The following is a 72,089-nucleotide window of genomic DNA, read 5'->3' on the forward strand; positions in this document are numbered from 1 at the left end:
TATTTGCATAAAAATATTTGATTTTGGCAGCTCCAGGAACTACTGGAAGCGGGAAACAATGCTAGAATTGGGATAAAGCACACTGACTCATTACTCCTTTTTGTTACTATTAGGCATCAGAGATACATGTTTTGTTGATTTTAGTTATAAAAATGAGATAAACTTGAATATGAATAGATTGGCTTCCTTGTTCAAGGAGCTACCTCTTGGATAAAATAGCTGTTTAATGAAACTTCTTTGGAGAATAACATGATACTCCGAAGAAGGCTATTTTAGAAACAAAAATTATGTTGAATTCTAATTAACTCCTAAAGTGATCATCTTCAATGAATATTGGAGTGATTTCTGAATGTAAAACTCATTAATATCTAATGCTTGTAGCAGTTTTACTTTGTAGAAGTATGCCAAAATTGATAATTGATATTTTTCTTGAGGCTAATATATTATCCTTTGGTGCCATGAGTGGATGAAGAAACTTTCAGAATGCCAAACTAGTGGATACAAGAAACTTAAGCAAATTATTACACCACATGGGTGTGAGAGATAATGAATATTATCTGCTAGGTATCAGCAAACAGATATCCAAGGTGATCAATTTAGGACACTTCCACTGAAGAGACGTGAACTGTATGTTCAACTGAAGTGTCATCGTAATTGTGTGCCTTCTCAGTTATTGGGCAAGTTAAAGAGCATGACGAATGTTTGTAGTATAATGGTGTAAATCCTTCTGATTTCTTGCAAGAAAGACATGCGGGATCATGTACCACCTGCTTTGACATTGATTCTCAGGTGTGTAAGTTACTCCTCTGATTTGTCCTCGTCACTCGGCATATCCACATTGATACTGACACGGTTTTATTTTAGTTTTAGACATATCACAAATCATACCATGTTTGAAATTGTAAGGGTATATTTTGTGAAGCCTGTATTCCTTTTTTCTCAGTGTATTTCTGTCGTGTTCCAGTCTCCAGACAAAAAGTAGAAAACATCAAAGCCTACACTAGTACAGGCAAGAAGATAACAGCTTGATGCTAACACTGCATGAATGTATGGATAAATTTATCATATGTACATATGAGTGATTATGTATCCCTTTTGCTTTTCAGTGTCTTCTCAGAAACAACCAGCTGAGAAGGTAATTAAAGTCTCATTTATATGTTGAACTATTAACTCTATGGTCTATGAAACCTACTTCATGTATTGATTACTTTGTTTCAAACCTCATTCAGGCTACCAGTGACGAGAAAGATTCTGTTTCGAATATAGCCACGGAAATAAAGGATGGACAACAATCTGGGACAGGTAATTTTGCAAAACACATTTAATGTCATGTTCAGTCAGAATAGAAAAGAACTTCTCTTCCCCGAATAAATCAGCCGGGGCGGGGGTGTGGCGCCTCAAAGCTGCACATTCTGATTCAGCAGGCCTGAGATTCTTCATCTGTAATAAGTTCTTGGGTGATGTTAATGCTGCTGGTCTGGAACATGATCTTTGCAGTAAGATTATAGACTTCCCCACGTTGAAATTGGGAAGAAGAAATATGGAGAGCAGTTCAAGACATAAGGGGCTCAGGGAAAAGCATAATTTTGCTTTAACTTAGCATGGTTTCACTAAGAGTGGAAGGAGAAAGAGAGGAAGTATAGATTTTACAGACGTCACATCGTACTGCTAAAAAAAGACAGAAAACTGATCGTAATAACCCATAGACACTGTAGAATGAGAACTAAGGAGACCCCTGATGTAGCAATTATTTTCCCAAGGAAGACGGATCGTGAGGCAGGAAGGAGGGAAAAGAAGTTATTTATATAATTTTGGGGTTTCTGCTGAGGAAACCTGAGTGAACTCACTTCAGATGCATTTGGAATATTTGCCTAAAAAATATTTGATTTTGGCAGCTCCAGGAGCTACTGGAAGCAGGAAACAATGCTAGAATTGGGATAAAGCACACTGACTCATTACTCTTCTTTGTTACTAGGAGGCATCAGAGATACATATTTTGTTGATTTTAGTAATAGAAATGAGATAAACTTGAATATGAATACATTGGCTTCCTTGTTCAAGGAGCTAACTCTTGGATAAAATAGCTATTTAATGAAACTTCTATAGAGAATAGTGTGATATTCCCAAACAAGACTATTTTAGAAACAAAAACTGTGTAGAATTCTAATGAACTCCTAAAGTGATCATTTTCAATGAACATTGGAGTGATTTCTGAATGAAAAACTTATTAATATCTAATGCTTGTAGCAGTTTTACTTTGTAGAAGTATGTCAAAATTGATAATTGATGATATTTTTCTTGAGGCTAATGTATTATCCTTTGGTGCCATGAGTGGATGAAGAAACTTTCAGGAGGCTAAACTAGTGGATAAAAGAAACTTAGGCACATTATTACACCAGATGGGTGTGAGAGATAATGAATGTTATCTACTAGGTATCAGCAGATATCCAAGGTGATCAATTTAGGACACTTCCACTGAAGTGATGTGAAGTGTACGTTCAACTGAAGTGTCATCGTAATTGTGTGCCTTCTCAGTTATTGGGCAAGTTAAAGAGCATGATGAATGTTTGTAGTATAATGGTGTAAATCCTTTTGATTTCTTGCGTGAAAGACATGTGGGATCATGTAGCACCTGCTTTGACATTGATTCTCAGGTGTATGAGTTGCTCCTCTGATTTTAAGTCATATTTGTCCTCATCAGTCGACATATCCACATTGATATTGACACGGTTTTATTTTAGTTTTCGACATATGACAAATCATATCGCGTTTGAAATTGTAAGGGTATATTTCATGGAGCCAGTATTCCCTTTTATCAGTGTATTTCTGTCATGTTCCAGTCCCAAGACACAAAGTAGAAGACATCAGAGCCTACACCAGTACAGGCAGAAGGTTACAGCTTGATGCTAACACTGTGTGAATGTATGGATAACTTTATCATATTTATATATGAGTGATTATGTATCCCTTTTGTTTTTCAGTGTCTTAGAAACCACCAGCCTTGAAGGTAATTCAACTCTCATTTATATTGTGAACTTTTAAATATATAGTCTTTGAAACATACTTCATTGATTTATTTATTATTTTGTTTCAAATTCCATTCAGGCTACAAGTGATGAGAAAGATTCTGTTTCGAATATAGCCACACAAAAAAGGATGGAGAAAAATCTGGGACAGGTAATTTGGCAAAACATGTTTAATGTCATGTTCAATCCACATAGAGAAGAACTTCTCTTCCCCGCATAAATCAGCGGGGGGAGGGGGTGGGGTGTGGGGTGGGGGCTCGCTGAAGCTGCACATTCTGATTGAGCAGGCCTGAGATTCTTCATCTGTAGTAAGTTCTTGGGTGACACTAATGCTGCTGGTCTGGAACATGATCTTCGCAGTAAGACTACATTGAAATTGGTCTTACTTCCCCACATGGAGATTGGGAAGAAGAAATATGGAGAGCAGTTCAAGACATAAGGGGCTCTGGGGCACAACATAATTTTGCTTTAATTCTACAGCATAGTTTCACTAAGGCTGGAAGGAGAAAGAGAGGAAATATAGATTTTACAGATGTCACGTCGTACTGCTAAAAAAAAAAGACAGAAAACTGATAGTAATAACCTGTAGACAGTGTAGAATGAGAACTAACAAGACCCCTGATGTAGCCATTATTATTAGGTATCTGGGCTTAATTCTCTGGGAAGCTATGTGGAACATGCCTCACAATTACATCACTGAATCCAGGGAGATTCTTCTTAGTTACCCTCACCTTTTCTTCCCACTTCATGCCCAGTAACAAGCTCTCGTGCTGCTAGAGAAAGTCCTCAGCTAGAAACAGGTGCAAGTTCTGGAGATGAGACCTTGTAGAGTGTTAAGATTCCTTTTCTTCCCAGCAGCTACAGGTAAGGAATAGGGGCTGGGCTATTAATACATCTGCTACAAATCAATATACCCCTTATGCTCCTTTTGGTGATCGACAATGTATTTAAAAATATTAGATGATCAAGAAGGGCTGCAGAAAGGAGAAAACAGAAACAAACAGCACACCTCTTGGTTTATTTTTATTCATTTCATCAGTGTCAAGGAAAATGTGTTGGGAGTTCCTGGCATAGAGAATGTCACAAAGACATGTTTTCAATAGTGGTGCTATCCCTAGGGCAGAGAAGACCCAGAGAAAGCCCAAGTGGCTGCTGGAACAAAGTCAGACACCGTGCCATCTGTGCACACTCCTTGGCTCTGCCATCATGCTGAAGATCGGTTGAAAGGACTCCCTTCCCTACCCCCAAAATTAAAAGAGCACAAACTGAGAAACTGAATGTAGGAGACAGCAGTGAATTATGCTGTTCTCAGGGGTCACCTCAGGTTTGGAAGCATTCTTTCAAATTAACCCATCTCAGGCCATCTGCAGAGAAGAAAGGTGGCACCTAACTTTTTTTCTTGTCAGCATTTGGTAGGGGTGTTTTATTGACCAAATATGTTCCCACAACCTAGTTTTTTGTAACTAAATATAGTAGATTTTTAAATTTTATCATCAAAATCTATAGACAATTTTTGATTAAAATAGACTCCACATCTATGTCCTGCTTTTCTTCTTATTATTAATTACAGTGCTGTATAAAAGAACAAGACTTCAGGATCAAGAATATCTTGTCTCTTGGCATTGAATTTATACAAGGTGCTCTTTCTTTAATGCTGTCTCAAAGGACACATTTTTATTCATTAAAAAGGAAGATCGGAATCTAGTTGTATGCACTGCTCCAACATATTAATAATTAAAATTAGGAGGTAAATGTGGTCAAAGCTATAGAAAGACTTGAGATGTCATTTATATTGATTACTGTATAGCACTCTACAAACAGAAATTGTTAAATAATAGTTTATATAAATATTTTGTAGCATTTCAAATATTTGAGTGCCTGAAGTTTCTCCTCTTACATAGTTCAGATTATCAATTTGAAGACTTACTCTGCTAGTTAAAATGTTTTTAGTCTTGTTTGAGTATTATATAAAAGCAATTTTCAGTTAAATGTGTTCCGCTTACATAAAACATTACAAATTATTGAGTATTTAATTACATTTTCATGTTCCTGTAATGTCTTTAGAAGATTTTCATATTACCTACCAATATATGTATGCTTTGTCCAAGAAAAATCAAACATATATATAATTGAAATGGAAACTTTTTAAAAGTACTTATTAATTCTATTGAAAAACCACATCCATAGCAACAATTACAATATAATATTGTGAACATGTAAATATATATCCTGTCTATTTTATATATAAGCATATATGATTACAAATATAGTTAAGAATTTTTAAACCTAGTATTATAAAGTAAAAATTAGTTAAACTTCTGATGATTATTTATTAATGAAGATAAAATTATTTTGATTTGGGTGATTTTAAATAAACAAAAATATTAAATTACATGACAAAAATTCTTTATAAAATGTTTATGATTTTTACCTTGGTTTTATCACTTTATTCTACTAATTTATTTTAAGATGACCTGCCTTGTTTAAAACACTGTATTCATCTTAATTAAATTAAAATCCATTTGTAAAAAATTAACAAATGGTTTGCTCTATTATACAGTGCGGTTATAAACTGAGTCAGTATCTCAAGATTTGATCCCCATTTTCATCATCTGTGGCCCTATTTGTTTTATAAATGTATTGTCTTTTTCCATGCCTGTCACATCTCTATTGCTCATTCATTTTTCTCTTTGTCCCTTATAGGGAGCATTGCCTATCTCTAGATTAAGCAAGTTGCATCTTAAAAAAGCACAATAACCTCCTCAGTCTTTCTCACACAGCAAAATGTTTGTTAAGTAATTAAAGTGTAGATGATGATACAAAGAGCTTGATTAAATTAGATGCCAAAGTACCCTTGTGATTCAGAATATGAATGGTATTTAATTTCTTTGAAATCATTAATTGCTGAGTGACATTAATTAATGCCAATATTTCAGAAGTTGTTCTAGTTAGTGAAATGTATACAACATGCAAAAGTTTCAGAAATCTGAAGGGCAACATTATTCTATAATTAAGAATTAAGAATTAATTCACATTAATTATTGGGGAGAAATAATTATTAAGAATGACAGAAAATGTTTTTATTTTTTATTTAGAAAATTATTTTGTGCATGAGCATTACTGCAAGTTTTGCAAGAAACATAAATTTAAAGAAACAATTATGTGCACAAGGTGAATTTAATAACATCTGATATTTTCCATGATTACAGTTTTATTTGGTAAATCTTTAATTATACATCATCTAAAGATAATAAATGAATCCTGGAAATCTTGTAGGTAAGGGTAAATATTAGGATGCATCCAATTACATTTACACACACACACAATTACATTTACACACACATACATGCACACACACTCACTGATACACGTGTGTATATATACATGAATTTACTAAATGATTTTAACTAATATTTATAAGAGCCAGTAGGATTGATATATATTGTTGAACCTGAAAAATATTTATTATATACATGTTTAAAATACACACAGAAATAAATAGTAATTGCACTAGGCATTTGAAACTGTACTAAAATATAAGCTGTGAACATTTTGTGATCATTACAAATTCTTACAATGAATATTTTTATTTTTATAATATTAATGTTTGATGCATGTGTACATTTTTTACAATGTATTATTTTATTTTTGTCATACAGTCATGTCATGCATAATAACATTTCAAAGATGGATTACATATACAAAAAGTGGTCCCATGAGATTATAATACATATTTTTACATACTTTTCTATGTTTAAGTATGTTTAGATACATAAACTCTTATCACTGTGTTCTTACTGCCTGCAGTATTCAGTACAGTAGTGTAGTACACAGGTTTGTAGCCTAGGAGAGAGAGGCTATACCATTTAACCTAGACGTGGTAGGCTGTACAATCTAGGGGTTTGTAATATTCTCTGCAATGTTTGCAAAATGATGAAATTGCCTATGGATGCATCTCTTAGAACGTATCCCTATCATTCAGTGATGTATGACTGTACTAAAATGCTCAATCTAAGTTTCAATGCCCTCCATAAAATTGTTGTACTGTGAAATACAAATCTCTCACCCATGGCCTGAATATGTTTGCAAACTAAGCAGATCATGGGAAGGAGAATGTGCTGGCATCACTGGGATGATTTTCTCACACTACATTAATAATATCTCCAGACTTTGCAAATATGAGCCACTTGCATAGAGTTAAAGTAGGCATCTCTTTGCTGGGAAATTTATCAAATGGCAGTATGAAGGGTTTTTAAAAGATACTTGTTTGTTTGTAGCCGGTAGGCCTACAGTGGCTCATGGCAATGGTTGAGGTTGCTAAGATTTGGTGGAAGGAGGCAAAATGAAATGGCCACTTATATGGTATATGGATCACTTGTTTCTGTTGAGTTACAGATTCAGCTGACTCTTTCTCCCAATGTTAGTTATTCGGAGAAAAAAAACATGATGGTAATTTTGGGGTCACAAATACAATATTTGATGAAAGCAAATTTATTGAGGGTTAGACAAACTACAAGATACTTTAGGCTGCCAAGTCAACAGGAGACTTCTGGCCCAAATTGTGCAGAGTTTGGGTCCAGCTGCAAAGTTCAAAGGAAGAGGCCATATAAGACGATTCTCACTTTTGACACCAACTGCCAGTTCAGGGGTTTCCCCAGAACACCCTCAGTTTCAAGAATTTACTAGAAAGACTCGCAGAACTCATTGAATGCCATTGTACTCATGGTTTATAATAAAGGGTAGAAATTAGGACCAATCAAAGGAAGAGACATATCACATAAGGTGGACTCTAGGAGGATTTTGAATGTTAAGTTTCCATTGTCTTCATGACATATTACCTGTCGTTGTACAGCAATAAACATGGAGTACTACCAACCTGGGGAGCTCACCTGATGCTAAAAAGACACTATTTAGAAAATGAAAAGACAAAGGAATGGATGAGAGAAGATGACCTTCCATATTAAGGCACTGGAAAAAAATAGCAAACTAAACCTAAAGCAAGCAGAAGGAAGAAAATAAAAATTAGAGAAATTAATAATTTATAATATTAATAATATTTGTTAGTATCGGATAATTGATATTAATTCTTGACTAACTTTTTTTAAAAGGAGAAATATTCACTTCCCAATTTATTCTGTGGGGCCAGTGTTACCTTGATACAAAAGTTAGTCCAAATAGCATAGAAAAATAATACTATAAGTATAAAAGCAAAATTCCTTAAAAAATACTAACAAATCAGATCTAGCAACATATAAAATAATTATACACTATGACAAAGTGAAATTTATAATAGTAATCCCAGGTTGGTTTAACAGCCCAAAATCCATTAAGGTAATACATCTTATCCATAGAATAAGAAACAAGAATTGCATGATCATCTTGATAGATTTAGAAAAAACATTTAACAGAATCCAAATGCTTTAATGATTAAAAATAAAAATAAAAACTCAATGAACCAGGAATAGAGAACTTTTTACACCTGATACATGGTACCTGTGAAAAGCCAACAGCAAACATTCAACTTAGTGGTGAAAGAAAGGACACTTTCCCGCTATGGTCAGAGATAAGAATAAGATATATACTTTGACCTCTTCTAGTCAACACTGTACTAAAGATTTTATGCAGGGCAAATTGGCAAGTAAAGAAGTAAGAGTCACCCATATTGGACAGGAGGAAATAAGACTTTATTTGCAAATAACATTCTTGTATATAGAAAATTTTAAGGAATCCACTGAATGATAGAACTAGTAAATTACTTCAGCAATATTACAGCATACAAGATAAATGTACAAAAATCAATTGCACACATCTACAATGAAAACCCCAAAATGAAATTAAGAAAACACTTCAATTTACAATAGCATCAAAAAAAGAAATAATAATTAATTTGGAAAATGTGATACAAGAGTTTACTCTGAAAATTAAAAATTATTGTTTAAAGAAGATCTAAATAATTAGCAAATATCTTACAGCCATGAATTGGAAGATTTAATATTGTAGTACTTTACAATTTGAACTACAGATCTGATGAAATCCCTGCAAGTATCCCAACAGACTTCTGTCTAGAAACTGACAAGCCGATTCTAAAATACACATGGAATTGTAAGACTCAAAATAGCCAAAATAGTCTGGAAAAAAGAAAGATATTAGGATAATTCACACTCCCGTGCTCCAAACCTTACTGCAAAGCATCAGTAATCAAGACAAGAGAATACTGATGAAGGAAAAATATATAGATTGTTGGAACAGAATTGAGAGTCCATATATAAAACTATGTATCTATAGTCAATGGATTCTTACAGTGGTGCCATGTGCAATTCAATGAGGAAGAGATAATCTTTGAACAAACTGGGTCGACAGCGTACACGTGGATCACCACTTGCAAAATAATAAATTCGAACCCTTACCCCAGAACATACAAAAATATTAACTCAAATGAATTAAAGACATACATGCAAGAGTTAGAGTAAAGCATATGGGAAAATCTTAAGGATTTTGGATCTAGCAAAGAAATAGCTGTAACACCAAAAACATGAGCAACATAATAAAAATTAGATATTTAAAATTTCTTAAAAATTAAAGACATTGGTGTTTCAAAGGACAACCAAGCAAGTCAAAAGGCAGCTCAAAAACTGTGAGAAGATATTTGAAAAACACGTATCTATATGTCTGTATATATATGTATCTTGAATATAGAAAAATTGTTTTAACTCAGTAACAAATATCCCAAATCAAAACTGATAAATGATAGGAATAGATGTGTTTCCCAAGAAGATACACGAACGGTCAATAATCCCATAAAAAGTTACTCAATAGCATCACTCATCAGGCAACTACAAATCAAAACCACAATTGGATACTCTATGGCTAAAACTGGCCACTTTGGAAAATAGTTTGTTGGCTTCTAAATATATTAAACATAGAATTGTCATATGACCCAGAAATTTATTCCTAGGTATACACCCAGATTTTTGGAAAGAGGTGTTCAAACACAAATTTTACACAAGTATTTTTAGCAGCAGTATTTAAAATAGCCAAAGGCTGAACACAACTCGAATGTCAATAAAATATTATTGGATAAACAAAATGTTATATCCATGAAATTGAATGTTATACAGTTATAAAAAGAAATAAAGTACCAATACGCATATGAACCTTGATAGCATTATGCCAACTGAAAGAAGCCAGGCACAAAAGGCCACCTATTGTATGATTCTATTTAGATGAAAATAGAATAGGAAAATCTATAGAGACAGAAAACAGCTTTGTGGTTGCTTAGGATTGAGTAGGGGATGGGTGCATAGGAGGTTAACAGCTAAAGAAGGTGGGGTTTCTTTTTGAAGTGATGAAAATGCTCTAAAATTAATTGTGATGATGGCTCCACTTATCTGTGCATATACTAAAAGCCATTGACTTGTAGACATTAGTGTGTGCACTCTATACTATGTAAATTATGTCTCAATAAATCCTTTCAAAAATACACAGAAGAGTAAGGGGTTTTGGAATGCTGCAGCTGGGAGGCAGTTTGAAATACTGAATAGATCTCATCGAGAATGTGAGGTTTCAGTAAAGACTTGAGGAAGTTGAATGAGCTGATCAATGGATATATGGAGGGCTATCTTTCCAAGCCAAGAAATTAACTAGAGTCTTGGTCATAAGACAGCAGCATGTTGGCATGTCCAGAGGACAGTGAAGTGGCCAGGACCACTGGTAAGATCAAGGGTGAAGATATAAAAGAATTTTGGCAGTTAACATGCGGCAGATCATGATGGGCTTGCAGACCATTGTAAGAATTGTGGCTTTTAGTGTAAATGAAATGGGGAGACAAATCATTATCCCATTATCAATATTTTAATAAATTGGATCCATGAACCAAATCCAATGAGATTAAATCAATTAGTAATATGTAAATTTGTATTAACATTACAAGAATTACTTGCACATTTGAGAACAGAAGAGTCATGATTGTTCAGCAATAATCAACATTATTAATTTTAATTGTGATCAGCTAATTGAGATTAATTGCAATACATCATGCTTTATAATGTGACTGTCAAAAGGAAAATATGATTGTAATCTTATACTACATCTATCAATGTCTCTGATTCATAAGACTATAGAGTAAGCCCCTAGTTTTCAAAGCCAACTTATGAGGCAGTGACATCTTATGCAAGTTTGCTGCTTTCTGCCACAGTGGTCCTTGGTCAGCTGGCACAAATTGTTTTACAAATGCCACTAGGTATAAAAAATGTTTGGATCACAATGAACACAGAAACAACTTCATCCCTTCAGAAATACCTATGAATTACTTCCAATACAGAATGAAAAATTGACAAAGGAAATATGTTGATTGTAAAAATGCCAGTTACCTTGCATCTACATGAAAGAAAAATGCCATTTTTATTACATTAGATCATTGTTTTACATGAGTTTTGGTATAGCACAATGTTGAACCAAGGGCAAAGAGAGATGAATTAATGAAGTCTTAAGATATCAACGTTGGGGCAGGGCAAATCAGACCAGGACACCTCCAAGTCCAGCTCTGGCCCTGCCTTGGCCCTAGCCCCTTCCTGGCCTGACCTTGTCCCTGGCCCTGCCCTGTCCATGCCCTGTGTGTTTTACCAGTGTTTTATAACCAGAATCCTACAAGAAACCTAAATCAGTTCTTTTTGTGCATTTTTAGTAGAGATGGGGTTTCACAATGTTGCCCAGGCTGGTTCCAAACTCCTGAGCTCAAGCCATCTGCCTGCCTTGGCCTTCCAAAGTGCTGGGATTACAGGAGTAATCTGGCCAACTTCTTTATGCCTGTTTCCTACATTTGGAAAATGGGGGTGGTTTAAGTACCTAGCACATAGAATTATTGTGAGAATCAATGCCTCACAAATTTACATATTGATAAAATTCTACTCATAGAACACTACTGGAAGCAAAGATAGTATTAGTTAAAATTTAGTGATTATTTACTGCAAATATTATTACTATTACAAACAACATGGTATAGACATTATTACTACTACTATAGTTATCTTAAAAATCTAAAATAAAAATTTTACATAATAGCCTTATGTAATCTCTCCTGCTCTGCCCTGGCTCAGCCCTAGTGCCAGCTCTTCCCCTAGTCCTACCACATCCCTGGCCCTGACCCTTCCCTGGTCCTGCCGCTGCCCTGGCCCTTCCCATCTTCAGGACTTACCATGGCCCTACCCTGGTCCTACCCCAGAGAAGGGGTATGGCAGAGCCAGGGAAGGGCTGGGGCAAATAAGGGACAGGACACATCCAAATCCAGCAAAGGGCCAGGGCCATGACAGAGCCAGGGCGAGTCCTTGGCAGGGCCAGGTTCCAGGCCAGGGACAGGAAAGGGTCATGGCAGGGTCACTGTATGGCCAAGGTCCAGGCCAAAGCCAAGGCAGGGGCAGGGTCAGGCCTGCATAAGGGCAGGACCAGAGCCAGTGATACGGCAGGGCCAGGGCCAGGGCTGTGCCAGGACAGAACAAGAGCAGGGCAGGACCAGAGCCAGGCCATAGAGAGAGTAGGGCAAATGCCAAGGCAAGGCCAGGGTAGTGCCAGGGCTCAGGCAAGTTCAGGGAAGGTCCAGGGCTGAGTCAAGGATAGAACCAAGGTGGGGCAAAGGCCGGGGCAGATCTAGGGCACAAGCAGGGCAGGCTAGGGCAGGGCAATGGCAAGACCAGGCCATGGCAGGGCCAGTCCAGGATAGAACAGGGCACAGGCGGGGCAGGGCCAGGGCCACAGCTGGGGCAGGACAAGGACCAGGACCGGGGTCCAGGCCAGGACAAGGGTATGGCCAGGGCAGAGGTAGGGCCAGAGCCAGGGTCTGGGCAGGACCAAGGCAGGTCCATTGCAGGGCCAGGGTTCAGACCAGGGCCAGAGCAGGGCTGGGATAGGGCCAGGACCAGGAAAGGGCAATGTCAGGACAAGGACCATGGCAGGACCAGCAACGGGGCTAGGGCCAGGACAGGGACAGGGACAGGGTCAGGGCTAGGGCCAGAAGAGCATGCCAGGGTACAGCCAGGCCAAATTAGGGCCAGGACAGGGTCAGGACCAGGGCTGGGCCAGGGTATGGCCTTAAGTAGCAAAGGGCCAGGGCCAGGGTCCATGCCAGTGCCAGCGCCGGTCCAGGGCAGAGGCAGGGCCATGGCCAGGTCTAGGATAAGGCTGGGGCAGGGCCAAGGTCTGGGTCAGGGTCAGCACAAGACCAGGACAGAGCCAGGGGAGGGACAGGGCCATGGTAGGACCAGGTTAACTCAGGGACAAGATACCTGCAAATCCAATTCAGGGCCAGGGTCAGGGCAGGGCCAGTTCAGGGCCAGGGCCAAGACAGGGTCAGGGCCAGGGCCGTCAGGGTCATTGACAGGGCCAGGGCCATGGCAGGACCAGGGTCAGGAGCAGGGGTCAATGCCATGCCAAGGCCACAGATAGGACCAGGTCTGTGCTAGGGCCAGTGTGTGGGCCAAGGCAGGGTCACGGCAGGACTAAAGGGAGGGCAGGGTGGAACAGGTCCAGGGTAGCACAGGGTTAAGGTAGGGCACGACCAACCAGGGCAGGTCTATGGCTGGGTCCAGGGCAGGGCCAGAGCTGGGGCAGGGCCAGAGCAAGGGCAGGGCCGAGACAGTGGCAGCTCCCGGGCACGGCCAGGGTTAGGACCACGGACATGTCCAAGGCCAGTGCCAGGGCAAGGGCAAGGGCAGAGGCAGGGTCAGGGTCATCTGAGAACCAGAGACAAAGCCAGGCCCAGAACAGGGCCAGGACAGGTACCTGGCAGGGCTAGTGTCTGGGACAGGGCCATGGCAGGGCCAGGACCACAGCCAAGTCTGTGCTATGGCCAGGTCCAACACAGTGCCCAGGGAAGGCTAGGATGAAGGCCAAGGTAGGGCCAGGGCAGGGTCAAAGCCAGGCTAGGGCCAAGGCAGGGCCAGGGCCGGCAAGGCAGGGCCAGGAAAGCATAGGGCCAAGGCAGGGCAGGGCCAGGCCAGTCCCAAGACCTGGGCAGGGGCAGGGAACAGCCAGGTCAGGGCCAGGGCCAGGGCCAGGGCCATGGCCATGGCCTGGGCAGGACCAGGTTTGGGGCAGGAGCAAAACAAAGGCAAGGACAGTGCAGGTTCTTGGCACAGCCAGGGTCCAGGACAGTGTCAGGGCAGGGCCAAGGCAGGGTCTGGGCCATGGTAAGACCAGCAACAGGGCTGGGGCTAGGCTAGTGACAGGACCAGAGTCAGGGCAAGCGCCAGAGCAGTGCAAGGCCAGGGTAGGGCCAGGCATTTCATGGTCAGGGCCAGAGGAGAACCAGGGCAAGGTCTCAAGCAGGGAAGGGCCAGGACAGGTCCAGGGCAGGGCCATGACAGGGCCAGGGGCTGTGTTAGGGCAAGGGCAGGGCCAGAGCAAGGTAAGGGTCAGGGCCAAGGCCAGGGTACTGACAGGGCAAGAAATATGGCAGGACTAGGGGCAATGCCAAGGCCAAGGCTGGCGAGGGCTGAGCCAGGGCTGAGTCAGGGCAGGGCAGGGCAGGGCATGGTATGTCCAGTGCAGGACAGGACAAGAGCCAGTCCACAGAGAGAGCAGGGCTGATGCCAAGAAAGAGCCAGGCTAGTGCCAAGGCTGAGGCAGTGTCAGAGCATGTCCAGGGCAGGGCCGGGGCCAGGGCCAGAACCGAGCCAGGGCACAGCCAAGGCAGGGTATGGCAGGGAAATAGCATGGCTGGGTCAGTACTGGGACAGGGCAGAGCAGGGAAAGGTGATGGTAGTGGCAGGGCAGGGACAGGCCAATGCAGAGCCATGTCATGCCAGGGCCAGGACACCTCCAAGTCCACTTCAGGGCCAGGGCTATGGCAGGACAAAGACCAGAGCCAGGATCAGGGCCAGGTCTGTGCAAGGGCCAGCTCCAGAGCAGGGCCTAATGAAGACTAGGGTGAGGGCCAAGGTAAGGCCAGGACAGGGTCAAAGGCAGAGTAGGGCCAGGGCAGGGTGATGACACATCCAGAGCACAGCAGGGCAGGGTGATGGCAAGACCAGGGGCAGACCACTGCCAGCTCAGGGCCAGGGAAAGGCCAGTGCAGAGCCAGGAAAGGGTCTGGGTCTGGGTCAGGGCCAGGAACAAGGCAGAGCAGGGCCAGTGCCATGGCTGAGTCAGGGCAGGTCCTTGACAGGACCAGGTTCCAGGCCAGGGCTAGGGCAGCAGCAGGGGCAGGGCCTGGATAAGGGTAGGTCCAGGGATATGGCAGGACCAGGTCTAGGGCCAGGGCCAGACCATAGTGAGGGCAGGGCAAAAGCCAAGGCAGGGTCAGGGCAGGTCCAGGGAGCGGCCAGCACCAAGCGGGGCCAAGGCACAACCAGCGCAGGGTAAGGCAGGGCAATGGCACCACTGGGCCATGACAGGGCAAGGTCAGTGCCAGGAGAGGGCAGAACAGGCAGGCCCATGGTGGGGCCAGGGCAGGGATGGGCCAAAGCAGGGCCAGGATATGTCCAAGGCCAGGTCAGGGCCAGAATAGGAGCAGGACCATGACCATTGGCAGGGCCAGTGCCACGACAGGACCAGGGTCAGGACAAGGGGCAGGGCCAGAGCCAGGGCCAGAGCCAAGGTCAGGCCAGTGCAGGTTCAGGGCACAGCCAGTGCCAGGGCAAGACCAGGGCAGGGACAGGGTAGCACAGGGCTAAGACAGAGTCAGGATGGGACCAGAGCAGGACAGGGACGAGAGTCCAGGTAGGGCAGGTACAGGGCAAGGCAGGGCAGTACAGGGCCAAATCCATGGCAGGGGCAGGGAAAAGCCAGGCCCATTGCCAATGCACCAGCCTTCCCTACAAGGCTCCTACCACCTGGCCACTGCTGCAGCCTGTCCATCGCTGTAAGCCTGACCCCCAACCCTGGCTGCAGCCGCCTGCCCTCCTAGCGTGGCCGCTCTCCTACTGCTTTGGCGCACTGTAGTCTCCGTCGCTGCCACCCACCTGCAGCGAGGCGAGCCGTGGTGTTGCAGGCTCTAGGTGTCTCCTCCTCCTCCTGGCACGGAGCAGCTGGGCGGGCAAAGCCAGAAAAGCCTAGAGGAAGATGTGAGAGGTGGAAGGGTTAGAGCCTCAACTTGTCATGCTGGCCACTGGGTGGCAGGGGCCAGTTTCAGCAAAGGCACTCACACCCACCCTCCAAAGTCCAGCCTCTCCTTTTGGCCCAAGCTGGCTGGGAACTGGGGTCTGGGGTGGGTGCTGGAGACACCACAGCACCCAGCTCCCCACTCCACAGGAACCATTGGGCCCACTGGGGCTGCACTCCTCGGGGAGCAGGAGAAGCAGAAAAATTCAGACCCAGCCAGCCCTCCGCAACTAGGTGCCAATTCCTGTTCTGGACGCCTCCATACACAGGGCCCTGTCCCCCGTGGTGTCCCCAGGGGTGCCTGGCAGCCTCTGAGGCACAGACCCAGAGTGCACAGGCCCAGGAACCACAGTGGGTGTGGGGGCTCTGCCATGCTCAGGATTCCCACGCAAATGCTGTGGTGCCCTGCTGCACTCCAATATGACCAAGAGTGGGTCGCCCTCTGGAGTGTGGAGTCAGGGAGAGGAGAACCACTCCTTCCTTGGATGCCAACTCTCCTGACCGCTGCCAGCAGTGCAGCCCCTGATAGCACCGAACTCGCCCCCCCTCCACAGCTAGTCTGGCCCTCAATAGCGCCCCCACCTCGGTCCCCCAATGCCACCAGTATCGTATACCCGATAGTGCCCTAACCTGTCCTCCTCCATGGGCATTGTAGCCCCAGAAAGCACCCATAACCCACCCTCTCTGCTGTGGGCAGTGCAGCCCTGTACAGTGCTACCAACCAGTACCCCTAATGCAGGCAATGACACCCTGGATAGTGCCCCCAACCCACCCCACACTGCGAAAGGTGCAGCCCTGGATAGCCCCTGTCCTACCACTCTGGTCGTGCTGCAGTCTCTGTCACCACCACCACCAACCACAGTGAGGCAAGCCAGCGGGCTGCAGGCTCTAGCACCCAGCAGCCAGGCATGGAGCAGCTCTCACCGATGGCCGGCTCCTACCACTCTGACCACGCTGCTGTCTCCGTGGCCATCATCTTTGACTACAAAGGAATAAAACTGGTATCAATAAGAAGAGTAATTTTGGAAACAATACAATCACATGGAACTTAAGCACTACTCTCCTGAATAAATGACTAGCAGGTCAATGAAGATACTAAGACAGAAATTCAAAAATTTCATGAAACAAAGGGTAATGAAAACACAGGATACCAAAACTTGTTACGCAGAAAGCAGTACAAAGGCAGAGATTTATAGCTATAAGTGCCTACCATCCAAACAAAAGAAAAACTTCAAATAAACAATACATCTTAAAGAACTAGTAAAGTAAGAACAAACTCAACTGGAATTAATAAAATAAATAAGATCGTAGCAGAAATAAAATTGAAAGAAAAAACACAGAAGATTAAACGAAAAGCTGGTTTTCTGGAAAGCTAAACAACATTGACAAACTTTTAACCAGGGTAAGAAAAGAGACAAGATTCAAATAAATAAAATCAACAGATTAAAAAAAGGAGACATTACAACTAATACTTCAGAAATTTAAAGGATCATAACTGGCTATTACATGCCAGTAAATTGGAAAGCCTAGTAGAAATTGGCAAATTCCTAGATGCATACAACCTACTTAGGTCGAACAATGAAAACATCGAAGACCAGAACACATTGCTAACAAGTAATGAGATTGAAGCCATCAGAAAAAGTCTCCCAGTAAAGAAAAGCCCAGGAACTGATGTCTTCACTGCTGATGGCTTCACACCAAACAATTTAAAGACCTAGTACAAATCCTGCTCAAACTATTTTGAAAAACAGGAGGGAATACTTCCAAACTTATTTTATGAGACCATTATTACTGTGATACCAAAATCAGACAAAGGCATCAAAGAAGGAAACTACAGGCCAGTATCTCTAATATTGATGCAAAAATCCTCAACAAAATACCAGTGAATCAAATTCAGTAAAACATTAAAAAGATAATTCATCATGATCAAGTGAGATGTATCCCTGGGATGCAAGGGTCACTCAACATACAATGTGATACGTCATATCAACCAAATAAACAACAAAAACAGTATGAGCACGTCAACTGAAACTGAAAAAGCATTTGATGAAATTCAACATCCCTTCATGCTATAAATCCTCAAGGAAACGGGCACAGAATAAACATACCACAACATAATAAAAACTACAGGAAAGACACCCACAGCTAGAATCATGGAATGGCGAAAAATGGAAAGGTTTTCCTCTAAGATCTGGAACATGATAAGGATGCCCGCTGTCACCACTGTTGTTTAACATAGTACCAGAAATCCTAGCTAAAGCAATCAGTGCAGCCCCTGATATGGCCCCCAACCCACCCTGCCCTCTACCACCTGCAGTGTAGCCCCCCCCAATACCACACCCAACATACCCAAACCGCCCCACCTCCCCGCACCATGGGCATTACAGCACCCCATAGCGCCCTCAACCCGAAACCGCCAACCCCCCACAGCCGCACAGTGCAGCCCCGGATAGCACACTTAGCCCACCTCACTGTTGCCAGCAATACAGTCTGGGATAGTGCCCGCAACCAGCTCCCCGCCAAAGGCAGTGCAGCCCCGGTTTGGGCCCCCAAACCACCCCCCCCCGGTGCAGGCAGCACAGCCCCAGATAGCACACCCAAACAGCCACCCAGGACAGGCAGTGACGCCTGAGATAGGGCTCCCAACCCGTCCCAGGCCACCCGCAGTGCAGCCTGGATAGCGCACTTACCCCGACGCCTTTCTACGCTCTGGCTGGCTGCAGTGTCCATCGCTGCCACCAACCGCAAACAGGGCTGCAAACAGGAAGGATTTTATTCACCCTCGATGTGGCCCCGAGTTGTCCCAAAGCGACGCAGTGCCCCCAAGGTCTGTGCAGAGCAGAACGCAGCTCCACGCTCGCGGTGCCACCGGCCCGCCCGCCCGGGTTTGTGCTGAGGAGAACACTGCTCTGCTTTCGCTGTATCTCCGAAGTCTGTGCAGAGTAGAACTCAGCTCCGCCCTCACGATGCTCTTTGGGTCTGTGTTGAGGAGAACGCAGCTTCGCCCTCGCAAAGGCACACAGCGCCAGCGCCGGCGCTGCGGAGAGGCGGACAGCGGCGGAGCGGCGGACAGCGGCGGCGCAGGCGCGGAGAGGCCCACGGCGCGGGCGCAGGCGCGGAGAGGCCCACGGCGCGGGCGCAGGCGCGGAGAGGCCCACGGCGCGGGCGCAGGCGCGGAGAGGCCCACGGCGCGGGCGCAGGCGCGGAGAGGCCCACGGCGCGGGCGCAGGCGCGGAGAGGCCCACGGCGCGGGCGCAGGCGCGGAGAGGCCCACGGCGCCGGCGCAGGCGCGGAGAGGCCCACGGCGCCGGCGCAGGCGCGGAGAGGCCCACGGCGCCGGCGCAGGCGCGGAGAGGCCCACGGCGCCGGCGCAGGCGCGGAGAGGCCCACGGCGCCGGCGCAGGCGCGGAGAGGCCCACGGCGCCAGCGCAGGCCCAGGCTCCACTCCCCAGCTGTGAAAGGGTAAGAACTGAGGGTGGCTGAGACTCGGGGTTGTTCAGGGCGGGGTGGGCTCTGGACTCTGGACCCAGCAGGCCCGGCACCCAGGTCAGGGCTCCAGGGGAGGCCAGGTGGGGCGAAGGCCAAGGAGGGGCCGGGGCTGGTCAGGAAGGGCTCCTGGTGACCAGAGCACTTTGCGTAAGCCAGCGTGGGAGGGAGGTGGGCTGGATGAGGCAGGGAGGCGCCGGAAGGGGCCTTGGCAGAGGCGACCCCCTCCGTCAGCCCCCAGGCCACTGAACCCTGGGTAGCGAGAACCGACAGGGGAGGCTGCAGACAGAGGAGTGGAGGCTCGCCGGCTTTGGGGGCTCTGAGTAGAAGCATCTAGGGAGTCCCTCAAGAGGCCCACAAATGCTTCCCCATGGTGAGAAAACAAGGCGCAGAGAGGCGCACGGCGCTGGCGCCGAGGGTCGCACAGCGAGATTTGCTGTGATTTCTTTTATTGCCCCAAATGTACTTCATCTTGGTAGATTTCTATTGGCTTTAAAAATGTGTGTGTTTTGCTGTTGGGGAGTGGGGTGTTATACGGATGTCAGATTTTGCTGGTTGAACTGTTCAGATCTTTTGTAAATCCTTGCTCCTTTTCTGCCTAGTTTCACTCTGTCACTTACACTAGAGTGTGGTGGCATGAACAAGACTCACTGCAGCCTTGACTTCCTAGGCTCAAGTACTTCCCCTGGCTTAACCTCCTGAGTAGCTGGTACTATAGGTGTGTGCCGCCACACCTGGCTAAATTTAAAATTTTTTGGAGAGAAGAAGCCTTGCTATGTTGCCCAGGCTCAAACTCCTGGCCTCAAGCTATCCTTTGTCTTTGCCTCCCAGAGTTCTGGTATTACAGGCGTGAGCCACTGTGCCCGGCCTCTGCCTAGTTTTAACAGTTGCTAAGAGGAGGATGTTGAAGTAGATGTCTTCTTGGTGGGTTAATCCTTTTGTCATTAAGCAGTTGTTATGGTCACTTCCTTTTCACCCCATTGGTGAAGGAGGGGTCCCTGCCCTAAAGTGTAGGAGATGGCTGAACACGACACCTGGCGTGGATGGATGAGATTGACAGCAGTGTTTTAGTCACATATACCCACAGCTCAGAGGAGGACACTGCATGCCACACAGGGTCAGATGAGCACCGCACTGTGTAGCGGAGTGAGGGCTGCGGGCTGAGGAAGCAGGCAGGCTTGGTAGTAACAAGAGCACACAATGACCAATGGTTCCCGAGGGGGCATGCAATTGGCTTGTTTGAATAAATTCATGGGCTGGCAGACAGGTGAAGTGAAACTTTTTAGGCTGAGGTGCAACTGTTCTGGCTGATAAAAGAACTAGCCAGGTGGGGAGCCTTTCCTGTTGGGTGGCGGGGTAGGGGGTGTCTGGTAGAAATAGGAAAACGTACGGCTAGGCCTTTGGGGCCCTGTGAGGCTCAAAGATGTCAAGACAGCATAGGAAATTTTAGATCTTAAAATTCAGCCAAGACCCTCTCCAGCTCTGGTAAATTATTTTGCTTGAAGTCTACTTCATGAGATATTAATATATTCACTCCTGCTTCCTTAAAAAAATTAATGATTTCACAGGATATCTTTCTCCATTCTTTTACTTTCAACCTACTTAGGTCCTTAAGTGAGTTTGAAGTTTCTTATGAAGAGTATTTAGTTGGACCATGTGTTTATTATAGACTCTCCATCAATCTGTCTTTTGGTTTATTTAGACCATTTACATTTAAGGTGCTTATTGTTACATAATTGCTTATGTCTGATGTTTTTATTATTTGCTTTGTTGTTTCCTTTTTCTTTCCCTCCATCTTGATCTATTTCTGTATAATGTTGTTGCGTGTATCTCTTTGTATAGTCTTAAAGTGTTTGCTCTGGATGTTAACAATATGTGCGTTGTAATATAGTAGTCTACTGGTACCAGTATTTACCACTTCAAAGTGTGGAAACCTGCCTTGCATTTATGTCTCTTTACCTTTTCCACTTGTATAAATCACTGGCTTGAGTATTAGGTGGTGGTATAGTTTTTGTTTCAGTCGTCAAATGTGATTTTAAGAACTGTGGATTGTCTCGCGTATGTATCCACATTTCTGGTCTTTCCTTTGTCCCTTCTCCCATAGTCCCATATTCATCCCTTCTGCATGAGAACTTTCTGTAGCCATTTTTTTATTTTGATTTTTTTGTTTTAATTTTTTGTATTGTGGAAATGACACAACATATTTCTGTAGCCACTTTTTAGCATTTCTAAATTGACCGGTGACAAATTCCTATATTCTCTTCCTCTCAGAATGTCTTTATTTCTCTCTTCATTTCTGACAGGTAGTTTCATGGGATATAGAATTTGCAGCCAACAGTTTTTTTGTTTGGTTGGTTTTTTGTTTGGTTGGTTTTTTTTAAGCACTTGAAAATGTTGTGCCACTTCCTTCTGGCCTCCATGGCATTTGAGTTGGTGTGTCCCTACAGGCATTCTGCCATTTTTGGTCTTTGTTTTTAGTTTTGAAAGTATAATCCGTGTTGCTTTCTTTTGGTATACTTTGAGGTTTGCTCAGCTTCTTGAATCTGTAAGTTTATATCTTTCACCAAATGTGGGAAGTGTCAGGAATTAGTTATTTGCATGCTTTCGCAGCTCTGGTCTCCTGTGGGACTCAGATAACATAAATACGGGGTCTTTTGTTATCATCCCACAGGTCCGTGCAGCTCTGTTCATTTGTTTTCAGCTTATTTCCTATCTATTGTTTAGGCTGGGTGAATTCTGTTGATCAGGTTTCAGCTTCTCTGATTCTCTCCTCTGTCGTCTCCACTTTTACTCAATAGAGCCCATCCAGTTAGATTTTTTTTAAATTTCTGTTACTGTATTTCATATTTCTGTAATTTCCATTTGATTCTTCTTCAGTTTCTTTGCTGACATTTTCAGTTCTTTGATTGTTGCCATAGGATTTGTAGTTGCTTGTTGAAGCATGTTTATACTGACTGTTATAAGTGATGAGTCAGATGGTTCCAACATCTGCCTATGTAATTTTTTTATTTTTGCAGGCAGTCTTCCTGTTTAGGTTTAGTCTGTAGGTCTTGGTCTACTTTGTGGGCTGAGATTCCGATGGCAATTTAATTTCAGAGCCTTCATGGTGTTATTTTGGTCTGTTTGGCTTATATGTATCACTGGGATTCTCCCACCAGTCCCTGCTGTTGCCCACCTGAGGGAACAGGGGAGCTGCCCTAGGCTGGGCCACCTGCTGCAGCTAGATGGGTGGGGAATAGTGGTTGTCTTGGTGTGTGGAGCTGGTTTTCTTGTTGTGGGGAAGATCTCCTTTGATCTGTGGGGACTGAGTCTGCCTGGGTTGCCTTCTATTGCTACGTTAGGAGTTGGGAAACTCTGGGCCTGGGTCACCTTCCTATTGGATGAGGTCCAGGGAGACACCTGGCCACTATGCATTCCCTAGTCCTAGAGTCCCTCAGCAGCCTTTTTCTGTCCACCTTTCGGAATTCTCCATTGATCATCTCCTGTCTGTTATTTCTAGAGTTTGGGTTACATTTCTTAGGAGGGTATAATGTGTTATCTTCTCTAGACCAGAAATCCTTAGTGGTGGTTTTGGGTTGTAACTGTGCTAAAGGGAGAATTGGCGTATTTGTGATGTCGAGTCTTTCTTTTCAAATGAGGACATATCATTATTCAGTAAATAATATTTACAACACCTACTTCCTTGGGTTGAAGAATGTGGTTAAGGCAAGGAAAGTACTTAACGCAGTGCCTAGTGTGGAGAGCACTTACGAGTGTTGGTAGTGATGCTATTCCTTTTGTCCTTTGGTAGCATATTAAAGCTTTTCTTCTTTTTAAAAAAAAAAAAAGTTCCAGTGCACTTCTTGTTAGGTTTATTCCTATTTTATCCTTTTTTGCTTTTATTACAAATAGGAGCTTCCTATCTTTTATAACGTCCACCTGGTTCTTTGGCCCTTATGTGAAAATGTTTTAATAGCTTTCTAAACATTGCTCTCCCAAATGAGTTTTAACTTGCCTCTTTCTTTTGTTTTCCTTTTTTTGAGACAGGGTCTCACTCTGTCACCCAGGCTGGAGTTCAGTGATGCAATTATGGCTCACTGCAACCTCTGCCTCCCGGGCCCCCAAAGTGCTGGGTTTACAGGTGTGAGCCACTGCACCCAGCCTTACTTGTCTATTTCTTTTAAGAGTGGGAACTATACTTGAGCCCAGAGCTCCAAAAACAAATGAAGGAATGAATGAGTGAATAAGCTCTTCCCATGGGTTTGGTGTGGTTTGGGGCTCTACTCTTAATCTCAATGCTATGTTTTATATAATCTAAAATTTCCCCTAGGTGCGTTACATGATTGTGTTATGTTGAACTTACATTGAGACTCCTTTTCATATATGCTGGTTATCAGCGTGGGACTTTTCCATTCACTCTTTGAATTTTTCGCTTGGGGGACACAGATAGTCCTCTGTGTCTTTCATAAAGAGTGTCCATTGGCCGGGTGCAGTGGCTCATGCCTGTAATCCCAGCACTTTGGGAGGCTGAGGAGGGCAGATCACGAGGTCAGGAGTTTGAGACCAGCCTGGCCAATATGGTGAAATCCCCTCTCTACTAAAAATACAAAAATTAGCCATGCCTGGTGGCGGGTGCCTATAATCCCAGCTACTCGGGAGACTAAGGTAGTAGAATTGCTTGAACCTGGGAGGCAGAGGTTGCATTGAGCTGAGTTCGTGCCACTGCACTCCAGCTTGAGTGACAGAGTGAGACTCCATCTCCTAAAAAACAAAAACAAAAACAAAAACAAAAGAGTGTCCATTATCTATACTGGAAAAATTGAGATTGAGATTTTGACATGAAGTGTGGAAATGTGGATTGGGTCCATTTAGTTTACCTAAACAGATGATGAAATACTAACTGTTTTACGAAGTATTCTCTAGTGCAAACTTTTGCCTGTGTGTGTAGTGATGGGAACAGTGAGAATGAGGCTTGGAACGTGGAGTGCATTGTGGGCCTGTTGTGGGTGGGGCCAGCAGCACATGCATGCCTGGCTCACAGAGCAGCCTTTGGGTGTTCTTTTCCCAGAGTAGCTCTATGGTGACTTTGAAGACTTGGAAACAGGGGACGTGCACAAGGGAAAATCGGGCCCCGATACTCAGGTATGACTTTGTCGTAGCTGGCTTTTCTTGGTCATTGTGTTCTGAGAGAGGCCCACATTGGGAAATGCAAATCTTACTTGTGATGTGTGAAGATTGCAGACTGGATGGATAGATTCCTTCCTAAAGGGTGGGGATGTGGGGACCAAAGAGAAGCTTTCTTGTTTACTTGTTAAGTTTTGGACGACAGTTACTACCGTTTCTTGCCATAGTCATTTGCCAAGTCCACTGTGATTTTTCACTCACAGAAGTCTTAGCTTCTCAGACTTACATTCAACCATTGCCATCATTCTCCTCTTTTTAAATTTAAGTGTCATTTAAAAGAATGAAGTCCCTGTTCTCCCTAATATTTCTTTAGAACAGGTTCTGGGAGCATCTGGGTGAGGGACATGTCTGTTATTTTTATTCTAGTTTGTGTTCCCAGCCAGCTTAAGGAATAGCAGCTAATTGTAATGCAGATGTAACAATTTCCTGTAGCAGTACTGTGTTATTCAGAGACAAAGGTTGTGTTGTGGTTTGTTTCATTTTATTGATAATGATAACAGATTTTTGCTAAGATTTTTGTTTAAATAGAACTTTAAAAAATCTAATGTTTAAAGAAAAGACCTTCATAAACATACACAAAATTTTTTCTTCTGGAAATTTAAGAATGAAGATATAGAGAAACAAGGAAGAAATTGACCCCGACAAAGAAAAAAGTGCCAAGAAAAAGCATTTGGATAAGAAGAGAAAATTGAAGGAGATGTTTGATGCGGAATATGATGAAGGAGAAAGCACATATTTTGATGATCTTAAAGGAGAAATGCAGAAACAAGCACAGGTGAGAAACCTCAGTTCCTCTCAGCCCCTTGTCAAGACTATCACATAGTGCAGGAATCCCTGACTTTCTTTGGGTCCCTGCTTCCTATCCTGCTTCTGTGCCTTTCATTTGGACTCCTGGGTAGATGCATGTGAGTGTGTTTATTCATGCAGTGAGCTCATTGTTTCTATAGTCAGAAGGTCACCAGAAAAAGATCCATACCTATTTTGTAAGAAGAATTAGGAAACCGAAATGACTGAAACATGGTCTCTACTTTTGAGACTTTTACAATGTAGTGATCTGAGACAGTGTGTTCATTTCAGTGCAAGCCAATGCTGCCTATTCTGATCGCTGTTCCCTGATTTGAATGGCAGGTGATCAGTGGCCTGTGTGGCTTATGGACACACCAGAGTTCCCAGGGGAAGTGATCTGAAAACTCATCCTGGTCAGAGTTCAGAAGGACATGTGGAGTATAAGGTCAGATGCGGAGATAAGGGAGATGGTGTGGCCCTCCTGCCTGGGGGTGCTGAGCAGGTTGTTGGAGGCAGTGATCTCACTCTGAAGGAGACAGACACAGAAACATGTGTACAGTTGATGGTGAGCATCTGAGTTGTGTCTTGTTAGCGAGGCCAGGAGTGCCTGTGTAAGCTGGAACAGATTAGGTATATGATTTGTGAAATGGAGTTTCATCCTAGGTCTTCATCTAGTCAAAGTACTGTTTCCTGATTAAGCATTAGCTTAGTGGTTGCTAGTCTGTGTTGACCTTTGAAAGGCATGACTAGGCTAACTGAAGTTTTTGCTTCACACCATTTACAATTTAAAACTACTCAGAGCCTTGTGAGCCGTTGGAAAAGACTGAATGTTTCACTCTGAAATGGGAGTCCTTGGAGGGTTTTGAGCAGAAGAGAGACATTCAGGTAATCAGATCACTCTGCCAAGAGATCAGTCTGGTAGAGATCAGTCCGGTGGCACAAACCAGAGGGCTGGCAGTGGAGATGAGACAAAGAGTCAAACCCGGATAGAGTTTATTTGGAAGCTGGGTCAGTAGGATTTCCTGGTGGACTGAATGTGGGGTGTGTGAGAGGAAATGAGGATGGCGACTGGAAGTTCCTGGAAGGATGGGTTGTTGCAGGTTAGATAGGAAACCCTCTGCAGATGTAGTTTTGGGAAGATGATGTTTGGTTCGGCTGGGTATCATGCAGACAAGCGGAGTGTCAAGTCTGGAGAGACAGGTCTGGTCAGGGACTTAGATGTACAGCCCTCAGCATGTAGATGCCACTTAACGCTGTGAGGTAGCCGGGGAGTGAGTGCAGAGTGACTGGGAGGAGCAAGACTGGCATGGGCGAGATGGGGTGATTGCGGCCGTGAGGCCTGAGCAGTGCCCAGGAGAGAGAGGGAGAAGCAGTGTGACCATGCAGGCATGCAGGAGTCCAGTCGTACACGGAGGCGAAGCACCGTTCAGATCCCCTGCTGTGTTAACTACGGTGAAGGCAGAGTTGACCACTGGAGGAGTCCTTCAGCGTGGAGGCCTTCAGCGATCTTGGCAAACACCAATTTTCATGGATGTAGGAGAATGGGAGCAGAGGAACTGGAGGCTGCAACTGCAGAAAACTTTTGTGGGGTTTTGCTGCAGAGAGAAGCAGAGAAATGAAGCAGTTGTTGGTGGAAGAAGTGGAATCAAAAGGTTTTGAGAAAAGAGAGAGAACAGAGGGAAGAGCTGTTGGAATAAAGTCCAGGAAGAGTGGATGGTGTCTAGTGAGCAAGTGATGTGTGGCCCTGAGTAGAGGCATGGACAAATCATCTGTGCCTGAGCTGCCTGTAGAACTTTCTGTGATCATGGAGATGCACGTCTGTGCTTCCCAATAATGTAACACTGGCCGCAGGTTGATATGGACCACTTCCAGTGTGACTAGTGTGATTGAGGAACTGCATTTTAAATATTATGTAATTGTAATTAATTTTAATTTAAATAGCCACACATAGCTCCTCTATGGGCCAGGTCAGAGCTCTGATAAGGCTGGATATGGGAGGAAACCCTGGTAGAGGGTTGACCGTAGAGGTTCTTTTGGTTTTGGAGTGAATCAGGAAACAGCCATCAGCTGAGTGAAGGTGAGGGTGGTGGTGGGTGTTTGAAGACAAGGGAAAAGTGTGAAAGAATTATTTGGAGAGGAAGGAAAGAAGGTGTGGACTGGGGATGTTTCCAGTGTTCGAGCACACAGGGCTCCACAGTTATCTACATTTGCTGTCCCTTGTAGCAGGAGAGAAGAAAATGGTTGAGACATATTCTGAACAGACTGTAGAGGTAAAATGTGTAGGTTTTTTTTGTTTTTTTGTTTTTTGAGATGGAATCTCGCTCTATTGCCCAGGCTGGAGTGCAGTGGCATGATCTTGACTCACTGCAACCTCCATCTCCCAGGTTCAAGCGATTCTCTCACCTCTGCCTCCTGAGTAGCTGGGACTACAGGCACGCACTACCACACCCAGCTGATTTTGGTATTTTTAGTAGATATGGGGTTTCACCATGTTGGCGAGGCTGGTTTCAAACTCCTGACCTCATGTGATCTGCCCGCCTCAGCCTCCCAAAGTGCTGGGATTACAGGCATGAGCCACTGTACCCGGCCAAATGTGTAGTATTTTTAATAGGATAAAGCCTACATAATTCTGTCCACAGTTCCTTTACTTAGAAATTGCTCATTTGTTCATGTTAATCCTATGTTTATTACAGATAACAGCATACAGGTTTTTTTTCCCCCCTGTCATGTACAGCTGAATCGCACAGAATTTGAAGATCAAGATGATGAAGCCAGAGTTCAGTATGAGGGTTTTTGACCTGGGATGTACGTCCGCGTTGAGATTGAAAATGTTCCCTCTGAATTTGTGCAGAACTTTGACCCCCATTACCCCATTATCCTGGGTGGCTTGGGCAACAGTGAGGGAAATGTTGGATACGTGCAGGTGGGTCCCTTTGCTGCATATTTGGTGCCTGAGGCTCTGTGGATTTCCCCTCCATCAATCATCTTACACACTCATCCCCCTCAGATGCGTCTGAAGAAACATCACTGGTATAAGAAAATCCTCAAGTCCCGAGATCCAATCATATTTTCTGTAGGGTGGAGGAGGTTTCAGACCATCCCGCTCTATTATATCGAAGACCATAATGCAAGACAAAGGCTTCTAAAGTATACCCCACAGCACATGCATTGCGGAGTAGCCTTTTGGGGTAAAATATGATTACAATAACTTGCCTATTGCCGAGATTAAACCTTACAGGCTGTGTTATTTTAGCTTTGTGCTTTTCCTTTCATAAAATTCCACTCCTAAGATTTTTCTCTTTTCTGGGAGCAGGGAGGTGGTTTGGAGTATATATATAAATCTATATCCAAATCTAAATGTCCATATCCAGTATGTTAAACTAGAATCTAAAATTTGTGGTTTGCTATATTTCTTTTTTTCCTTTTCCTTTAAGACCCTATCATTCCACAGGGAACTGGTTTCTTGGCAATACAGTCTGTCAGTGGCATAATGGTAACTATCTTGGATGATTTCTTTTACAGATTAGTTTGAGAAATATATGCTGAATGTGGGTTATTATGTACATGAGACTTTAAGTTGAAAATTACACATTTTTATTAATATAAACTAAATTTCCCTTTGCTTTTAATCTTTGTACATCCTTTTCAGTAGGGTGTGGGATTAGAGGAGGGGAGGTGGAAGAATTATAATGGTACATTTCCTATTTTTGTGCATCTTTTGCATTTATTTATCTAAGGAGGTACTTGAGCAGTGCTCACCATGTGCTAAGCACTATATGAGGTTGTGAGGAGCCATCAGAGACCACCCAGATACAAGACTCCCTGCAGCTGTGCTGGGGTAGCAGTCTGTTCACTCCATTTTCATTTGACCAGTCAGGCAGGGCAGGGTTTACTGGTCCCATTTAACAGAGAAGGAAGCAGAATAATGAGCAGATGGAATCTTCCCTGGAGGTCCAAATTTTAGTTTCCTAAACATTGCAACTGTATTTTTCTTTTCCATTTCATTCCAAATATATCAGTATAGTAAAATTACATTCCTCTGAAATCACTCTCAGGAAAGTACTCAAGTAGCCTTTTTTTTTTTTTTTTTTGAGAGAGAGTCTCACTCTGTCATCCAGGCTGGAGTGCAGTGGCACGATCTTGGCTCACTGCAACCTCTGCCTCCTGGGTTTAAGTGGTTCTCCTGCCTCAGCCTCCCGAGTAGCTGGAATTACAGGTGTGCACCACCATGCTGAGCTAATTTTTGTATTTTTAGTAGAGACGAGATTTAGCCATGTTGGCCAGACTGGTTTCAACCTTCTGACCTCAGGTGATCCACCTGCCTTGGCCTCCCAAAGTGCTGGGATTACAGGTATGAGCCACTGTGCCCGGCCTCAAGTCACCCTTGTTAGTTTGGCTTACCAACTTTAAAGTTTTGGATTGCTTTTGTCAAACCACTGGGTTGCAAGTTCAGATGGTCTCTCTTGTTTTTCTTAGCTATTTTTAAGTAAAATTCACTTTGGTAATTTATTGTGTCACATAGAATTGAAGTTTTTCTCTTGCTAATATTTTTCCTATTTTCAAATTTTGGGGTTCCTGTTAGCCTGATTTTCGGATAGCTGCCACAGGAGTTGTCCTTGATCTGGATAAATCCATAAAAATTTTGAAGAAATTAAAGCTAACTGGTTTTCCATATAAAATTTTCAAGAACACTTCATTTATTAAGGTCTGTATATCTATATATTCTCATATTTATACATGTCCATATTGTTTGAGAAAAGGAATGAAATACGTCTAAAATATGGGCCTCATATTTTTAGAAAAGTGTTTGAAATCTTTTATAAACTTCATATTTTGTTTGCTCCTTTATATTCTGTATTACTTAAATATGCTCAAAAAAGCAGAGGTAAACAGCTATTTAGGAATTGAGGCTGTTACTCCTGACTTCCATGTGAGACTGCCACAGAACTCATATTGAAAATATGTCATTTTATCCGCTAGGTTTTGTTTCCTACTTTTTAAATTTGTGTTAAGAAAGGGAAAAAAATCACAAGTTTGTCTAACTCAGTAGAAAAATTGACAAAGCATTTGCAGACAACTTGGCAAGGGTACAGAGAAATGGATGTACTGTTTTTCAGTATTTGGGGAGGGTGGTTTGAGCACATTTATTGACAATTTCATTAGTGGGGATGTTTCTATTGAAAACACAGAGTTAGGAAGTCTTAAAATGTTCTTGGAATATAAAGTAATAATACCACTGGCGTTTATCTTACTGTTTTCATGTTCTAAGTGCATGCATCTAAGTAAAAGGATCTGGGCTGCAGTCCAGTCTGAGAGATGCCAGCAAAGGCTTCCTAGGCCAGTTCAGTCCAGTAAATCCCTCTTCGATCTTCTCTTCCACACAGACAGCAGGTGATGAGCATGCCCATGAACTCACATGATTATTTTGGGGAAAATGAAAGAGTTGTATTCTTTTTGAGGTAGTAATTCCACTTTCAGGGGCAAATACATTTTGATTATTTTATCACCCTTCAGTGAGTTGTTTTTGTTCTTTAATCAAGGATGTATGTTTGAAGTAAGAAGTAAAGCATAAAGTATATGATTTTGTGTGTGTGTGTTTTTATCTTGCTATACCTGTAGGGAATATTTAATTCTGCCTTGGAAGTGGCCAAATTTGAAGGTGCTGTGATTCAAACTGTCAGTGGGATAAGGGGGCAGATCAAGAAAGCACTCTGAGCTCCAGAAGGAGCTTTCCGGGCCAGCTTTGAGGATAAGCTGATGATGAGCGGTGAGTGTCTTAAGTAGTGTTCAGGGCAGGGTATTACCATTCATGCTTGACTTCTAGCCAGTGTGACGAGAGGCTGGAGTCAGGTCTCCAGAGAGTTGAGCAGCTCCAGCCTTAGATCTCCCAGTCTTATGCGGTGTGCCCATTCGCTTTGTGTCTGCAGTCCCCTGGCCACACCCAGTAACAGTTCTGTGATCTATGAGAATAGTTTCCTTAGCGAGCTTTCCCTTCAAATACTTTGCAGCCAGGTAGAGAAGTTTGGAGTGAAGGTTTTGTTCTTTGTTTCTTCACAATATGGATATGAATCTTCTTTTGAAAATGTTAAAGTAAATTACCTCTTTTCAGATATTGTCTTCATGCGAACTTGGTATCCTGTTTCCATCCCAGCCTTCTATAACCCAGTAACATCTTTGTTGAAACCAGTGGGTGAGAAAGACACCTGGTCAGGAATGTGGACCACGGGCCAACTCAGGCTCGCCCATGGTGTCAGACTAAAGGCAAACAAGGACTCTCTGTATAAGGTACTGGCCGTGTGTGTGTTAGTGGAGATGAAGCCTGTGCTCTACAGACAGGGAGTCACACAGACACTTTTCTATAATTTCTTATGTACTTTGAATATTCAAGTATAAAGTCTAACGTTAAATTTGATTGAACAATTGTATATTTGTGGGATATTTTGGAATGGAACACCAAAAAATGGTAATAGTGGTTCTTTCTGGATTGAAGACAAACTTTTCTTTTTTAAAATAAATTTTATTTTATATATTTGAGGTTGACAATATGATCTTGAAGGATACATATAGATAGTAAACTGGTTACTGTAGTGAAGCAAATTAACATAGCTAACATCTCACATAGTTAGATTTTTGTTTGTGTGACAGGAACAGCTAAAATCTACTTATTTAACAAACATCCCAAAGACAATATATTTTTATTAACTGTAGCCCTCATGATGTACACTAGATCTCTAACTTGTTCATCCTACATGCCTGCTACTTTGTATTATTTTAATGTACATCTCCCCATTTCCTATTGGTCATTTCCTATTTGGCCCATTTTTCAACTGGTTTGTTTTTCTGCTATTAAGTTGTAAGAGTTCTTTACTAATTTTTGGATATTAACACTTTATCAGATATGTGGTTTGCAAATATTTCTTCCAGTCTGTAGGTTCCCCTTTCATTTTGTTGGTTGTGCCTTTGCTGTGCAGAAGCTTTTTAGTTTGATGCAGTCCTTCTTGTTTATGTTTACATTTGTAGCCTGGCTTGTGGTGCAATATCCAAAAAATTATTGCTAAGGCCAATGTCAAGAGGCTTTCCCCCTATGTTTTCTTCTAGGAGTTTTATGGTTTCAGGTCTTATTTGGGTCTTTGGTCTTGTATCTGTTTTGAGTTGATTTTTGTGTATGGTGTATGATCAGGGTCCAATTTTATTCTTTTGCATGTGAAAATCCTATTATTGAAGAGACTATCTTTTTTTACCATTGTGTTGTCTTGTTTGCCCTTGTCAAAAATTAGTTGACAGTATATGTTTGGATTTATTTCAAAGGTCTCTGTTCTGTTCCATTTGTCTATCTTTTTGTTTTTATGCCAGCACCATACTGTTTTGATTACTATAGCTTTGTAATACAATTTTAAATCAAGAGGTGTGATGCCTCCAACTTTTTCTTTCACAGTAATCTGTTGGCTGTTTGGGGTTTTTTGTGGTTCCATATGAGTTTCAGGATTGTTTTTTCTTTTCTTTTCTTTTCTTTTTTTTTGAGGCGAAGTCTCACTCTGTCGCCCAAGCTGGAGTGCAGTGGTATAATCTCGGCTCACTGAAACCTCTGCCTCCTGGATTCAAGCAATTCTTCTGCCTCAGCCTCCCAGGTAGCTGGGACTACAGGCACATGCCACTATGCCCGGCCAATTTTTGTAGTTTTAGTAGAGACAGGGTTTCACTATGTTGGCCAGGCTGGTCTCCAACTCCTGACCTTGTGTTCTGCCCACCTGCAGTCTCCCAAAGTGCTGGAATTACAGGCGTGAGCCACTGTGCCTGGCCAGGATTGTTTTATTCTGTTCTGTGAAGAATACCGTCAGAACTTTGATGAGGATTGTGTTAAATCTGTATATTTGCTTTGGGTAGTGTGCACATTTTAACAATATTAATTCTTCTGATCCATAAACATAGGATGTCTTTCCGTTTGTTCATGTCTAAATTTCTTTCATCAATGTTTTATGGTTTTCAAGTGTACACATCTCTCACCTTCTTGGTTAAATTTATTCCTAAGTTTTTGTTTTTCTTTGATGCTATCGTAAATGAGATTATTTTCTTGATTGCTTTGTCAGCCAGGTTATTTGTATATAGAAATGCAACTGATTTTTATACGTTGAGTTTATACCTTGCAGCTTAACTGAATTGATTTAGTAGTTCTCACAGTTTTTTGTGGAATCTTTGGAGTTTTTTACATAAAGGTTCTTGTCATCTGCAAATAGAGATAATTTTACTTCTTTAACTTAGTTGCCTTTTTTTTCTCATCTGATTGCTCTTGCAAGTACTCTATTGAATAAAAGTGATGAGGCTGGCCATCCCTATCTTGTACTCAATCTTAGTGGAAAAGCTTTAGTTGTTCCCCACTAACTATGATTAGACTGTGGGTTTTTCATAAATGGTCTTTATTATGTTGAGGAACTTTCCTTCTATACATAAACTATTAAGAGGTTTTATCAAGAAATGTTGCTAAACTTTGTTAAATGCTTTTACTGCATCAATTGAGGTGACCATGTCGTTTTATCTTTCATTTTGTTAATGTGATATATCACATTGATTGATTTACATATTTTTAACCAGCCTTGCATGCCAGGGGTAAATCCCACTTAAACACGATGTATAATGTTTTCAATGTGTTGTTGAATTCTATTTGCTAAAATTTTTTTAGGATGTTTGCATCAGTGTTTAATTTATTGGAGAAGTTCACCTGTAGTTTTGGTTTGTTTGTTTGGTGTGTGTGTGTGTGTTTTGGTTTGGCTTAGGTATTAAGGTGATACTGGCCTGGTAAAATGTGTTTGGAATTATTTCCTCTCACTCTGTTTTTGCGAAGAGTTTAAGAAGTAAACTCCAGGAGATGGGAGTGACTCTGGACATGGGAGTGACATGATAGTGACTCTGGACCCTGCAGTGGTGGGACACAGCAGCATCTCAGTCTCTGTGAGGCCAGGTGCAGCATCAACAAGGACCCCAGAATGGTGGAGCACTACTGTGGCTTGGGCCCTCGGGGGCAGGGACCAGTGCAGCAACTACTTCTCTCCCTGGGGAGGCAGGTGCCTGGGCAACTCAGATTCTCCAGGGCTAGTCCAGTTCCAAGGAAGCAGGGTTCCACAGTTGTTTGTCCTGAAGGGCAAGGTACCCCAGTTCAGCCAATGCTGTTTTCCCGGGATATGGGGGTGCCATATTGACTCATCCCTGGCAGGTGTGGCTGCTCAGCTCAGCCAAGACACTGATTCCCTGTGAAGCAGGGCAGTGCTTCAGCTCTCGTGCAGTGGGGGGTGTGACTGCTCAGACTGGCCAAGGCACTGATTCCCTGGAAAGCAGGGCACCAAGTCAGTTCAGGCTCCAAGGGGCAGGGCACAATGGCAGCTGGGAGGGGAGGGGCACAGCAGTGTGGCCCCGCAGGTGCGGTGTATGCTGTGATGTGGACATCATTTGTTCCCACCAGCCATTTGAAATTTCATCCATTTGAAATTTGATTCCAAATGTGGTGGTGTGGGAGGTGGGGCCTAGTGGGAGGTATTTGGGTCACAGGGCAGATCCTTTATGAATAGATTAATGCCTTTTCATGGGACTGGATTAGTTACCAGGAGTGGATTGTTATCAGAGTGAGTTCAGCTTCCTAGACTCTCGTGTTTCCTCTCTTGCCATGTGAGCCCCTTGCATACACCTGTTTTGCCTTCCACTTTCCCCATGAGATGAAGCAGCACAAGACCCTCACCAGTTGTGCTGCCCGATCTCGGACTTTTCAGACACAAGCAGGGTGAGCCAAATAAACCTTTTTTATAAAATAAGTTACCCCGAGTCTCAAGTATTCGGTTACAGCCACACTAAATGGCCTAAGACAGTGTAACAGCGGCTCGGGGGTGGTGGGCCACTAGGTGGGTGTGATATAGAGCAACAAAGCCTGAGGATGGAAGAAGGGTTCGGTGGCTGCTCACCCTGGGTGGGACATGCTCCCGAAGTGGTCCAGGTCCAGGAGGGCACGTTGCAGCAGCAGCTGGTCCATGGGGGAGGGGCACAACATCAGTTCCTTCTCTGAGGGGAGTGCTGGGGCTACTGGGCCCCTCTTGCTTCCTTATCCCTGCAAGGAGACATCCCCTCTGCTTCAGGCTGATCCCTCTGGGGGAATGGGTGGTGGGGGCCAGATGTTTCCTTCCCTCCTTTATGTGACCATCCTGGTTTTCTGTGCTCTACTGGATTTCTGCTACTCCTTGTTGCACTCTGGGGCTCTCTTTTAGTGACTTTCATCAAAATATAGTTGTTTGCTGCTTTGGCTGTCTTCGTCAGGAGATGAGTGCAAGGGGCTATTGATCAGCCCCTTGCTGGCGTCACTCCCTCTTAAACTTTTCACTGGGTACTCTTTTGAACTATTTTTTCCCCCACTGTATACATGTATTTTTTAAACGTTAATGTGCTAATTTCTACTGAAGCAATGTGGATTTTTCTGAAAGTTTTAATGTTTTAATAAGCTTTTTATTGAAATGTTAATGTCCATACAGAAGAGTGCCCAAATCATAAGTGTGCATCTAGATGAACTATAGCACACCAGGCTGCCACGCCCTGGACCAAGCAGTAGCCTTGACCTGTGGCCTCTCCCAGGCACTGCTGCCCCAACCCACAAAATAGCTACTTTCCCAGTTCCTGATGTAGATTTGTTCTGCCTGGTTTTAACTTCTATAAAATACAGCACATTCTATTTAGCCTGGCTTCTTTGGTTCAGTATTACAGAATACATCCATGTTCTTGTCTATGGCAGATACTGATTTATCGTCATTGTTGAGTTCCATTATATGACTGTGTCACCATTTTTCCATTGATGAGTAAAATGATTTCCTATTTTTGGCTGTTATCCCACGGCCCTGAACACTAGGTCTGGATATGGGACTTGCAGGTATGCAGGGGCACAAGCACTTCTGCTGGGGGATCCCTGGGTGGGGTGGAGACTCCAGGGCACCTGTGCTCTGCTTCAGTGTGGAGGCTTCTGTGTCGTGTTCTGGGAGCACAGTGGCTTGGCTTCCACCACCAGCAGCAGCTTAAAGAGTTCCTGCTGTTCCACATGCTTGCCAACAATTGGCCTCTTGAGTTTTTTTTTTTTTTTTTAAGTTTTCAGTGCCTGCCTGGACTTGTGTTTTCATTTAGATTTTGGTTTCTTAGAACTTTTGTTTTTCTCTTCACAGCTTAACAATGCATTTGAAAAGATTTGTTTTCATGTGGAGTATTCAGTTTTGTAATAAGAGGGTTGTTCAAGGCATCAGTCTGCCACTCTGCTAGAAACAGAAGTCTCCCAGGCATTTCTTTTTATATAAAGTAGTTAATGAAATTTTGAACCATCTTACATGAATTTTTATTAAAATACACTTTAGGATGTGGTGCCCATTATCCATTCTACTCTTTTGTAACAAGTAGATTTCTCTGAATTCTTGAATTTGAAAACAACTGGGGTTCCTAAACAGAGAATATGGAATATTATTAGGGATGATGTCTTTAATAATACATTTCAAGATAAGAGAAACTTTTTCTATATAGTTGACTTTAATAAAAGCCTAGGGCAAAACTTTCAATATATTAACAGTATTTATGAGGCAGTTAAGAATTTGGGTCATCTCCATTTCCGCTAAAAATACAAAAAAATAGCCAGGTGTGGTGGCGGGCATCTGTAGTCCCTGCTACTTGGGAGGCTGAGGCAGGAGAATGGTGTGAACCCGGGAGGCGGAGTTTGCAGTGAGCTGAGATCATGCCACTGCACTTTAGCCTGGGCAACAGAGCAAGACTCCATATCAAAAAAAAAAAAAAAAAAAGAATTTGGGTCATCTCAATTAAACATAGAATTTAAGATTACGTTGAAAATTTAGTACAGAGTATTTTGCCTTCATCTGTTGTTTGAGTCTCCCTTCTTTTAGCCATCCTTCCATCAGAAATAGAATACCAACTTAAACTTCTTAATTAGAATCAGGAATCAGGACTCTTTGGCTGCTGATTGAAGGAAGAACTGTCCTTAAATCCAGAGTGGGCCGGGCATGGTGGCTCATGCCTGTAATCCTAGCACTTTGGGAGGCCAAGGCAGGTGGATCACCTGAGGTCAGGAGTTCAAGACCAGCATGACCAACATGGTGAAACCCCATCTCTACCGAAAATACAAAAATTAGCCGGGCGTGGTGGTGTGTGCCTGTAGTCCCAGATACTTGGGAGGCTGAGACAGGAGAATTGCTTGAACCTGGGAGGTGGAGGTTGTGTCAGTCAAGATCGCACCACTGCACTCTAGCCTGGGTGACAGGGCGAGACTCCATCTCAAAAAAAAAAAAAAAAATCCAGAGTGGTTGGTATTCAAGACAAAAAGCTAGATCATTTTTGTTAGTCTGAGAAATAAGCACCTTAGTGGCCCAAAGACAAGGCCTGAAATTTCCATGAAAAGAAACTGGGATCTATTCATCTGTTCTGTTGAGACCTCATAGTTCTATACCATAGAAATAGGCACAGTGGGTTTTGGGGAGAGAGTTGTAAGTATAAGCTCTCTGTACCTCTGTTTACTGTTTGGTGAGAATTTGGGTGTCCACTGAGGCAGTTCATACTTGGCGGATGATTGAGTCCTGATTTCTCAGGGCCAGCAGACTCTGGTGTTACTGATCGTGTGGAAAAGTCAACCCAATGAGAAGATTTTATGCAGAAGTTTTAAATGCACATTGATCATAATTTGAATATGTCACAGTCTTTATTTTTCTTTTCAGCCAATCCTGAGGCAAAAGAAACATTTTAATTCACTGCACATTCCAAAAGCCTTGCAGAAGGCCCTGCCATTTAAGAACAAGCCCAAGGCCAGGCGCGGTGGCTCACGCCTGTAATCCCAGTACTTTGGGAGGCTGAGGCGGGCGGATCACGAGGTCAGGAGATAGAGACCATCCTGGCTAACATGGTGAAACCCTGTCTCTACTAAAAATACAAAAAATTAGCCAGGCGTTGTGGCGGGCGCCTGTAGTCCCAGCTACTTGGGAGGCCGAGGCAGGAAAATGGCATGAACCTGGGAGGCGGAGCTTGCAGTGAACTGAGATCGGGCCACTGCACTCCAGCCTGTGCGACAGTGCAAAACTCTGTCTCAAAAAAAAAGAAAAAAGAAAAAACAAAAAACAAACCCAAGACCCAAGCAAAGGACAGGCAGAGACGGGCCGTCATGCGTGAGCCTCATGAAAGAAAGGTACTGTCGCCCGTGCCGTACTGCACACTGCATTTAGATAGGAAAAGAACACTCTCAGTAGCACACTTCCTGTTTCTACTGCAGTCTCAGTTATTCAGGGTACTGGAACTAAAGTCAGAGGAAGAACTGGAGTCAATTTCCCTTCCTTTGCATGGTCCTGCTCTGCCCTTTTCTTTTGATGGGGGATAACAGGCACATGACTGGGGAACCCTTCTGTCTTGGTTAGCTGCACACGGTGTCCACAGAATGATGAACAGAGGTAGTAAAGGTAAAATGCGATCACACTTGTGTCTCCATGCCAACAATGACTTCCTAGCACAGGATGCATTTTCATGCGGTTAATATTCATTTGGATCGTGGGTTGCCTCTAGTCTTAGTGCTTAGGATGTGAGTGTGTGGTGGCTGAGAGCATTCTGATACTCACCAGCTTTTTTCCTTGTCAGATCCTCACACTGCTGGATGCTCTGAGTATGGTGCACAGTCAGAAGATGAAGGCCAAGGACCAGTGACACCTGCACAATAAAGAGCACTTCAGAGCCAAGCAGAAGGAGGAGGAGGAGAAGCTGAAGTGGCAGAAGGACCTCAGGAAGAAGCTCTTCCAAATTCAGGGGCAGAAGGAAAGAAGAAACCAGAAGTCCAGTTTGAAGGGGGCTGAGGGCCAGTTGCAATGAGCCTTTGGACTGGAGGGACTGTCCCTGGATCTGCAGAGGTGGACATTTTCAAACATCACAGTTTGAATGCCTGTGAATGACAAGTCAGTGGGCAAGAACTCAAGAGATGTCTCTACACAAACTGTGCCTGCAAGAGGAACAGAGAAGCCTGGGCTACTGGGACTGGGTTCATTCTCATCACTTGGGGCTGTCGAGATTTAAAGTAATGTAAGCTGTGGTTGTGTGGATTCTCTTACTTTCCTCTGCCTACCTCAGTTTAATTATTTTGTCCTGCAAAAATACCATTAAAATATTTTTTTGTTAGTTTTGGCTTAGTAGTTTTCATTAGGGGTGAATGCCTGACAATTCTTTGTGGATAATTATTTATGCTACCACCTTCATGAAGAGTCCTCCAGAAGAGAAAGAAATATTCACTTGAACCCTCAGCTCTCATGCAAAATTTTAGAGAAGAGTGTGTAGTGTTTTTGTTGTGTTTTTTGTTTGAGTGACACACAAACCTAGATGGTACAGCCTACTATGCACCTGGGATCTATGGGCTCCTTTGATCACTGGCCCTCGTGGACATTTTCTATCTTATGTCATATGTTCTGCACATTAGTATAGTGACAAGGTAACAGTAAGTACTTTTTTAAAGCTTTAGACTTAGGAGATTGTTGTCTCATGTGCAGAGACCAAGGAAATTGTATGTATCAGTGAGATAGGCTTCCCATATTATGCTCATGCGTTATACCTGCCTAGCTACATTGCCTTTTTTTAAATTAAACATTATATTGATGTAATCATACTATTACATAGGCGATATATGTATTTTATGATTGTATGTTGATATAGTTATGGGGAATCTAATCCTATACGATGGAATCATAGATTCACATATAGTTTTATGTTTTGCCCAATTTCTTTCAGTGGTAATGTTTCACACATATCACAATCAGGATGTTGACATCAATACAGCCCACTGATTTTATTCACCTTTCCTCAGCTTTACTTTCCCCAAGTATACTCCTCCAGGTATGCATGGGTGTGTAGAAATATGGAATGCAGCTGGGCACAGTGACTCACGCCTGTAATCCCCGCACTTTGGGATGCTAAGGCAGGAGGATCACTTGAGCCCAGGAATTTGAGACCAACTTGGGCAACATGGCAAAACCTCATCTCTACAAAAAATAAAAAATTCACCTGGTGTGGTGGTGCATACCTGTAGTTCCAGCTGCTTGGGAGGCTGAGGTAGGAGGATCACTTGAGTTCAGGAAGTTGAGGCTGCAGTGAGCCATGATAGCACCACTGCACTCCAGCCTGGGCGACAGGGCAAGACCCTGTTTCAAAAAAAAAAAAAATTTATATATATATATATATATATATATATATATATATATATATATATACATATATATATGTGTGTGTGTGTATGTAGAACACTTCATGAATTTGTGTGTCATCTGTGCATGGGGCCCATGGTGACCTCTGTGTTGTACCAGTTACAGTATGTGTGCTGCTGATAGGAGTACCACATTGCCTTTACAACATCATAGGGGCCAAAGAGGGTCGGCAGGATTATGAGCAGTTGGCCTAGTCTGGGAGGCTCTCTAAAAACCTAAAGTTGTCAGCAGACAGGTGCTCAGCTTTATATCTCCATAAGAAGGGAAGAGGATGTGAAGATCCTGTCAGGGCTGGGTCCACCTGGGAAGTGACAATTGGAACATGCCCAGACCTCTCTGAGCAACTCTGGGTGTACATTTTCCTCTATTCCTCAAGAGCGATTGTGAATTTGATCATCCAGTATGCTGATAGGCCTGGGGACTGACACATAGTAAGCCCATAACAATTATAATTTAAAACTAATTTGTTATATAGCATAATTGATATATTTTAAAATGCAAAACTATAATTCAACTAAAATATACAAGGCACTCTAAGTCATACCATGTTTTAAGTAGCTTACAAGGTGATCAGCAAGTGTCTTATACAACAAGCAAATTTGTTCAAAGAGAAGCCTTGCAAATAAGTATTTATAATTGTATGGTTTTATATTTTAGCCAGAAGAGTGAAATTGTTTAGCAATGGGGGAAATAAAAGAATGTTTAATTACAGTTGCAGATAATTGCCTTTTCCAAAGACAATGTATGTAGGCAGAAGTCATACCTGTTAATATTAAAAATCTTGGTTTATCATATTTGGAGAACAAGGGAAATAAAAAGTTAGTATATCAAGATTATTTAAAACTAAAGTTAAGGAATCTCTAATGTCTGAAAGAAACAATAAATAGCATTTTCTATGTAGAATTTTTATTGTTGAAGGTTCCACCTGGCCAGGTTAGTAAAATACAGTCAAGCATCAGTTAAGGATGGGGATATATTCTGAGAAATGTATCATTTAGGCAATTTTGTCATTGTGTAAACATCATAGAGTGACACACAAACCTAGATGGTACAGCCTACTGTGCACCTGGGCTCTATGGTATGGCCTATTGCTCCTAGGCTACAAACCTGGGCAGCATGTGACTGTACTGACTACTGTAGGCAGTTGTAACACAGTGGTAAACATTTGTGTATCAAAACATATAAAAGGCATAGCAAAAATACAATATTGTGGAACCACTGTCGTATATGTGGTCCATCCTTGACTGAACGTCGTGCAGCATGTGGCTATATGTATACACATAGTTTTTGCTGTGAGTTTGCATCCATCTCATAGGAAGACATATATCAAAATAAGGACCAGACTGGAGAGTGTGTAAATTACTTTTCAATACTAATGGCTTATTAATTTGATATTGTCACAAGTATGTTGCAAAAATAAATTCCACCAGAATGTGAGTTCCATGAGAGCAGGAACTGGGTTGTTCACCTTGTTGGCACTTGGAGTAGAGCCACTGAGCATCGTGCGGCATAAAATTGCTTGGAAGAAAGAAGGGAGGGCATTCCAGGTAACCGAAGCATTGCTATGCAAAGTAAGCATTTGCCCTCTGAACTATTTTAACAATTTTTATAGAAACCTTTCTCAATTGCATTAAACTTTGTAAATTGTAAAAATTATTCTGTTATACCTTTCTATCTTTTTACTATGCACAGGCAGCCATAGGTGCTGGGTATGTTTTGAAAACATATTGAACCTATAGTATATGTATCTTTCTATGCCATTAAATATTCTTATTTAATCATAGATGTGTTCAGGTGTGTTTGGTTTCCTATTTGTGGATGTACTAGATTGTTTTCTTTTTTTAACAAAACCTGTGAACTTGCTTTAAGTATTATCATTTGGTGACATGGCTGCCATTTCAGAAATAATTGTTTGAGCAAACAGGAAAGCCACCGGGTCTGATTCAGCTCTCTGGAGGCTTCAGAGCTTACCCCGCTGATGGGAAAAGAGCATCGATTTAATTGCCCTTGTTACTGACTTCTAGTGTCTAGTATTTTGCCAGACTCAGGTATTTCTTAAAGCCATTATTCAGAGTCTTCAGCAAGGACATTGTATTTTATTTGTGTCTTCTTAGTTTTACCTAGTTTATTTCATGGTTTTAAAGTATTGTACATTTTTATAATCCTTTAACAAGACAAAAGGTTAAGATGTTGGACATTTAAAGGCCAAAGGTGTTTTATTATGAGACTTAGAATTTCATATTTGGGGATGGTACCTTATTATTGAAAATCAGATAAACTTTGGTTGGGTGGGTATTTGGAGGAATCTTTTAGGTCTTTTCTTAAGCAAAGTTTGGACATTCTAAAATAAGGTTGCCAACTGACATGTAGAGAGAAAAGGATGTGTCATACATTTAGACCAGGTGGCCTGTCCTGTAACTTTTTTGTGGGGGAGGGGTGGGCTTGTTTTTTGTGTGTTTTGGTTTTTTCCAATTTTTGTTTTGTGATAAAATATGCATAATAAAACTTAATTTATCAATTTTTAATTGTATGAGTCGGTGGCATTAATTACCTTCACAGTGCTGTTGCAGCCATCTTCAGAGCCTTTCCATCATCCCAAACTGAAACTTTGTACCCATTAAACAACATCTCCTCATTCCCTCCTTCCCCCAGCCCCTGCAACCACCATTCTGTTTTCTGTCTCTGAGTGACTACTCTAGATACATTTGTAAATGGAATCATACAATATTTGTCTTTTTGTGTCTTGTTTATTTCACTTAGCATACTGTCTTCAAGGTGTGTCCAGTTGCAGCATGTGTCAGAATTTCCTTCCCTTTTAAGGCTGAATAATATTCCCAGTGAATGTCTTTACCACATGTTGCTTATCCATTCATCTGCTGATGGACGTATGGGCTATTGGGAATAATGTTGCTTGAACATTGGTGTGTAAATATCTGTGTGAGTCTCTGTTTCAGTTCTGTGTGTAAAAGTGGAATTGCTGGGTCAAATGTCATTCTGTGTTTAATTGTGTGAGGAACTGCCACACTGTATCCACAGCTGCTGTGGATTCCTTACATTCCTTCTAGCAATATGTACAAGGGTTTCAATTTCTCCACAGCCTAGCCCACCCTCATTACTCTGTTTTTTTGGTTGGTTGGTTGATTGGTTTCTTAAAAAACAGGCATCCTAGTGTGAAGTTGCATCTCGTTGTGATCTGCATGTCGGTAATGACTAGTGATGTTGAGCATCTTTCTGTGTGCTTATTGGCCATCTACAGACCTTCTTTGGAGAAATGTCTATTCAAGTCCTTTGAATCCGATTTTTTTGTTGTTGTTGAATTGTAGAAGTTCTTTTTATATTCTGGATATTAAACCCTTATCAGATAAACCATTCACAAATATTTTCTCTCATTCTTTGGGGTGTCTTTTCACTCTGATAGTGTCCTTTGATGCGCAAAGGTTTTTTAATTTTGATAAAGTCCAATTTATTTTTTCATTTGTTGCCTGTGCTTTTAGTGTCATAGCCAAGAAATTGCCAAATTATTGTTTAGTTTTTTAAAAGTATTTATGTGATTATTTGGCTGATACCTGTCTCTAATGATTGACAGCACTTCTTGAGCGTGGCTTTTAAACATGCAAATTTGATGTCACTTTCCGAGGCTCCTTCCATGGCTTCCCTTTGCTTCTAGGCCGCGGCCCTTGTCTGGCCTCGCTGCTGCTCTGGCCCCTGCCCTCCTCTAGGGCCTCTCTTCTGCTGCCTCCAGCTCTGGCCACAGTGGCCTTTCATTCCTCAGTGCACTTGCCTGGGGTCCTCAACACTTGCAGTTCCCTCTGCCTGGAATGCGGCAGCTCCTACGTCCCCCTCCCTGCCTCTACCTCCTCGCTGCTCCTTCTGACGCTGGTCCTGAGACCACTGGTCGGTGCAGCCTTCCCTGGACCCTCTCCAAACTCCCCAGTACTCCTCCAAACTTTTCCCCAAAAAACCAGTGGCACTCAATTGTGCCGTCCAGGGACCCTTGGGATTTTCACGACCCTGTCAGCAGCTGAGTGAGGTCAAGAATGTTTCGTGACAATAAGAAGACGTTATTGATCTCTTTTCACTGGAACTGGGAGCGTCTTGCGGGGGGACAGCGGGCTGAGGATGCAGCTGTGTTAGGACGTGACAGCTCGCACAACTGAAGCACCGTCACTTTCCCACAGTTTTTTTTCTTTTTCTTTTTTTTGCTTTGGAAAACATTTCTCACAAAAATATGCGACTTATGTTACCATGTAATGGGCTTGCTTCTGTTATTTTAAAACAAACTAATAAATCTCTTAAATGTTTCTCGGCTTTATTTTTTGTCGTTATGGTTCCTTTTCTTCTGTTTTCCCCAGCTTTATGAAAGTTTAATTGACAAACTTGCATATCTTTACTGCTCACAGCGTGCTGCTTTGCTGTATGTGTGCCCTGTGGAAAGCTTCGTGGCGCTGCTGCACACCTCCATCACCTACTGCGGTGAGGGCCCCTGGGATCTGCGCTCTCGGCGCTGCGCCCTCGCTCCCCGCTGTGCCTGAGCACCCCCCCCCGGCCCTGGGACCCGCTCCCGCTGCTGGAACCCCACCCATGGCCGGCGCCCAGTCCCCAACCCCGCTTTAGTTTCCACCCACGTGAAGAAACTCAGCCTCGGTCCTGTTTAGGCACGGAAAGGGCTGGAGAACCGCGTCCTTCCGAGGCGCCCCCAGCGTGGCTCCCCACGGCGTGCAGGACCTCGGACTGTCGCGCTGCGCCCTGGGATGCACAGGAGGTGGGACCCAGGAGCGAAGGCCCTGCAGCGTCCCAGACTGGACGTGGCCCTGCACCCCCAGCTGCTGGGCTGGCTGGGACATGCATGAGATCGAGCGCTTTACAAACTGTCGGTCTTTCTGGGAAAGTTAAAGAACGCCCTGCAGCCGCTTCACCTGCTGCTGAAAGGAGCCCGGGCAGGGCTGGTCACTCCGCGCCACACCCCGCGCGCCAACACCGGAAGGTGAATGTTTAGAACATTTTTATCATTTAAAGCCAGTATACCGGCTGGGCGCGGTGACTCACACCTGTAATCCCAGCGACTTGGGAGGCCTAGGCAGGAAGATCTGATTGAGCCCAGGAGTTCCAGAGCACCCTGGGCAACATGGCAAGACCCTATCTCTACAAAAAAAAAAAAAAAAAAAAAAAAGCCGGGAGTGGTGGCGCGCACCTGTGGTCCCAGCAACTCGGGAGGCTGAGGCGGGAGGATGACCTGAATTCAGTAGGTCTCCAGCCTGGGCGACAGAGTGAGACCCTGTCTACTAATAAAGCCAGTGTACCTAAAATACCATCATAACATGGAATCAGTATAAAAATGATTATTGAACTACTTAACATTCCTGTTTTGTGCTAATTCTTTGAAATTTGGTGTAGTGTTTTGTTTTGTTTTGTTTTGTTTTTTGAGACAGAGTTTCGCTCTTTTTGCCCGGGCTGGAGTGCAATGGCACGATCTCAGCTCACTGAAACCTGCCTCCCAGGTTCAAGCGATTCTCCTGCCTCAGCCTCTGGAGTAGCTGGGATTACAGGTGCCTGCCACCATGCCCGGTTAATTTTTTTGTATTTTTAGTAGAGACAGGGTTTCTTCATGTTGGCCAGGCTGGTCTCAAACCCCTGACCTCAGGTGATCCACCTACCTCGACCTCCCAAAGTGCTGGGACCACAGGCATGAGCCACTGTGCCCGGCCCGGTGTGTACTCTTATAACGCCTCTCAAGTGAGATCTAAATTTTGTGGGAAATAATCTATATTTAGATTTCACAGTATTCACAGTTGAAAAAATAGATGTATATCCCCTTGTTTCAAATGTAACTGAACCTAGTGACTTGTTTGAAATTCAAATTAATTAAAATAAAAAATGTCCAGTTCTCGGCAGCAGTTGCACATTTCAAGGGCTCAATGGCCCCATGTGGCAGTGGTCCCGTAGAGGACGGCACAGCTCTAGACATGGTGTAGGAAGTTGGAGAAGGCTTCCTTAGGGAAGCAAGTGATGGTTGAACCATGACCAGAAGTTGGTTAATTCGGCAAAGGCTGGGAGTTGGGGAAGCAGAGGAGTGTGTCAAGCACAGGAATGTTATGTGGAAAGGCCTGTGACACAGGGCAGCATGACGCCTGCAAGCCAGCGTGGCTGGAGCCAGGACAGCGGCAGAGAGTCCTAGGAGCTGGGGAGGAAAATAGAGAGGCAGGGGATGAGGCTGCCTTAAGATGCTATCTTCATCCCAAGACACCAGGAAGCCCTGGGAGAACATTTAACTGGGACAGCATGGTCAGATTTCCATTTTTCAAAAAGCTCCTTTGCTACTGGGTGGAGATAGTTTGCAGGAAGTTCAGGGGGAGGAGGCACAGAGAGGGAGAAGTGGTGGGTGCTAGAGCTCTGAGAGGTAACATTGGAGGGGTAGTGGGTCTGGGGGTTTTGAGGAACAAGGGGTTTTCGGGGAGTACCCCAGGGCCCCCAGGTGTCTGGCTGGGATGCCGGGTGGAGTGATGGGCACCTGTGGGACAGCCAGGTAGAGACATCTGAGGCGGCAGCTGGGGAACTGTCTGGAACTCCAGTTGATGTGCTACCTGGGCTTAAGATGTACTGCCAAGAGTTACCAACACCTACACTTGGGAGTGGGTACATTATCCAGGGAGGAGCCAAGATTGAACACAGGTGGGTTTTTGTTCAGCATTTAAAAAATTTTTAACTTTTTTGTAGAGACAAGGTCTCACTATGTTGCCCAGGCTGACCTCAAGAGATCCTCCTGCCTTGGCCTCCCAAAGGGCTGGGATTACAGGTGTGAGCCACCAGTCCCAGTCTGTTCAGCACTTTTTCCACTAGCTTAGTATCTCCACACACCTCAAAGAGATCACCAAGTCCAACTCATACATGCAAACCAGTGCTCAGAAAGTCCACATGATCCTGCTGTGGTTCATTTGACCAAAACTGAGTGGTGGAGCTAAGCAAGGCAGTTTCACAAAAGCCAGATATATAAGTGGCCTCAATATGGATGGCAGTCGCCATCTCCCAGTGTCTCTGACTGCTGCACGCACACTTGGCAACCTGTGCTCAGGTCAGGGATGGTCTGGGTGGGGGCTCCAGTTTCTGCCACTCACCAGTGATGTGACTCTGGGCAATGTACAAAATCTCTTGGGTTTTAAGTTTCTTATCTGTAAGATGGGGATAATAAACCAATCTTGCAACATGTGAGGATTTAATGAGACTACAGTTCCCATGAAGGGGATGGGGTGCTGACCTTCCCACACAGTCAAAAATCCACATACAGGCCACGTGTGGTCGCTTACGCTTGTAATCCCAGCACTTTGGGAAGCTGAGGTGGGCAGATCATGAGGTCAGGAGTTTGAGACCAGCCTGATCAACATGGTGAAACCCCGGCTCTACTAAAAATACAAAAATTAGTCAGGCGTGGTGGTGCGCACCTGTAATCCCAGCTACTCAGGAGGCTGAGGCAGGAGAATTGCTTGGACCCAGGAGGTGGAGGTTGCAGTGAGCTGAGATCTCACCACTTCACTCCAGCCTGCAGGATAGAGCAAGACTCTGTCTCAAAAAAAAAAAAATCCACATATAACTTTCAACTCACCTCAACTTTTTTTAATAGCCTACTATTGGCCAGAAGCCTTACCAATAACATAAACACTCAACACATATTTTGTATGTGATTTGTATTGTATACTGTATTCTTACAATGCAGTAAGCTACAGAAAAGAAAAAGTACTAATAAAATCATAAGGAAGAGAATGTATTCACTATCACTAAATGGAAGTGGATCATCATAAAGGTTTTCATCCATATCGTCTTCACATTGAGTAGGCTGAGGAAGAGAAGAGGTTGGTCCTGTCATCTCAGGGATGGCAGAGGCAGAAAAGGTGGGGAAGATGGGAAGGAAGTCAGGAGATGCACAGATGCTGAGAAATTCATCATTATTTCTGTCTGACATTTTTGCTTTTTCATTTCTCTAAATATGTTTCTTTATGTTACCAATCCTTCTTCCACCATTTGCTTTAGTTTTGGTGCCCGTACCATAGAAAGGTCCATGTGGTAGAAGAAGTCACAAGTAGTCTTGAATAATCAGAACCCCTCTGCCAGATTGTCGAATGTCAACTTATTTTCTGGCACTGCATCTACATCCTCTTCCTCATAATCTGGCACTGATTCAAAAACACTCATCTCCATCAAGTGGTCTTCTGTTAATTCCTCTGGTGTGATGTCTATTCACTCTTGAATTTCTCCAAGATCCGTATCCTGAAAGCCTACATTCCCCACCTTTTTTGCCACAGGCACACTCTCTTTCATGATTTCCTTGATTGGCCCTGTTGTAAATCTGGACACAGTTTTCTCCAGTAGGAAGGCTGGGCACTGAGAGCCTTAGAACCTTCTGCTTCACCTTTTGACATATAGAGCCCAATTTTAATGCATTTAAATGTTGCCTCCACTCCAAAATGAACATGGGACATATTTAATGTGTGAAATAGGTGTGTCTTACCCCCTTCATGAATATTCATAGAGCCTTCTATAACCTGTTGAATATGTACATTTAGCCAACCCTTTCAGCATAACTTCCTGTCTCATCTTTCTGTCCCTGGAAGTGCCTGCTTTTGGTCTTTGCTGGAGGCTACACTTCCCAGCCTGTCAAGATGGCCAGCCTGCAGGCTGCAACCTTTCTAAGAAATAAGGCTTTTGGGCTGGCCCAGTGGCTCACACCTGTAATCCCAGCACTATGAGAGGCTGAATTGGGTGGATCACTTGAGACCAGGAGTTTGAGCCCAGCCTGGCCAACATGGAGAAACCCCATCTCTACCTAGAAAAAAATACAAAAATTAACCAGGTGTAGTGGCATGTGCCTGTCTTCCCAGCTAGTCTGGTGGCTGAGGCAGGAGAATTGCTTGAACCTGGGAGGCAAAGGTTGCAGTGAACTGAGATCGCACCACTGCACTCCAGCCTGGATGATAGAGCTAGACGCTGTCAGACAAAAAAAAGAAAGAAAGAAAGAAAATAAGGCTCTTGGCCTGGCACAGCGGCTCATGCCTGTAATCTCAACACTTTAGAAGGTCGAGGTGGGAGGATTGCTTGAGCTCAAGAGTTCGAGACCAGCTGGGCAAGATAGTGGGACCCCTGTCTCTACAAAAACAAGTTTGAAAATTAGCCAGGCATGGTGGCACACACCTGTAGTTCCAGCTACTTGGGAGGCTGAGGTGGGAGATTGCCTGAGCCCGGGAGGTTGAGGCTGCAGTTAGTCATGATTGTGCCACTGTACTTTAGCCTCAACAAATTTGTAGATCTCATAATTTTAAGTCACCATCCTCCACCAGTCTTTCGTTTTAGGTTGTCATATAATGACATCAGTTTTTCTTGAATCATATTAGAGTCTATAGATATGCTTTTCTTATAGATATCCTGCACCCACATAAAAGCTGCATTTTCTCTATTTTTCTGTCCTTCTTTCCTTCTTTCATCTTCTTTTTTTCCCCCCCTGACAGAGCCTCGCTTCCAGGCTGGAGTGCAGTTGTGTGGTCTTGGCTTACTGCAGCCTCCACCTCCTGGGCTCAAGTGATCCTCCTGCCTCGGTCTACCAAAGTGCTGGGATTAAAGGCATGAGCTACTACATCCAGCCAAAAGCTACATTTTCAAGACTAGATAAAAAGGTATTTGGCAAAAAGAGCAAAGTTTCATGTCTGCTAGCATGCCTGCAGTGATGACACTGCGAATTTCCTTTTCTTTTTTTACAACGGTTCTTAGGCTGGATTAATTTATCTTGAAATGGTGGGCAACCACAGCTGCAGACCTCAGTCTACAGTACATATCAATCAATCCACCTTTTTCTTGTACTGTCAAGACTTTTCTCTGCTTCTTGGCAGCACTTCCAGCATCACTAGTGGCATTTCATACACGTCTCGTTGTCTTCTTCAGGTTTATGGTATTGCACTAAACATAAAAAATACATGAGAACCACAAGAGATTACTTTTCACTGTGATACACAATCTACAGGAGAGACAAGTGCTCACGTGGAGATGGCTAGTGTCACATGGCATTTTAAGTGGACACTGGACACCTGAGTGCACTGCAATAGTAGCGGGAGGGGTGACAGAATTATTACAGTAGTACAGTGGGCTCCCATTAATTTATGCAATTATGACTTAATACTGCATCTTTACATTTGTTTACATTTCTCTTGACTGGCACCATATACTGTGTTTGTGTGCATAACTTTTGATAAATTTTAACTGTTTATAATTGATTTATATATGTTTTATGGTGGTAAATGATAAAAATATGCTAGTATTTTATGCATTCATGACATACCTTTTTCTTAACTTTTTCAATATTTCTAGGCTACAAGGTTCATCTGCAAGTTTCTTCAAATGGTTGCAATGCTTACTGCAACCTCCATCTCCTAGGCTCCAGTGATCCTCCTGCCTCAGCCTCCCAAAGTGCTGGGATTACAAGCATGAGCTACTACATCTGTCCAAAAGCTGCATTTCCAAGACCAAGTAAATAAGTATTTGGCCAGAAGAGCAAGGTTTCACATCTGCTGGCATGGCTGATGTGAAATTTTCCAATATATTTTTCCAATATATTTATTGAAAAAAAAGTGGGCCAGGTGTGGTGGTTCATGTCTGTGATCCTAGCAATTTGGGAGGTCAAGGTTGGGAGGGTTACTTGAGTCCTGGAGTTCAAGACCAATCTGAGCAACATAGCGAGACCCCGTGTCTTTTTTTTTTTTTGAGACGGAGTTTCGCTCTTGTTGCTCAGACTGGAGTACAGTGGCATGATCTCGGCTCACTGCAACCTCCATCTCCCGGGTTCAAGTGATTCTCCTGCCTCAGCCTTCTGAGTAGCTGGGACAACAGGTGCGTGCCACCACACCCAGATTTTTTTTTTTTTTTTGTATTTTTAGTAGAGATGAGGTTTCACTATGTTGGCCAAGATGTTCTCAATCTGCTGACCTCGTGATCTGCCCATCTTGGCCTCCCAAAGTGCTGGGATTACAGGCATGAGCCATTATGCCTGGCTGACCCCATGTCTATTTAAGAAGATTTAATTTAAAAAAAATTTTTTTAAGAAAAAATCTGCATGTAGGTGGACCCATGTAGTTCAGGCTTGTGTTGTTCAAGGATCACAACTGTACCTGTGGTGACTGATATGAAACAGATGACCAAAAAATGATAGTTTTATTTCCCCATCTGGTCCCATTTAAAAGAGGTGTTTAGGTCTGAGAATTTTCACACGTACAAGGTTCCACAGTCAGGATGCCGAGGAACTGCACCCCTCTTGCTGGAGTCCAGCCCTTCCCACCCAACCTGCTGACTGCTGATTTGCCTTCTATCCCTGTCGCACTGTTGTCTTGGGAAGGTCGTGTGAGTGGAGATATGCAGCATGGGCTCTTTGTAACTGGCTGCTTTCACTGAGCATCATGTTTTTGAGATCCACCCCAATGCACTGTGTGTCAGTGGCATGTTCCTGTCAATTGTGGAATGGTGTTAGCCTGCACAGGGAGACACAGGTAGTTACCTCTTCACCCATGGGAGGACGTGTGGTTGTGTCCAGATTTAGGCGATTATGCATAGAGTTGCCATAAACATTTCTGCAGAGGTTTTCATGTGAACACAAATTTTCCTTACTCCAGGAAAAATCGTTATGGGACTGCTGGGCCATGTGGTTTAACAGAACTGTCAAAGTGCTTTCCAGTGGCACCTCACTATGGTTTTGATTTGCATTTCCCTAATGATTAGTGTTGATGGTCTCTCATAGGCTTGCTGTCTTCCACATAGAGCATCCTCTTCGGTGAGGGTCCAAGTCTTTTACCCACTTTTGTTTGGATGGTTTTCTAACTGTTGATTTTAACAGTTCTTTATATATGTCGGACTACTTTCTTTGTCAGATATGTGGTTTGTAGATATTCTCTCCCAGCCTATAGCTGTATTTTCAGTGTCTTTTAACAGTGTCTTTTGCAAAGCTATATTTTTTATTTTGATCAAGTCTAATTGATGGATTTTTGCTTTTACATGCATTTGGCATCATGTCTAAGAACAATTTCCCTAACCTCAATTAATGAAGATTTCTTCCTATGTTTTTTTCCAAAACTTTAAACACTCTCTCTCTTTCTCTCTCAGCAAATAAGGAGGAAACATTCATGACAATTACAGTCCTGGTTTCTGTAGCTGGTCACATGGTCCTATAACTACCTTATTCCACTCCCCAGTCTGTATTCCCTTTGCCTTCAGGAAGCCTCCGCTGGTTGTGGTTTTTAACCTGGTGGGGGAACCTTCATTCATGAAAAATTCTGGACCATTATTAATCCTGCCTAGATTGGGCTGTTGTGCTTTTCCATTGATCTTAATCACAGCGCATGCCACGAGGGCCCTCCTGTACCCCAGACATGCTCTTCCTCAGTCCATTGTGAAGCAGCAGGGCAGTTTCTCCTTGGTGATCTGGACCAGCCACCCCCACCAACGTAGTTAACTCCTTCTTTACCTGTTGATCCAGAGGCATGAGGAGCTTAGTGCCACCAGATGGCAGCGTAAACTTCCAGCGCAATGGATCATCCCTGTGTCTCTTGGCGGCAGCCTTCCTCCCTCTGGAACTAAGACCTCTAGGCCAGCAGAGCATAAGGTGGTGGGGACAAGGAGCAAAACTTTTGCTAGTGGGTCACTAGGGGTGATGGGGTTTCACCCTGTTGGCCATGCTGGTCTCGAACTCCTGATCTCAAATGATCCACTCGCCTCGGCCTCCCAAAATTCTGGGATTACGAGCATGAGCTACTGCACCCAGCCTAGTGCTAATCACTTTTTAAAAAGCCATTCTAATATGTACTAATGTCTCATTGTGGTTTTAATTTCAACTTTCCTAATGGCTAATATTGCTGACCATCCTTTCATGTACAAAGAATATTTTCTTTGGTCAAATATCTGTTCATGTCATTTGCGCATTTTTAATTTGATTACTTATTTATTTTATGTTGAGTTCTGAGTGTTCTTTATTCTTGACACAAGTTCTTTGTCAGATATGTGATTTGCAAATATTTTCTCTCATTCTGTAACTTATCTTTCCATCATTCCAAGTGCATCTTTTTCAGAGCAAAAAAAAAAAAAAATTAATTTTGATGAGGTCCAATTTATCAATTTTTTCTTTTATGAATTGTATTTTGATGTCAAGTCTAAGGGCTCTGCCTAGTCCCTGGTCCTGAAGATTTTCTTCTATTTTTTTTCCTGAAAATATTACGATTTGACATTTAAGCCCATGATCCTTGTGTTATGTTTTGTATAAAATGTGAAGGTCAGGCCAAGCCTCATCTCCTTGCCTATGGATGTCTGATTGTTCCTGCAGCACTTGTTGAAAGGGCTATCACTCCTCTACTAAACTGCTGTTGCATCTTTCTCAAAAATTAATTAAGCATATTTCTGGGGTGGGATCTCTGTCCTGCACAAGTAATTAATATGTCTCTCCCTCCACCAGCACCATACTGAGTTGATTACTGTAGTTGTAGAGTAAGCTTTAATAATTGGTACAGTGATTTCCTCCATTTAATTATTATTTTTCAGAATTGTTTCAGCTAACCTAGGTCCACTTCCTTTTAATATAAAGTTTACAATAAGTTTGCATATGTATACAAAAAACAATGTCAAGATTTAGAATTGTATTAAACCTGCAATTTGAAGGAAGCTGACATCTATGTTGAGACTTCCCATCCCTGAATTTGGCATAACTCTCCATTTATGTAGATACTTGATTTCTTTCAGCAGAATTTTGTAATTTGCACTATATTCTGCTGTATATGTTTTATTAGATTTATTCCTACATATTAATACTTCATGTATTTTGAGCAGTTGTAAATGGCATTGCAGTTTTTATTTTGGTTTCCACTTGTTTATTGTTACCACAGAGAGATGCAATTTGTGTATGTGTGTTATTCTTGTGTATTGCAGCCTTGATATTCTCACTCTTTATATCAAGGATTTTTTTTATTCTGTGGGACTGTTTATGTAGATGATTATGCCATGTGCAAGTAGTGATGGTTTTCTTTCTTTCTTTTCAATCTGCAACTTTTTATTTCTTTTTCTGGTCTTATTACACTGGTTAGAACTTCTAGTACTATCTTGAATTAAAATGGTGAAAGGGAACATTCTTGCCTTGTTCCTGTTCTTAAGGGGAAAGCATTCATTCTTTCACCATTAAGTGTGATGTTAACTATAGATTTTTGTAAATGCTCTTTATGAAGTTGGAGGAAATTACCCTCTATTCCAAGTTTGCTAAGAGTTAATATCTTGAATGGGTTTTGAATTTTGTCAAAACCTTTTCCTATGTCAATTGATAAGATCATATGATTTTTCTTCTTCAGTTTACAAGGCAGAATATGTGGATTGGCTTTTCAAATATTAAAATAGTCTTGCATAACTTGAGTGAAATTCCTCTTGATTGTGGTCTACTACTCTTTTTATGCATTACTAAATTTGATTTGTTAACACTGTCTTGAGGATTTTTCCATCTAAGCTTATGAGCAAAATCAGCCTGCAGGGTTCTTTCCTCTGTCCCTGCCTCCTTCCTCCCTCCCTTCCTTCCTTCCTTTGTGCTGTCTTTGTTTTCTTTTGATATCAAAATAATGATATCATAGTCCTGTCTCTTCTATTTTCTGGAAGAGACTGTGTAAAACTGGTGTTGATTCTTCTTTAAATATTTGGTAAATTCTCCAGTGAAACCATTGGGTCTGGATATATTGTGTTCAGGAGCTTTTTATTTACAAATCCAATTTATATAATGATTATAGAACTATTCAGGCTTTTATATATTTCATCTTTTCTGAGTTGTGGTAATTTGTGATTTTCAAGGAATTGATTCATTTTTTCCTAGGTTGTCAAATGTATGAGCATAAAATTTTTATAGCATTTTTCATAGATGCAGCCTCTTTTGTGATATTTCTTGTTTCATTCCTGATATTGGTGATGTGTGTGTTATCTCCCTTTATCTTTGTTGATCATCCTAGAGGATTATCAGTTTCATTAATTTTTTGAAGAACTTGTTTTTTATTTCCTTAATGTTCTGCATTGCTTTCCTGTTTTTAATTTCATCAATTTCTGCTCTTCACTTTCCGTCCTATTTGCCTTAACTTAACTATTCCTCTTTTAGTTTTTTGACTACTGGTTTGAGAAATTTCCATATTACTAATATAAGGATTTAGTGCTATAAATTTCTCTCTCAGCTCTGCTATAGCTGAATCCCTCAATTGTTTTTTAAGACAGGGTCTCATTCTGTCACCGAAGCTGGAGTGCAGTAGCACAATCTCCACTCGCTGCAGCCTCAACCTTCTGGGCTCAAGCAATCCTCCCTATCTCAGCCTCCCAAGTAACTGGGACTACAGGTGCATGCCACCACACCTGGCTAATTTTTTGCAGAGATAGAGATTTCACCATGTTGCGCAGGCTAGTCTTGAACTCCTGGGCTCAAAAAGCGATCCACCCACCACAGCCTCCCAAAGTGCTGGGATTACAGGAGTAAGCCATTGCACCCAGCCGCATCCACAAATTTTGATATGCCATATTTTCATTGTGTTACTTGCTTTTTAAAAATTCCCTTTGAGATTTCTTCTTGTCCACATTGTATATAAATGTTTACTGCTTAATTTCCAAGTGTTTGCAGATTTTTCTCTTGTCTTTCTGCAATTTATTTCCAGTTTGATTCCATTGTGGTCAGAGGACACTCTTTGTATGATTTCAGTTTTTAAAAATTTGTTAAGGTTTGTTTTAAGATCTAGAGTCTGTTCTATAAGAGCTTGAAAATAACGCATAGTTTGCTGTTGATGGATAGAGTTTTCCATAAATGTTAATTATACCCTATTGGCTAATAATATTGTTTAGTTATCCTATATTCTTGCTGATTTTTTGGCTAGTAATTTTACAAATTCTGAAAGTGAGATGTCGACATATCCCAACTATAATTATGGATTTTTCTATTTCTTTTTTAAGCTCTATCAGGTTTTGTTTCATGTGTTTTGAAGCTGTGTAATTGGGGCACATATATTTAGGATCAAGATATACTCTTGCTCTTTTGTTATTATGTAATATTCCTCTTTTGTCCTAGAAATTCTTTTTGCCATGAACTCTATCTGATATTATTATAGCAACTCCTGCTTTTTTAAAAGTTCCTGTTTGTTTGCATGAATTTTTTTTTTCTGTTCTTTCACTTTGAATCTATTAAATACCTATGCCATGGTATTAGAACTGAATATCTTATGGACATCATATAATGGATCATATTTTTGCATTTGCTCTGCTATTTCTGTGTTTTTCCCAGATTTAACCAAGCTGCAAAGTCTGAGGGCATGGTTCCTAAAATTTCCCTAATTCCTGACACCAACAGCAAGTTTTAGAGGTTTCCAAAGCACCCTAAGTTTCAATCATTTGCTGGAAGAACTCACAGAACTCATTGAAAACTGCTATACACATGGTTACTGTTTACTGCAGGGAAAGGATACAAATCAGAACCAGCACAGAGGGCAGGGCTAGGAGGGTCTGTGAAGCCTCTGTTGTCCTCAGGTGCATTACTCTCCCAGCATCCACGTGTGACAATACCATGAAGCACTGCCAACCTAGGAATCTCACCCAAGCCTTGGTGTCCAGAGTGTTTCCTGGAACTGCATTGTGCAGCCATAATTGACTGATCTGTTGGAGATTGGTTTGAACTCTGTCTTCACCTCTCCCTTTCCCGGAATCTGGGGCTGACAGCACATTCCTGGGAGGGCCCACCATGAACCAGCTGGTAGCATACACTTCAGGTATAGTCTGAGGGGCCCACCATGAATAGCAAAGACCCTCCTGTCACATGGTCTTCAGGACTACTTTCCAGGAGCCAGGACAAAGGCTAGGCCTCTTCTTTGGGCTAGGCCAAATTCTTTACCACACAGAAATCATATTTAGGATTCAAATGTGCCATTTTTATTGGCTTTCTGCATGTTTCTTATGTTTCTTTTATCCTGTTTCGTTTCACTTGTTATGAATTACTTAAACAGTTTTTAGCATTTCATTTTGAATTATTTATACTTTTGGGTGCATTGCTTTGTATCGTTTTCTAAGTGGCTGCTCTAGGATTGATTATAATATACACATGTAACTTATCACAGCCTGCTGGCATCAATGTTTCACCACTTCATGAGAAATATCAAAAGCTTACTTTTATTTACTTCCCCTTTTCCTCCCCCATTTAAACACGTAATTATCATAAATATTTCCTGTTCAGATGTAGAGCACCGCAGCAGATGATGTTATTATTTTTTGCTTCAACCATAAAATACAATTTAAGAAACTCATCATAGTCTATTATACTTACCATATGATTACCCCTTCTGTTGTTGCTATTTCTGATTTCCTTATTTCTTTTTTGTTAGGAGAGCTTCCTTCAGCCATTTATTAAGGGTAGGTTTTCTGGTAACAAATTATCCTAGTTGTCCTTCATCTTAGAATATCTTTATTTCCCCCTCATCCCTGAAGGATACATTCACTGAATAGGGTTCTGGGCAGACAGTTTTTCTCAGCACCTGGCGATGATGTGTCACCCCCTCTGCCTCGTGGTTTTAGAGAAGCCCACCATCCTCAGAACCAGTGTCCCTTAATGCATCATTTTTCTCCGGTGGTTTAAAAGATTTTTTTCTTCGTCTTTCCTTTCCTGAAGTTCCATTATGATGTGTTTATCCTATTTGGGGTTTGCTCAGATTCTTGAATCTGCAGGTTTATTTCTTTCATCAAATTTGGGACATCTTCAACCACTGTGCCTTTGAATACTTTTTCACCACACATTCCTTCCTCTCCTCCTGGGACTCTGGTGAGAGGAATGCTGGGCCTTTTGTCACTGTCCCACCCATCCCCGGGGAGGCGTTCATTTCTCAGTCTCCTATCTCTCCATCGTTCCTATAGGCCAGCTCTATTAATTGTCCTTGAATCAACAGACTCTGTTCTCTGTCGTGTCCACTCTGCTATTGAACCCAACTGCACATTTTTTCATTTAGTTATTGTATTTTTCAGTTGTATGATTTTCATTTTGTTCTTGTTTCAAGAAAATTCACCATTGTTTTCTGAAGCACTTTTATGATGGCTGCTTTAAAGTTCTAACATCTGATTTATCTTGGTTAATCTTATTTTCCTATTTAAGTTGTTTTTTGTTTTGCTCTGTTATGTTTTTGAGACAGAGTTTTACTTTGATGCTCAGACTGGTGTGCAGTAGCATGATCTCAGCTCACTGCAGCCTCAAACTGCAGGGCTCAAGTGGTCCTCCTGCTTCAGCCTCCTAAGTAGCTGGCACCACAGGTGTGTGCCACCACAGGTGTGTGCCACCACAGCTGGCTAATTTTTAAATTGTTTGTAGAGACAGGGTCATGCTGTGTTGCCCAGGCTGATCTCAACTCCTGGGCTCAAGCCATCCTCCTGATTGACCTTCCAAAGTGCTGGGATTACAGGTGGGAGCCCCCTCACCAGGCTTCAAGTTGCTTTTTATGTTTCCTGATATGACAAATAATTTCAAATATGTTCTGGAGATTTTGGTTATTATGTAAAGAAACTTTTTATCCTATTTGAACATTCCAGTTCAGTCCATGGTACCCTTATTTGGTACCTAAAGCAGCCCCAGCCTGCTTTAGGGGAAATGTAGAGTCAATGACAATTTAGTTTTCAAAGCCCTCCCAGTGCTATTCTGGTCTGGTTTGTTCTTCTGGATCTGCTGGGGCTCTGGTTCAATCCCTGCGCATGTTGCTGGGGTTGCCCTGTGCGGCGGGGGTAGGTTAAGTAAACGCCGGGTTCTGGGTGTGGTCTCTGCACCGAGGTCAGCAGAGCCTGTTGTGGCCTGGGTGTGACGCTGAGGGCCAGGCCTGAGCGGAGCTGCTGTGACATGGATCAGTAGGAATCTCCTCGCTGGGTCTCCAGTGAGATGCCCTTCTCAGTCCTTTCACCAGAGAAAATAGTCTCTTTTTCTTTTCTTTTTTCCCCCTGCAGGTTTTGGCAGTTACAGGTTGCAGGGTTCTCTGGGCCCATCCAGGAGATGAGAAAGAAAAAGAAAACTCAGGGCCTGGTACAGCGTCACCCCCAAAGTCCCGAGGTTCCTGGACAGCCTTTCTTCCTCTCCACTTCCTAGAGTCCTCTTATGTCTGTTAAATTTTTTCCAGGGTGTCTAGTTGTATTTAGAGGGCAGATGCCACCTCGTCATAGAATGCTGGGGTCCACTCTCCAGGAATTTGGAACGAGTTGCCACGAGGTCCTCGGGAGGGTGTGACAGTTCACACGCCCACCAGCAGCGTTTCCACGTCTCCATTTCCTCTGCCCCTGACAGCATCTAATGTTATGATTTTTGTTTGTAAATTTGGCTTTTGGTTCCTTTATGAGGGGATTAATTAATACAGGCTGCTGGCTCCTTCCCATGAATCCAAACCTTGGAGATGCCATAAAAGGGATGACAGTTGATGGAGCCCAGAACCTAAGAGGACCCCTGAGAGCCTTGTGGAGGCTGGGCAAACGTGGTGGAGTCTGGGACAGGAGGAGAACCACAGTCTGAGTGGAGGAGGCCACACAGCACAACCCGGGCCAGACTGCAGCTCTCTGCTCTGGGGCCCACCTGGAGCTGTCATCTGCCAGCCCTGCTTTCCTGTAGAAGATCCCACCCATACCAGCCCCAGGAATCTAGGCAAGGCCAGATCACCTCAGGAACCTCCTGGAGTGGGGGCCACGATACCTGGGCAGGCTGGCTGGTGGCCCCTGGGCAGCCTTCCTCCCCAGCCCAAGGACAGCCAATTACAGCACAGGGCAGCCCTGGACAGACAGCACCAGCTAGAAGGACAGGGGCGTTCCCTGCAGACCAGAGCAGCCACCAGGGATGAGCAAAGAGGGCCCCAGTCATCCTGCCAGAGGCTCTGCCCTGAGGAGCCCCTGCCTGCCTCCCTGAAACCCACCAGGAAGGTGTCAACTGGGGCCTAAGACGAAGGCAGCTGACTGTACCCAGGGAACAGACAGCGGCCTGAGGAAACGAGACAGCGAGGGGAGTGAACTCTGGGAGGGAAAAACCCCAAGGTTTTTCCTTGGAGGAGGGAGCAGATGAGCGGATAAGACCGGTAAATCCGTCACATACCCTCAGGACACAGGGAGAGCACGGCTGGAATCGGCAGTTATGCAGAAGACGCAGCTGGGGATACTGGACTGGAACACGCGGGCACTTAAGTGATGAACTTGGTGGGAAGGTTGGAGACCAGAAAATGAACGAGTGAGACAGGTCAGACTCTGAGCTCTTCTAGAAGGATCTGAAGGGGTTGAGGAGGCAGAGGTGAGGGAGGAAAAATATTCAGTGCTTAGAAGAGGAAAAATGAATAGATAAGAGGAGGTATCTGAAAAATGATTAGGAACTTACCCAATTAAGAAAAGATGCACATCCTCAAACTGAAAGGGCCTGCAGAGCATTAATTACATTTTAAAGTTAAAATGTTATGTGTAATTTCAAAGAAAAACATCTACATTTTGAGTCAAAATTGCTAAAAACTTCCAAAGAGAAAAAGCAGGTAACCCGCACAGGAATGGGAGTGGTGCTGACAGTAGAATCGCAGCACAGACAACGGATGCAAGAAGAAAGGGCTATCAGCCCCCTTGAGAGTCAACCCCAAAAACACTCTCGGAGAAATATTTCAGCAAGAAAAAGGAACCGGGGAGTATGCTGCCAGGTCTAGGGAGGAGTGATGCTTCCCCCGCGTGGATGCTTCACTGCCATCTAAGTAAGCAATGACCTCTGCGTGTGCTGCACAGTCCAGCTTCCTCAGAGGCCGTGGTGGCCTGGTGGATGAATGTGGGCTGGCTGGGCAGCCACAGAGAATTACTGTTTCCATTAAAAGGAAATGTGTTCTAGCCGGGAGCCCTGGCTCACACTGTAATCCCAGCATTTTGAGAGGCTCAGGCGGGTGGATCGCTTGAGGTCAGGAGTCTGAGACCAGCCTGACCAACCTGGTAAAACCCCGTCTCTGCTAAAAATACAAAACGTAGCTGGGCGTGGTGGTGGGCGCCTGTAATCCCAGCACTTTGGAAGGCAGAGGCGGGCGGATCACTTGAGGATAGGAGTTCGAGACCAGACTGACCAACATGGGGAAACCCCATGTCTACTAAAAATACAAAAATTAGCCTGGCATGGGGGCACATGCCTGTAGTCCCAGCTACTCGGGAGGCTGAGGCAGGAGAATCGCTTGAACCCGGGAGGTGGATGTTGCAGTGAGCCGAGATCACACCACTGCACTCCAGCCTGGGCAACAGAGCAAGACCCTGCCTAAAAAAAGAAAAAAAGTGTCACATGGAGACATTTGTCCATTTGGGACTGTTTTCCAGCCTTTCCACACTCTCCCCCTCCCCATCTGTCCCTCCATCTCCACCAAGCTGTGTTTTGATGTTGTGTTTGCATGATTTGGTGTATCTGGCATTTTAACATTTCATCTTTGCCACTATTTATTATTTTCTGTTTCTTCATATTAGCCACTAAATTGATTTCAGGTGATATCTCATTGTGGTTTTTGATTTGCATTTATCTAATAATTAGTGATATTTAGTGTCTTTTCATATGCTCATTGGCCATCAGTACATCATCTTTGGGAAAATGTCTATTCAAGTCATTTGCCTGTTTTTAAATCAGGTAATTTGTTGATTTGTTGTTGAACCATGGAGACATATTTTTAAACCACAAGACCTATCTTGCAGATTGCGGTGAGAACTAAAAGATTTATGTATGCAGATCATATTACCTGTCACATAGTAGGCACTCAAAAATTATTACTTGTCTTCTTAGGGTTGTTATGTTAAATAATGTTATGTTAATAACATACGTAAAACTGCTTCTTAAATTATAAAGTGCTATGCAAATGTGAGTTAATACTACAAAGCTATATGCAAAATATTTTAATATTTTTCTGAGATTCTCCATACTTAAATATATAAATCTTTCCATCTCTAGACTTTATTCTGTTTTTTAGCTGTAATCCCTTTTTTCCATTTTACTTCAAGTTTTATTAAAAAAAAAAGCAGCCAAAATAGAGCAAGTAAAGACGGAGAAACAATAACTAATTTCACTAAAGTAAAGTCAGAGTAAGATCTATTTAAAAATAAAACGTGAAGAAAAGCTGCAATGGATTACATTATTGAAAAATCCTAAGAGAACCAGAACTGCCATTCCTTCAGAGAATGTGAGTGATGTTGAAAGACTAATAACGTTTGGGTAACATTAATTACAGTGATGTTATAAACTCTGGTATTCCAGTTGCCATAACAACCCGCTATATGTTGGTTTTCTAATGACATTTCGAACGAGTGCTGAGGCGAACTGCATCACTTCAGAACTTTGATTGCTGTCACTAAGTGATTTTAAAATTGAATTGTTTTGTTCTTAAAGAGTCAGAATATGTCACTGTCTTCAGAAATATTCTCAAAATTATGGGGAGGAAGTGATACACTTTCTTATACAATTATAGAGCACTAAAAAAAAGAAATGTATTTTGTTTTTAATACAAAATTAACAGGTTTTTTTTAATAGGGAATAGAAAAAAACAGAAAGGAGAAAGATTATGCTTCATGCTTCTCAGAAGACTTTGTTCCCTTGCAGAATTATTTGACAATAAAATTATTTCTAGAAAAACTCACTTTTCTTGCTTATATTTATCTCATCTCCATTCTCTCCTTTCTTTTCACCTCCCTGTTTCTTTCTTCCAATGAATTCTTTTAGAAGCCATGGATTCTGGTCAAGGTAGATGCAACACTTTGGAATTAGTGAGAAGAGGTCATTCCTCCATCCAACTTTCTGCTTTCTGATCTCTCTTCCCTCTGCTGACCAACCCGTTGCCCAATGGATATAATAAAAAAAGACTACTTGCCACTGGCTTATATTATATTGGATTTTAATATTCCCAAGAGAATGTGTTAAATATGTATTGTGCCACTGACCAGAAGCAAAGCATGATTGTAACAGACATGCTTCTAAGTATTTGCTCAGCCCACAGCCTACTCTGCTTCTGCTGCCCAAGGGGCATCCCACCCACCCATCCACAAATATGAATCATTTGATTAAATTGGAGCACCAGAACCAACTCATCCATATGCATTGAGCTGGACAAACACATTCTCTCTTTTTCTCCTCTTTTCCCTCTTGCCTCTCCCTCTCTACAAATTCAGCTAAGGTGAATGCTAACCATTTGCAATGGTGTTTAAAGCAGAACAGTGGTGTTCTGTGGCAGAACTCTGTGCTACAGGACTCTGAAGGGAAATTATGCCCACTGCCTCCCCACCCACCACTCTTGCCCACCCCCACCACAGTTCCAGCAGCATCTCAGTCTATACAGTGCATCTCAGGCAGTGGAGGTGGCATCATTCCATGTAAAGCATATTCTATGCTCTATAAACCCCGAGCCCAATGCAATGCCAACTTAAGTAGGCCCAGGTCTGCCCCTTGTCCAGATGTGCCATCAGCACCCTTTCAACACTCTCTCCTCTCCCCCTTTCTCTATACTTAAAACTCCCTCTACCCCACCCAGATATCCAAAGGCATTGATCCTACCCTCCTAAAGCTCCCAGTGTGGCCAGCTCCTCAGAGGCATCTCAGGGAAGAGTGAAATGAGCTAATCAACCCAGCCTAGGCTTCTGTTGACCCAGAACCAATTCAAGATGAAGACCATGCCTTAGACAGCAGCTGCCAGGGAAATACATGACTTATACAATGACATCAGCTGAAATTCACAAAGGTCATTGCATTTAACTCATTCCTCACCCAAGGTGATGCAAGCATGCTAACCCTTTTCCTCCCAGTCTTCTCTGGATGATCTTCTCCACTTGATTTTACTGGGATGTACATGAACAAGCTAGAGGAGCAGCCTGTGCCTGTTATCTTCTCCTCCTCACTGCTGAGGTCACTCTCCACACTTCTCATCCTACTCTCTTGCTGGGGACACTGAACTGTATGAGTTTCATCAATGTACTCCCTTGCCTTTTGACCTCGAGTTGGGTTCTGCCAATTAGAGGTCGTTAATAGGAGATAAGAGGGAGGGAGAAGGAGTGGAGGCTGGGATATTTATGCCTCTGGCTTGATCCCTGAAGTATTGTCTTGCAGTCATCTCTATGTGATTCTCTCCACCCAGGGTCCAGTAACTGATCCCTCCTCATATCATTTCTGGTGAGGAGTTGTAACTGAACTCAGTGGTGCTACACTGTCCTTTATGGACTCCATAAACACTGCTTATCCTTTGTAAACCGTCCCTTCACTAAACCTCCCTCCAATTGTTCTAATGAAAATGGCCCAACACATTCCTCCTGGGATCCTGAAATGATTCCTTAAATGATGTGGTCTATCCTATCTCCCCTTCCTGCCTACAATGGCCTTGGGCTCTGTCCTAATTCTGCTGCCTTTAAGATTGGTCTACCCTGAACTATATCCACATAACCCCAAGATTGTCCCTTCATGCCTAACCCACAAAGAGAGGTGATAGGAGTTAGGCTGAGGAGTGGGGACAGGGAAAGACAAGGCTCAGCATGGTCCCTGATAACCTCGTAGCTTCCAGGCAGATGAAGGCAGGGTGGAGGCAGGCTGCTCTGAGCCCAGCTGGTCGGTGCTCAATCAGAAAGGATATGGGTTGAGCTCAGAAAGCCTGAGAGCAGTGGCACTCTGGAGCAGATCAGAAGCCAAGACTCTAAGAACAACATGCAAATCTGTGTAGGGAACATCAGAGGCTCCTACCCAGGTCTGAGCAAGTGCAGACAGACAGGCTGGTTGTCAGGAGGCACTGATTGACAGGGGAGAGGAGTGAATCAAATATGAAGCAAAGCAATGATCAATTAGCTCAATCTGCAGATAGGAATAGATTCCTACAGATAGGAATTTAAGTCAGAGTTGCAAGGGGATTTAGAAATCACACACTTCAATCACTTCACTTTTAGATGAGGACTGTCAGACTGTAGACACAGGGATGATGAGCGCAGAACAACGACAAACACCCAAAACTTCTCACTTCTAGATTAAGGATTTACCTGTGAAACCCATGCCTCTAAAAAGACAGGTCGATTCTACTTTTCAAATATATTTAAACAGAGTAGCTTTGGATGAAAACATGATGTTATGACCTTGTTATTTTTATATCAAGTATATTTTCAACGGATCACTAGAAAAAAAATTGATGTAGTAAAAAGAATCTACACAGGATCAAACTGATAATAACTAAAATGATATATGTTAACTTTGATATTGACAAAAAACTGACTGAAGAATCTCATTGTGTTGGTAAGTCATAAAACTACAAAAGTGAACTCTTTTAAAATTGCACTTTATAGAAATAACACAAAATAAAACTGACAAAGGTGAAAGCTTTACACAGAAAAATTTGTAATTGACTTTAAAAATTGACAAAAGAATCAAATCTTCTTGTCAAAAATTATACCTGCAAAATCTAGCCCAGGAAAATTAGGTTTGGTAGAAAATGACTACAAAAGAAACCTCAAAATTGCTGATTGGAAAAGTTGGAAAGATTTAATAAGGACATAAAATGGGATCACTGAATAAAGTCTAAATTATTTCAGTAAAATAAAAATACTGAAAATTATTTACTGGCACAGGAAGAAATTTGATCAAAGAATTACATTAATTCAAGACAGCTGCTTCTAGAAAATAATTTCTTGATAATATTTCCAGAAATGTTGGAATAATTCTGATGAAAATGTTTGTTTTCATTCAATAAAAAATGTCCTCAGGGTCAAAACAACTGAGAGAGAAGTATCTGATGTGGGACTTCTCAGGTAGCCCCCACTCTTGGGGCTTCCAGTTTTACATTTACCAAGTTTAAAGAAATCTAAGATCTCTTTCCAGGATCCTAACAACTTGCCTAGATCAAAATAACATATACTTCAGTGAATGATTTCAGCTGATTGATAAAATCAAAGCTTACCAGAAGGCATGAAAGTTCAGAGATCCCCTTACCATTTCAAAGGGGGTTTGTACTTTAAAATCAATCTACATGTCACCTCACACCCATTATGATGGCCACTATTTAAAAAGAAAACAGAAAATAGCAAGGGTTAGCATCAATGTGGAGAAATTAGAGCGCTTGTGCACTGTTGGTGGAATGCAAAATGATCCTGCCATTATGGAAAACAATATGGAGGTTCCTCAAAAAATTAAAGCTAGGATTACCATATAATCTAGTGATATGGTTTGGCTCTGTGTCCCCACCCAAATCTTATGTGGAATTGTAATCCCCACATATTGAAGGTGGGGCCTGGCAGGAGGTGATTCGATCACGGGGGTGGTTTCTAGTGGTTTTGCATCATCCCTCTAGTATTGTCTCATGACAGGGTTCTCATGAGATCTGGTTTTTAAAAGTGTGTAGCACGTCCTCCTTCACTCTGTCTCTCTCCCCTGTCACCATGTGAAGATATGCCTGCTTCCCCTTCACCTTCTGCTGTGATTGTAAGTTTCCTGAGGCCTCCCAGTCATGTTTCCTGTACAGCCTGCAGAAACTGTGAGTCAATTAAACCACTTTCTTCACAAATTACCCAGTCTCAGGTAGTTCTTTATAGGAATGTGAGAATGGACTAATACATCCAGCAATCCCACTTCTGGGCATATATCCAAAAAAGAATTGAAAGCAGTATCTTGAAGAGATATTTGTACATGGGTGCTCATAGCAGCACTATTCACAACAGCCAAGAGCTGAAACCAACCCAAATGCTCATTAAAAGATGAATGGATAAACAAAAGAGTGTGTTTCTTTAAATGTGATTTTATGCTGGGATCATAGAGAACCCTGGATTTTATGCAAATGAGTGGGAAAAAAATTAACCCAACACAAAAAAGTAGGTTTATACTGATCATACAGGACAACACCTTTCAAGATTGTAAAAAGTTAATACGTTTCTCTCTTCACATCACCTGTAATGATGACACCCCATAAAGATTTTTCTGTATGTATCCTTAGTTTTGCACAATCCTCTAGCCCCAGTGCTGCATCCCCATATCCCAGTTGAGAAGAGTATGCCAATAGTTAAGGCCACAAAATAGGATCAGCACATCAAGCTTCAGGACTTACAGCCTCCATAAAAGAGAAAATTCTCCTTTCTCATGTCACTCTCTCAAAGCCAGGGTTCCTGAAGAAAGGATTTCTGGTGTCATTACACAAAGGAGATCCTGGAAATTAAGGTTTGCCATGGGTTATGTCCAGTACTGGAATAAACACAGAATTATTGAGGTACCTTCCTCTGTCTTCTTTGCAAACTCCTCATTGCAGCTCCTTCCTTGCAAACCCCTCTGTCTTCTTTGCAAACTCCTCATTGCAGCTCCTTCCTTGCAAACCCCTCTGTCTTCCTTGCGAACCCCTCATTGTAGCTCAGAACTCTGCTTTGGCATTGCCTCCTGGTAAAGCCCCTGCTGCATCCACCCTTCCAACCACACTTCCTCACTCTCCTCCGCACCACTTTGGTGCTGCAGGAGTTACACTTTCTGTTGCAAAGATCAAGTAGTCTCGGGTGACCTCTGGTGATGTGGGTGATTGGAAAGATACTTAAGGCAATAAGGAAGCACAGGTATGACACTAGGCAGGTTGTAGTCCAGCCTCCCAGAGCCCTGAGATGTCAGAAAGGGCTCCCCTTTGAGTCAGTAATGGTAATGCCCCCTTGAGAAGAGGGATCTTTGGCCCCTGACTCCCGACGGTGCCATACTCACAGTTTCACTTCTCTCCTTCACCTCTCTGTGCTTCCACTTCTCACTAGTTCAGCTGTTACCTCCACTTTTGTTTCTTTCTAATTCTACTCTGGTTCTGTAGTTGAGCTTCTCACAGTGGAAACTACCTGTGCTCTCACTGGTTGGGTCAGTGAGTTGCCTCCATTATTGGGCAGAATTCTGCTATTAGACCTCCCAGAGCCCATTGGTAAACCTAAGATTGTAAAAATGTAAAACTTTTCTCTCCTCAACATCATCTGTAATAATGAAACCCCCAAAATATTTACTCTATGTATCCTGTAGTTTTGCACAATTTTGTGGTTACCTTTGGCCAAGTTACAGATTCTTGATCAGTTTGATCATGGTTACTTACCAGGGTCACATGACAGAAAGTCAACAACTTATGGAAAAAGAACAGTCTTTGCTGCTTTGCTCAGAAGGTAATATGTACAAACTTGCATTATTGCATATATCACAATACAGCTTGTTTCTGCATAGCCCAGACCCCTACAAGACTAGAACCATGAGGCCAGTGGTATTTCCTATATTTGCATGTTCAGCATGTAACATACTTCCTGGTACATGGTAGATTCTCAATAAAGCTCTGTTGAAGTTAATTGAAATGAAAGTAAAATCAAAATACCTGAATTCTAATTTTGCTATTTCTTTTCTATCTGAACTAAGATAAGTTACTTAATCTTTCTGAACCTCCCTTTCTTCTTATGTAAAAAGACATAGTTGTGGTAAATATTAAGTAAGATGTGGGCATACCTAGCACAGTTTTGTGTGTGTGTGTATGTGTGTGTGTGTATACATATATATATTTAAACATTATATCTATATTTAAACTGTCTCTTTGTTATACCACTGCCATGTATTGTAATTACATTCAAATAGATCTTCTCTTCCAAACAGAGAGTAAGTTTTATGGACGGGGTCTGTGTCTTATTAACCTTTGCACCTCCATACCATCACCCAAATTTCTGCTTTTCGTGGGTATTTAAGATAATTAACGGCATGAAGCGCCAACGGATTTATAAACTGTATGTGCTTAAAATCTCCATATATTAACATTTTTAACAATTTTTTTAAAAGCAGGAAATATTAAGCATGACAAATTATGGTCAACCCGAGTTTCAATAACTCTGGGTGCCTAGCAATCTTCTAAGAGTCAAACGAAAGCAATATTGCCTAGGTTGCAGTTTTCCAGTGTTTGTCTCCACCTACTGTATTTACTGGAAAGCTGCTGAAGCGTTCCTTCTAATCTTGAGGTTTTCAAGCGTCTATCTCTGGGACAAGCAAAGCTCTGCATTGGGCACCACAGTCTAGCATACGTTTTCAGGCACCACTAGAGGGCAGGCTAACGCTAACTTTGGTGGCTACTAAGCAAGGGCTTTAGTCTCGAAAAAATGGGTAAACGCACCACTTGTTTCTTGGGTCTGTTTCTAAATGGAAAAGTACATGTGGGCATGTCCAGATTTGTATTTCGTGTTCCCTTGATTCGTTATTTAATCTTTCGGCTCACCTTTCCTTTTGTTTTCTATTTCCTCCTTCAAGTTCTTTCTCCTCTGGAGTGTAACAAATAAACCTTTTTTCCCTCCCGCCAAAGGCTTAACCCACAAAAATAAATCAAGATAAAGGAACAGAAGGAAACATTGCATAATTTAGTTAGTGAAAGTTGGACAGCTGAGGTTTCCTTTGGGTTTATTCTAAAATAAAGGATTTTTTAAAGGTTCAACTTGCCTAATTTTTCATACTTTGGGCAGCTTGCCAAGACGGGAAGGGAAGGGGATTTGCAGAAAGAAGAAAACTGAGAGAGAGAGAGAGAAAGAGAGTGTGAGTGTGTGTGTGTGTGTGTATGCGTGCATAGCGGGGCGCGTTTCTGGGTGTAGGGGATGTTTATAGGGATGGAGGAAGGACATGAAAAGCAGAAGTTGGGAGTTGGATGGTCACAGAAAGAACACTGGCTTGCAAGTATTACTGGGCCACCATGAGCAGTGCTGGGACACAGCTCCACTGGACAGCCACCCCTTTCTGTAACCTGAGAGCCGCCACCCTACTCACACCTCAGGCTCCTCATCAAGCATGTGAGAAGTTTGTACTAGATGACCTTCTGGTTCAAATATGAGCCTGTGTTGAGCGAGAGAAAACATGGGGGTTAGAAACGCAGGATGAATATTTGTGGAGAATCTGAGAATGACAAACAGAAAGCAAGCAAGCTAACAAATACACTATGAAGCTGGAAGAGTCTTCCAGCTGACCCAAGTGTAGAAACAGTTGCCCCATTTAGAATATTTGGAACATTTTCCCTCCCATTATCAGGACCCTAACACCGGGCTGCCCTCTGTTCTACCCACTGGAAAATCCAAGAGAAAAAGCTACCAAAGCAGACAAGCAAGGATAGAAACGGTGGTGGCATTGCAGGCTGGTCTGCATTGCGGCTATAGGACAAAAATTTCCAACCCAAAATGATAAGCTAATAAAATTCTAAACACAAACTTCCTCTAGCCAGTTAAAACAATGGTTCAAAGAAATACACATCCCTTGGGATCATACTGCTATTCTTCCATAGTTAGTGTAAATTCAGTGTTGGTTTTTCATGACTTTTGGAGGCCACTAATTTTCCATTTCACCTGCACAGTTTCAATTACTCTAATCGTATAGCTCTTTAATAATCAGCCTGGCTATGAGTTGGAAGCTTTAACTGCTCTCTGACAATAAGTAGTAGCTAATTAATTGCTACTTATGAACTTTCTATTTTTTTATCTTAATACTTGAGAGTTCTTTCCAGATAATCACTGGAGAATAAGGAGTTTTTACCCCCATGTGGCTATTCCTCTAAAACTAGCTATATTTAACTAGCTCTAAATTAGATGTGAAAGATTGTTACTTTGCGTGCAACAAATACACATGAAGAATTCAAAGAACTGTATTTTAAATTTGTTACATCTGCAATTTCAAGTAACCACCACTAGGGGGTGGTGCTAAATACTTAAATGGTAATTCTCAGTCTGAGTTCAAAAATGCAGATGTCTAGGTCTTGGAGAATCAGGATCTTCTGAGGAAGCCCTTTTTTATTATTATACTTTAAGTTCTGGGGTACATGTGCAGAACGTGCAGGCTTGTTACATAGGCATACACATGCCTTGGTGGTTTGCTGCACCCATCATCCCATCATCTACATTAGGTATTTCTCCTAATGCTATCCCTCCCCTAGCCACCCACCCCACAACAGGCCCCAGTGTGTGATGTTCCCCTCCCTATGTCCATGTGTTCTCATCGTTCAACTCCCACTTATGAGTGAGAACATGTGGTGTTTGATTTTCTGTTCTTGTGTTAGTTTGCTGAGAATGATGGTTGCCAGCTTCATCCATGTCCCTGCAAAGGACATGAACTCATCCTTTTTTATAGCTGTATGGTATTACATGGTGTATATGTGTCACACTTTCTTTATCCAGTCTATCACTGATGGGCATTTGAGTTGGTTCCAAGTCTTTGCTATTGTGAACAGTGCTGTAATTAACATATGTGTGCATGTGTCTTTATAGTAGAATGATTTATAATCCTTTGGGTATATACCCA

The 72,089-nt window shown here is 42.8% G+C and overlaps 1 protein-coding gene and 1 pseudogene across 1 annotated transcript in view; both read left to right on the forward strand.

Annotated features, from left to right (window-relative positions):
- The window catches only part of LOC134808715 (ankyrin repeat domain-containing protein 36B-like), a 21,715-nt gene extending 20,390 nt beyond the window's left edge, over positions 1-1,325 (forward strand). The window contains exons 3-4 of the mRNA XM_063796333.1: positions 1,107-1,135; positions 1,230-1,325. Of these exons, the coding sequence (XP_063652403.1) occupies positions 1,107-1,135; positions 1,230-1,325 (125 nt within the window). The remainder of the gene's footprint in view (positions 1-1,106; positions 1,136-1,229) is intronic.
- Positions 1,326-19,514: 18,189 nt separating this feature from the next.
- LOC129137325 (ribosome biogenesis protein BMS1 homolog) lies at positions 19,515-39,509 on the forward strand (annotated as a pseudogene).
- Positions 39,510-72,089: the final 32,580 nt, after the last annotated feature.

This window comes from Pan troglodytes, chromosome 18 (assembly GCF_028858775.2).
Source record: "Pan troglodytes isolate AG18354 chromosome 18, NHGRI_mPanTro3-v2.0_pri, whole genome shotgun sequence".
NCBI lineage: Eukaryota > Metazoa > Chordata > Mammalia > Primates > Hominidae > Pan > Pan troglodytes.